Consider the following 72,089-nt stretch of genomic DNA (forward strand, 5'->3'; position numbering starts at 1 on the left):
ACGCCCAAACACAATACTAAAACATTCCCAATACAAGCACTGCGGCCTGACATTCATGAATCAATTATTCTGGGGCTGAGGTAACCCCTGAGGCATGATTCACTAACGCCCAACAGTTGCACCAACAAAAGTGAACTCAAAAAATTGACTCCAAGCCACTATAACATGCCCAGTGGCAATAGAAAATTGTTCAATACAGGCAGCATACCCTGGAACTAACAGAACAAAGATCTCCCATTTATGAGTTAATCCCAAGAGGCAGAGTCCCACCACAGTCCAGTTACAGCAACGAAAGCATAATCACACAAAGGTCAAGTTATACCGGCTAAAGCAGATTCAAGGAATGCCCCGTGGCTAAAATAATACCTAATGAATAACAGATTCATTTGTTTTGGATTAGGGCTGGTTTGCTCAACTTGTTTCAGCTTTGACTTGCGTGGTACACATACTTGACCACACAGGTGCGTCACTTCCTTCCTTTTTAAAAATTAGATGGGCTGACGTTCTTTCTCTTTCCCCCATCACCAGCAGGCAGCAGCCCAGCTGAGGAGAAAACACAAATGAGGCTCTGATCTATAAAGGCAAGGAAATGTGGGGGCACCTGCTCTTATTTATCAGTGGGTGCTAAGCACTTAATCAGGTGAGATATGGATGAGACAAAGTGCTGGTAGATGACTTCTCAAAAGACACATAATTGATGGACAGAACGGAGAACAAATCAAAACATTCACCCCCAGTCAAGAGATCTGGGTTAAATCCATCATTCTTTTTCTCACCATGCCACCCCAGTTTGGACCTGGCTATATGCAAATCAGTCTTGACCCTGTGCCTCATGGGAACAGTCCAGCCCGAACTGCCAAGCCAGGTCCTCCCTGGACCGGAAACAAGCATCCTAGGACCGGTTTCGGGGTTTCACCCCTCTTCAGCCAGGATAACTTGTAGCACAGTGAGCCCAGGACCCACGTCTGGGCATACCTGGCACACTTAGGGTGAGAAAGCAAAAGACACACAATTGATGGACGGAATGCAGAACAAATCAAAACATTCACCCCCAGTCAAGAGATCTGGGTTACATCCATCATTCTTTTGCTCACCATGCCACCCCAGTTTAGACCTGGCCATATGCAAATCAGTCTTGACCCTGTGCCTCATGGGAACAGTCCAGCCCGAACTGCCAAGCCAGGTCCTCCCTGGACCGGAAACAAGCATCCTAGGACCGGTTTCGGGGTTTCACCCCTCTTCAGCCAGGATAGCTTGATTCCAGTGGCACAGTGAGCCCTGTCTGGGCATACCTGGCGCACTTAGGGTGAGAAAGCAAAAGACACACAATTGTTGGAAACCGGTCCTAGGATGCTTGTTTCAAGTCCAAGGAGGACCTGGCCTGGCAGTTCGGGCTTGACTGTTCCCATGAGGCACAGGGTCAAGACTGATTTGCATATGGCTGGGTCCAAACTGGAATGACATGGTGAGCAAAAAGATGATGGATTTAGGGCCATATCTCTGTACTGGGGTGAATGTATGACATTGTTCTGCGTTCTGTCCATCAATTGTTGTTTTTGCATTTGTCACCCTGAGTGGGAGGGGTATGCCCAGATGTGGGTCCCGTGCTCTCCATGCCACTGGAGTCAAGCTATCCTGGCTGAAGAGGGGTGAAACCCCGAAACCGGTCCTAGGAGGCTTGATTCCAGTCCAGGGAGGACCTGGCCTGGCAGTTCAGGCTGGACTGTTCCCATGAGGCACAGGGTCAAGACTGATTTGCAGATGGCTGGGTCCAAACTGGAATGGCATGGGGAGCAAAAAAACAATGGCCTTAGGCCCAGAGCTCTGTACTGGGGTGAATGTATGACATTGTTCTGCAGTCTGTCCATCAATTGTTTTTTTTGCATTTGTCACACCGAGTGGGACGGGTATGCCCAGACGTGGGTCCCTTGCTCTCCTTGCCACTGAAGTCAAGCTATCATGGCTGAAGAGGGGTGAAACACCGAAACCGGTCCTAGGATGCTTGTTTCCAGTCCAGGGAGGACCTGGCCTGGCTGTTCGGGCGGGACTGTTCCCATGAGGCACAGGGTCAAGACTGATTTGCATATGACTGGGTCCAAACTGGAATGGCATGGTGAGCAAAAAAACGATTGATTTAGGCCCAGATCTCTGTACTGGGGTAAATGTATGACATTGTTCTGCATTCCGTCCATCAATTGTTGCTTTTATGGTAGATGACTTCTAAACAGCTTATAGTGACCTTCTCTTCAAGACCATTTGCTAGGTTCAGCAAGGTGACAATGAGACTGATGCCTTTCTTAGTACCTCTGCGGAAACTTTGAATTTTCCCTGGAGACACTTTATTGCAAATAGTAACAGATTGACTTTTGCTGAATTCGGGAATACATTATTTTTTAGAGTGGGAAAAGTGAAGAAATGCTTGCAAAATTGATGTTGGGGTGCAGAAAGTGTTTTTTCCAGAGCTATTGACAATCCCCAATATCAAGATATGCATGCATTGCATTGAATAATAGAAGTTACCCCTTCTATAATGAACAGTAGGATCCAATGAAGGGGTTTCTTCTTGAAGTGGGCTGCCCTGATATTCAGACTGATGCTTTTTCAGTTTCATCACAGCTTTCTTCCAGTACTTTCAATGCTACACCACTATTGCCCAGAGTTACATCTGCCATTATGCCAGACGCGTGTGTCTCAGAGATATTTACATTTGGATGCATCAAAAATTCTATTGCTCTCGTCCTATTTTGTGTTATCCTAAGATACACTCCCTCTGTCACGTAACACCTTCTGATAGGTCTGACCCTCTTGTCAATTACAGTAAACAGTGCCTTAAAGTTTGATGCGGTGGATTGTGCCCTTTCAGTTGGTGGATCACAGGGCTAAATGTCAACTGGAGTTGGTCTTTTTAAAGCCAAACCCACATTTCTATACACAATGTCATAACAAGAGACAATGTTAGCCGTCAATAATATTTCTGAAAGAGTTTACTCAATAAATGAATCTAAGAATACTCACGTGTGGATTCATCTGCTCCAAATAATCCGTAAAGTTTGAACATGAATTGTGATATTGAGATATTTTAATGTTCTGTCCATCCCCTGAGTGTCACCTTCTCCACAGACTCATTCAGTGATGATACTAGCTATGGATGATTTAGAAATTGCCTTACTAATGGTTATGAGGAAGGTCCCATCATGTACTGCTCCAAATCTATGTGCTCTTATCTCTACCCATGATCTGTTACGGTTCATTGCAGATATATTTTCAAATGGGTGCTGTCTCCTGCATCTTCTCTTCTTTCTGACAAAAAAATACGGAGTACCTTGAGAATTTTATAAGAAAAGTGACCTTCTGGATGTTTCCGTTTTACATTGAGCACTCAGAAGGTGATGAGAGGATGCGGGGTAGCATACCAACATAATGTTCTGTTGCCCGCAATGTAACCTCAGATTAGCATCCTGGGACCGGTTTCAGGGTATCATCGCTCATCAGCAAGGCTAGCTTGAATCCAGTGGCGCAGTCAGCACGGGACCACGTCTGGGCATACCCGTCCCACTCAGGGTGACAAAAGCCAATGGAACAAATTATGGAAGGAATGCTGAACAATGTAATCATTCACCCCCAGTCACAAGGATCTGGGTTTAATCCATCATTTTTTTGCTCACCACGCCACATCAGTATGGACCCAGCCAAATGCAAATCAGTCTTGATCCTGCTCCAAGAGCAACAGTCCAGCCCGCACTGCCAAGCCAGGTTCAGAACCAGAACACAAGCAACCCAAGACTGGTTTCACCCTGATTTGGGCTCTTCCATTGGGTATAGCTTGATTCCAGTGCACAGCGATCAAGGGCCCCATGTCTGGGACTGATATACCTATTGAGAAGTAAGCATTTATCATTATGTATAAATGTACTATTCTTATTCCTACATCTATATACCATCAAGATGCATATATGTGGAGTTAAGGATAATAAATCTGTTCTAAGCTATATATACTTACCCTCATGATATTAAACGTATAATATTGTGGTGAAATGCCTTTTTCTTATTTATATTGTCTCTTCTGCTCCTATCATGATGTTGGTGGCAGGGAATACATGGATTGCAAGTTCAGCCTCCTAAACTAGAAAACACAATTCCCTTTATATTGGTTTTTCAATCTCCAATCTCACAGTATTCACAAAACGACAGAACACATTTTTAATTGTTTTATTTCTGCACCTTTGCTATTCAGATTTCAGTTGTTGCCTTTGGCTACATTTAGAGATGATTAAGTTGGCAGTGTGCGTGCTAGAAAAGACCAAATCTAATCAAATGCAATCACATCAAATCATATCTTAGGAGCTTGCTGTGATTTGTAATTAATTATATGTTTAAAATCTTATCTGAAATATCCTTTCATTTGTAACTTTTCTAGGAATCCCATGAGCAACAACATATTTCATATTTAAAGAATTTTGGACCAGATGTACAAAGAGTTTTAGAGTTCACAAATCTTATGATGTGTATATTAGAGCATCTGTGAATTCTAAAAGTCTTTTTCAAATCTACCAAACTCATGTAATGATTCAGAAAACCTTTTACAAACTGTTATATGCGCTTAGTAATCCATACAATCTGTAATTGGAAGTATCGTGTTTAGGGCGCCCCTTCCAAATACTGTGTTCTTCTGGTATGTGTTATTGTATTGTGACCGAAATCCATTACTGTTAATGGCAATTTGCAACCTCCATAAATCTTATTAATGCGGTGGGTCAAATTGCGGCCACTACGATTTGGCATTATGTGAACCGACCTATTAGTACATAGGTTAATTCGCAAAAATACACATGCAAATGCATTCGGTAAAAGATTTTGAGTTGCGCTGTGTTTTTGCATTTTTAGGTAAGTACAAGCCTTTTGTAGTGTTCCCTCTTTGCTCCCAAGACTGGTCGGGATTTTGATTTCTGAGACTTTGCCAGGGGTTGCTTAGCAATGTTGCCAACCACATATTGGGGGCAGTTTACAAGCACTTTAGTCCACTGTCTAGTCCATGAACGAGACTGGCAATTTAAGAGTGACTGCATCATGTCTTTCTGGCTAACACCTCGGACTAATAGATGCACTGCTCAGTGGCCCACTGAAAAAAACATGGAAAAGCTGGTCATATTTCTCTTGCAATTTGGCGTTTCCGTACTCAGACTCTCAACTTTTATGTTTCTTTAACATACCTGCGACTGGGAGGATAGTTAGATTTTGAGTTGTGCTGTCTTTGACTTTTTAATGCAGTGCAAGACTTGTGCACTGTTCAGTCTGCAGTGTACTCCAATACCAAAACCAACAATTTAAGTGCAGCCACAGTGTGTCTGCACAGAGATTGCACCAATGATGTGCCAAAGGCAAGCTCATCTGCACCCGTCCGTGTCTAGAAGGTGCCCGTCGGCATCCCTCAAAATGAAACTTGAGCAAAATTGTACAGTATCCAAGAGATAAGCTTCTCTCCTTATAGGATGAATGTAAGTGGCGTGACTTGACACCCAAAATTACTTTGAATAGAAGCTCCTAATTCCATCACTAAAGATGCCCTATAAAGCTGAAATGCTTGTGGGTTTAGTTATTCCGTGTTCAGATGGGATGTGGCCTAGGAGTTTGAACTAGACTGTCTCTTTTGAGGCATGGTGGAACATGATTCAACTGTTGTTGGTCTCTGTAATAGCACACATGAGTTAATAATAAAACAGAATATTAAAGGCATTCCAATGGTGCAATGTGGTCATATCTCCTTCTTTGTAAGTAAATGTTTACCCTCTTATGTGTCACAATACATCCATGTCACATTGGACTTTCTTAGAGTGTTGTCTACTTGATGTGCTAACAAGGATGTAACTCTCAACTTAAGGTTCAGGTTAAATTCAGCTGTACCACAGAAAACTGAAGCATGTATATATTCAGGGGCATATTTATCATAGTATTGTGTTGCCCGTGCGCCTTGCAAAGCAACACTAAAGTCAGATTTATGAAGCAACGCAAGGCCAGCTTGCTAAGTCTGGAGTAATGCAAGGCAGCGCAAATCCCGGCCTTGCGCTACTCTGCCCCAGGGAGGTGTTCCATGGTGGGATTGTGGGTGTTCCGATGCATCCCCCCAATGATTTTGGCACATTCCCAGATTTACCTTTAGTGGTACATGTGGGAATGTGTCTAAATGGTATGCTTCCCCAGGAGAGGCGTAACGAGGAAGAATATCTTTACTTCTCCTATTTGTTCCTCTTTCAATCTGTGCAGCATTCTGCAGCCCACGTAGAAAGAGGGAAATGCCTCTCATGATTGTTTTTGTGCAGGAAGGCGTTCCTTCCTGCACACAAACAATCTTGCTTACAATACAGACACCCTTGCACCTCGGTGGAAGGGTGCCTGCGTTGGCTTCCAAAAGTGCACCAGCGCAAGGAAAGGAGAGGAATGCGCTGTATGATGTTAAATACTGCACATTCCTGCCCTTTCTCTTTCAGGTGGCTTGTTGCGTTGCACTGCGTGAAGGTATGGTAAATATGCCCCTCAATGAATAAGAATTCTTTTTAAAATTTGGAAACCTATTGTAGGGTTTTATTCCTTTGAATGTACCTAAAACAAAACCCATTATGATGACCATTTTGACCAGTTTATATGCTTCCTTGCAAGTGCTGCAAAATATGTCTGTGTCAATCCATGCCTGAATGATTTGCTTGTCTGAATCTGAAGATGCTGGTGGTTCAAGTTCTTCAGCTGATGAGAAATTGGCTTGATGCTCCACAGGACTCCACAAGTAACACTCTCTCTATCCACTGAATTTGAGATGGGGTCATTTATCCATTTTTAACTTGCAGCTAAAAGGGGTTGAAGGTCTAGGCTGATGTGAGTGAAGAAAATCAGGGGCATTTTAAGGTGGCTTTGGAGTACTCTTGGATCCAGATGTACTAAGAACTAATCACAAAATACTGCTCGCAAATTGCAACTGGTAGTTTTGAGACCAGTGTGGTAATTTGAGAAGCGACCTCTGTACTAAAAGGTCTTTTAGCCATTACTGATTTCTAGTGGGTTGTAATTCAACCTACCGTATGAATAATAATGAGGTATATTGCAAATTGTGACCCACAGGGAATTACAGCCGTCAAAATGATGGTGGCCTGCTGTGGTCAGCTGAACACCATGTCTGCGGATGCTTTAAAATAAAGCCATTAAATGAAATCCATTTTCCTTAAAGGAATCATATACCAGGGCCTTCCTAATGGGGGCACTGAGGACTGATCACTGAGTACAACTCTAAAGCAATGTAGTTTAAGAGTGATACAGTGAGTAGTTAAAGCTTACTCAGAGAGGCGGATTGGGGTTAAAGATTCTGATTTCAGCACATCATCAATCTCCCAATACCAGATTGTCCAACTAGTGTTTTACTTTAACAACAAACTGTATATATTACTTTTCTATAATGGTTACTACAAAATTAGATCTAGTGGGATGTAAGAGTTCAACAACCATGCTAGTTCTAATGACTAAATAAAACATTTGAGGAATACTGGGAATCTACACAGGTCCTTGCTCACTGAAGCTTAGTGAGGGTACACATGTATTTGGCATTGACTGGTCACAAACGTGGGCACAACTGAAAAAAAGTCCTTGCACTCATGCCTATCAACCTTTTAACTAAGGGTGGGCGTAGTTCGCGAAGTAGCACTTCGCGAAGCTACGCAAAGTGAAGTTCGCACTACGCGAGCTACGCGTAGCACTTCGCGAACTGCGAAGTAACATGTTCGCACTGTGCAAGATGTTGTTTTCAATGATTGCACAGTGCGGACAAGCAACCGGCACTGTGCAATCATTGAAAATGGCATCTTGCACAGTGCGAGCTGTAGTTTTCTGCTGCTCGAGTAGATTTTTACTCGAGCTGCAGCTTTCTCAACGCGAACTGGTAGTTTCTCATCGCGAGCGGTCGCGAGCATACGCGACCCCTCGCAATGAGAAACCTGACCTTCTCGCGTTGGGAATCTCGCCGGGAGGTTTATTTTCCATGCTCGCGATCGCGAACAAGGAAAAAGTCTCGCCAGGATGTCATTTTGCTTGCTCGCGGTCGCCAACTTGACGTTGAGGACCGCGAGAAAGCAAAAAATGACCGCAGCACTACGCAACACTACGCTACGCGTGTTCGCACTGTGCTACGTGCAGTTCGCGTAGCGCGAAGTAGCGCGAACTTCGCAAACTACGCGAGCGTAGCGTAGTGCTTCGCCCAGGCCTACTTTTAACCTTTCAGAAGCAGAAACTCCAGGGGAACAAAAGGTCAGGTCCTGAAAAAGACTAATCTTCAATTGCAGGGAAACCACTATCCTCAGACCCCAAACGCTTGCCACCAATCCAATGGAGGTGAGGTTAACAGAAAAATGGACAAAAGGATATTGTACAACAAAAGTTTGCATCTGCACATTAAAGGAAATTTGGAGCCAGATGCACACACATGTTGAGCTGTTTTCTCATCATAAAAGTGATGCAAACAGCACAAAATGTATTTTTTGGTATTTCCTTTCCAGTGCGAAACCTATTTTACACCGAAAATTGCCTAAAAGTAACCCAAAGCAGCGCAAAGTGCTGCTTTGCGTTACTTAGATACAACTACAAGGGCTCTGCTGGGAGGACAGAACCCTTGTAGTTATATATTGTTATATGCCCAGGTTCTGAGGGATGCAAGGTTACCCCATTGTAATTAATGGCTTATCATCTCTTAGCATCAAGGGGGTGTTACATGGGCACTCTCATGCAACCACGCATGCTTTGTGATACAAAACCCTGTCTACCAAAAATTTGAGACAGGGCTTTGTGTCAAAAATGAACAGCACTTGAAAGCAAGCATTAAAAGGAGAAATGTTTTCATTTCTCCTTTCGTTTCTTACTTTGCATGTGTGTTGCACTGTACAGAACACATCCAAAGTAGGAAAAATGTTAAAAGTTGTCTAGCCATATTATTTTGTATAATACCAGTACAAAACCTATGCTAGACTGTTGGAAACCCACTCCCACACTAGAAGGGGTGGTGGTGGTCTCCCGGACACACTGTGGTAGCTTGGCTCGAGTGGTCAAGAATCAGGCTCCGTGCTAAGCATACAACATACCCAAACAATACCCATGCGTGCATCCGTTCCAAAAACGACTCTACACCGTAAAAATTATGAAAATAACTCTCTTTATCTGCTTTTTCTCTTAGTTGCTGATTGGAGAAAATAAATAACAATCACAATATACAAACTTTTTAGAAAGTGCAGGACAAATAAATACTGGCTTAATGATTCAATAAATAGGGGTGATCATAAATACTGAAGGCATAAATAAAAGTGCAATACATACAGACAATTAAATATTCTGAGGCCATAAATACTGTAAACCAATAAATATTGTGCATCAATAAATACTGTGGACCAATAAATACAATGGAACAATAAATAGGTTAAATACAATAAATACAGTGCCCCTAATAAATACTTAAAAGCTGACAGTGACACTCATGGAATCAGATCACTTTTGAATTCCTAAGGGCTGATTTGGCCCAGGCACAGCTTGTGGGGATGTGGAAGGCTTGGGGGTGTCTACTCCCTGGCTCGGTCAAGGCTGAGGCCTAAACTGAGGTAGATAAAGGGGGAAAATACCAGAGACCTGGCTCTCTCTCTCCACACAACTTCTCTAGATTAGTCCCAGTTCACCCCTGGCACAGTCAGGTTGGTTCCAGCACCTCCCTAGCCCCTTAGAGCAGTCTCTCAGGTCTCCACAGGGCCTTAGGCGCCCTCTACTCCACTTACTGCCCTTTTTCTGATGCTCCGCCGCCGCTGGAGTCGTGTCGATGCCGTGAGGCGGTTCCGGTTCGATGTCGGCGGCCTCGGCACAATGTCAGTTCTTGACGACGCCGGTAGGCGGCTCCGGTTCGGTGTCGACGGCCTCGGCTCGATCTCGACCTCCGATTCGATGGCGTCGGGCAGTCTTACTCGATGTCGACTTCAGGCGGCTCCGGTCCGATGGCGACCTCGGCTTCGATGACGTCGGCCGGCCTTGCCTCGATGTCGACTTCCGGCGGCTCCGGAGTGCGATCCTCACTCCCGACCTCCGGTGCTCCTCACAGGTTTCCGGCGACTCCGGAGTGCGACCTCCACTCCCGACCTCCGGCACGATTCTCACAGGTTCCGGCGACTCCGGAGTGCGATCCTCACTCCCGACCTCCGTTACCCTTCACCTCGGTCTCCGACGACTCCGGAGGGCGGACTTCACTCCTCCGATGACGCCGTTCACTCGACCTCGGGTGACTTCCTCCTCGACCTCTGGTATTCCTCACGACCTCTGACGGCGCCCTCTCTCGACCTCCGGCGGCTCCGGGTACGACGTCTGCTTTTCCAGTCAGCGCCGCTTCTCCACCTCGGGCTCCAGGTCTCAGGCTACTCGACGTCGGACTCCAGGGAAACCAGCTTCCAGGTCAGGATCTTGCTGTTCTCTTGTTTCTAAGGCCTGTTCCTGCTGTCCAGGTCCTCAGGATGGTTTTTCTGACTTCTTCCCACACAGGGCTCTAGGCTGGGCTCCGTCAGTAGGGACTAGTATCAAGGGTGGGTTTATGGACCCCACTCCAGGCACAAGTTTCCACCCCTGCTGCTTCACTCCTTCCTCCTTCACGTTTTTGCTGCTCACTCCTCACCAGTCAGGTGCCAACTGCCAGCTCCAACTGCCAACTCTCTCTCTTAGCTTCCCAACATTCTAAACCGCCTCCAACTGTCACAGGGTTCTGGAATGTTCTGGAAGGTGCTGGTAGGTTCCAGTGGATGCTGGTGATGTCACAGGTGGCCACCATTTTGTGCTCCAGGCCCTCAGACAGAAGTTTCAGGGGTAGCTAAAATGGCTCCCTGAATCTGCAGCAACACTAAAAAGTCTGGTGGTTCCCAAAAAGGAAAAATTCAAACAGGGTTTGAGGCAAAAGTGGGACAAAATAAATAATGATGAGGAGGGACCACCCAAAGGGCTGACAGGTCTAACACGCGTCCCCCCCAGCTGAAAGTGGGGAGAGCTACCCAACCCCTTGGGAGTTCTCATCACTAAGGCGGAAATACCTTGAGAGACCGTCTGCATTGGCGTGGTCCACTCCAGGCCGATGTTCCACCTGAAAGTCCATCCCCTGTAGGGAAATAGACCACCTCAACAACTTGGGATTCTCCCCCTTCATTTGCATCAGCCAACGAAGGGGTCTGTGGTCGGTCTGAACTAGGAAGTGCGAACCAAACAGGTATGGCCGCAACTTCTTCAGAGCCCATACCACTGCAAAGGCTTCACGCTCTATTGCACTCCACTTCTGTTTCCTGGGAAGTAGTCTCCGGGATAGGAAGACCACGGGTTGATCCAGACCCTCTTCGTTGAGTTGCGATAACACTGCCCCAATGCCATGTTCTGATGCATCTGTCTGGACAATGAACTCCTTGGAAAAGTCTGGGGCCCTTAAGACCGGGGCCTCGCACATGGCTTTCTTCAATCTCTCAAAGGCTTGCTGACAAGCCTCCGTCCAGACTACCCGTCGAGGTTGTTTCCTGGACGTGAGCTCCGTGAGGGGGGCTACGATGGTACCGTACCCCTTCACGAAGCGGCAGTAGTATCCCGTGAGGCCCAAAAATGCTCGGACCTCAGTCTGTGTCTTGGGGGGTTCCCAGGCCATGATGGCCTCGATCTTCGCCTGGAGGGGTTGCACCGCTCCCCTACCCACCAAGTGTCCAAGGTACACTACCGACCCCTGCCCGATCTGGCACTTGCTGGCCTTGATCGTCAATCCAGCTTGTCTCAGGGCCTGGAGAACAGCTTGCAGGTGACGCAAGTGATCCTCCCAGCTGTTACTGAAGACGGCTATGTCGTCCAGATAAGCAGCAGAGAAACTCTCCATTCCGGTGAGGATCTGGTTTACCAGGCGCTGAAACGTGGCAGGTGCGTTCTTGAGCCCAAAGGGCATCACACAGAACTGGTAGTGGCCATTGGGCGTGGAGAAGGCTGACCTTTCCCTTGCTCCATCAGTCAAAGAGATCTGCCAGTACCCAGAAGTAAGGTCAAAGGTACTTAGATATTGGGCAGCTCCCAGCCGGTCAATCAATTCATCCGCCCTAGGGATCGGATGAGCATCAGTTTTGGTCACTGAATTCAGTCCCCGATAATCCACACAGAACCTCAGTTCTGGTTGGGCACCCGGTGGTGCAGCTTTTGGTACTAACACCACCGGACTGGACCAGGGGCTGCTAGAAGGTTCGATCACTCCTAGCTCCAGCATCTTAGTGACTTCACTATGAATGCTGGCCTTCACCTTGTCTGACATCCGGTAGATCTTGGACTTCACAGGTGGGCTGTCTCCTGTGTCCACGTCATGGACGCACAGGTGAGTCCTACCCGGGACAAGGGAGAACAACGAGGAGTACTGCCCCAGGACCTGGCGACAGTCCTCCTGCTGTTCAGGAGTTAGAGATGGGGAGAGAATCACTCCCTCCACCGACCCATCCTTTTCTTGAGACGCAAACAGATCAGGGAGAGGCTCGCTTTCCACGTCCTCTCCTCCGTCAGTCACCATCATCAAGATGACTTCGGGCCTCTCGTGGTGGGGTTTGAGGCGGTTGGCATGCAGCACCCGCAGGGGCTGACGAGGGGTCTTCAGGTCCACCAAGTAGGTAGCCTTACCCTTCTTCTCCAACACCTCAAAGGGTCCTGACCAGCGATCCTGGAGGGCACTAAGCTCTCCCGGTTCGATCACCCACACCTTCTGGCCAGGCTCCAACTCCACCGGGTGAGCGTTGTGGTCATACCACGCCTTCATCACTGCTTGGCTGGCTTCCAAGTTGTCAGAAGCTTGCTTCCACAACTTAGCCATTTGGCTCCGGAAGGCCAGCATGTAGCTCACCACATCCTGGGGAAGCTTTCTGGGAGTTCTTTCCCATCCGTCTCTCACCAGGTTGAGAGGTCCACGTACAGGGTGCCCATACAGAAGCTCGAAGGGGCTGAAGCCCACTCCCTTCTGTGGCACTTCCCTGTAAGAAAAAAGTAAACAGGGTAGGAGGACGTCCCATTTCCTCCGCAGGCTTTCAGGCAGACTTCTGATCATGCCCTTCAAGGTTTTGTTAAACCTCTCCACCAGACCATTGGTCTGGGGGTGGTAAGGAGTGGTGAACCGGTATGTCACTCCACACTCCTTCCACATTGCCCGCATATACGCTGACATGAAGTTGGTCCCCCTGTCGGACACAACTTCCTTGGGAAAACCCACTCGGGTAAAGATTCCCATCAGGGCCCTAGCCACAACAGGTGCTGTTATGGTCCTCAGAGGTATTGCCTCTGGGTACCGTGTGGCATGATCCACCAGAACCAGGATAAACCTGTGACCAGCTGTAGTCGGTGGATCTAACGGACCCACAATGTCGATGCCCACCCTTTCAAAGGGGGTGCTAACGACAGGAAGTGGTTCCAGGGGAGCTTTCAGCTTCACCCCTGTTTTCCCACTGGCTTGGCAAGACACACATGTCCGGCAGTAGGTATCGGACGACACTTTCATCTGAGGCCAATAAAAGTGTGGGACAAGACGGGCGAAGGTCTTGTCTTGCCCCAGGTGTCCTGCCAAGGGGATCTCGTGAGCCAACTCCAGAAGGAAGGCTCGATAACGTTGAGGAACCACCAAGGCTCGTGACGATCCATGTAGGGGTGCCTTGGGTTCACTGTAGAGGAGGCCATCCTCCCAGTAAACACTGTAGTTCCCTTCAACGTTCCCTGCTGCCTGGGCTTCGGCCTGTCACCTTAGCCCCTCAAGGGTAGGGCACTCCCTCTGGCCCTGGCAGAATTCCTCCCTGGACGGGCCTCCCTCCACGTGCCACTCGGCCGGGATGGGTAGGTCCTCCAGGTTGGTAACGTCCCCCACCGCAGACTCCTGGTCCACCACCTCCGGTGGCCTATCCGTCCTACGGGGTGGGGACGCCGAGGCAGGCTCCTCCTGTCCTCGGTTCTTCCCTTGACTGGCAGCTGGCTGGGCCTTTGTTCCAGGCTCCAGCCGGAATGAACTCCCTCTTCGGGTAGTCGTGGACCTTGTGCTAACACAGGCCCAGTCAGGTGTACCCAGCATCTCGGTGTGAGTCCGGTATTCCACCTCCTTCCAAGCGTTGTGCTCCATGTCATTCCCCAGCAGACAATCGACTGGCACGGCAGGGCTTACGGCAACTCGAAGTGAACCTGCAACCCCCCCCCATTCAAAGGGAACCTCGGCCACTGGATAGTGGCCTGTTCTGCCGTCAGCCATCGCGGCTGGGTGGAGTACATCGGGAATTACCTGCTCTGGAGACACCAGTTGGCTACGCACCATAGTCATACTGGCTCCTGTGTCTCTCAGAGCCTCCCCTCTTTGGCCGTTGATGGTGACCCATTGCCCATACTTTGCGGTATTTGCGGGCACCTGGATCTTAGGAACCATCTCCCGTTCTCCCAGGGACACTAAAGTGACACCCGCCCACTCCCTTCCCTTAGTTAAGGGCATCTCCTCCCCGAGCACTACACTAGCTACTCCGGGGGTCTTTCCTCCAGTGGGAGGGGGTGGTCGTTTCAAGCACTTCGGATCTCCTTTATAGTGTCCAACGCCACCGCACTCATAGCAATGGACAACCCTTGGCTGCTGACTCTGGCCAGGATTAGGGTTTCTGGGCGGGTTAGCCTTAGGGGTGAATCCTGTTCCCTTCCCTTGGAAGTTATTTTGGGGGCCTTTGGAGAACTCCTTTTTCTTTTCCCCTCCCTCTTTCTTCTGGGGGGCGCCCTGTCCGGCCTTTTGAGTATCCCCTCCAGTCCCCCTTGTGGACACCCGGGTACTAGCCCAAATGTCCGCCTCCTCAGCAAGCTTCCGGGGACTGGTCAGCTTGCTATCCACCAGGTGTTGCCGCAGTTCAGGGAAACATTTCTCGAGCAGGTGTTCCTTCAGTACTAGGTCAAACAACCCCTCGTAGTTCCTCACTTCACTGCCCTGAATCCAACCTTCAAGTGCCTTCTTTGCATAGTCCAGGAAGTCCACCCAATTCTGCGTGCCCAGTTTGTGACTACCCCTGAACTTCTGTCTGTACTTTTCAGGTGTTAGTCCAAACTTTCTGATGAGCGCCAGTTTCATGGTGGGGTAGTGGGTCTGCTCATCCTCCTCGAGGGCCAATAAAGCATCCCTACCAGCTGGAGGCATGTACTTGTACAATCCCCCTCCCCAGTACTTCTCTGGAACCCCATGGGCCCTCAACGAGACCTCATAGGCCGCTAGCCACTTGGCGATGTCGTCGCCCACTCCATAGCTAGCTACTATGTCCTTTGGCAGGTATGGTTTAGGTTCCCTGGTGATCTCTTGGGTTTGGCTGCCACCATTAGGAACAGGTTGTGCCCCGATTCTCAAGATCTGAAGATCTATTTCTTTCAGTCGCAATTCATGGGCCATCCTCTGCTCCTCCTTCTCCTTCTCCAGCCTTGCTAAGTCCCATGTGAGCTGTCTTTTCTCCCTCCGGTCTTTTAACTCCACTTCAGACAAGCCACCGCTAGAGGCACTGCTGCCCTTCCTAGAAATGGTTCCGGGCCCCGCTGACAGGTTCCCCACCTCAGGTTGGTACATCTCAGCCCCCTCGGTGTCAGGCTCTCTATCCCTGTCCTCCTCCTCAGCCTTGCTTTCTCGGCGTGCCTCCCCCCAAGCCCTTAAGCTGGTTTGGAGTGCACCCTTCTTTGCTCCTGGGGGACAGTACACCCCTTCCCGCTGGCAAAACTCCCTGAGTTGGGCCACAGTGTACGTTTCTAGATTTTCTAGGACAAACTCCATCTTGCCCACTCAGGTTAGAGGACAGGTTTTGTGCAGTAACTATGCAGGGGGGTACCTTTAATAATACCTCCTCCCACCACCAGAGTAAATTTGGAAAAAACAAAAACCCACAATTAGGAAGGCCGCTCTTGAGAAAACTCCCGGTGTAGGCCTATGGACTACCCACAGTTATTGTTGAGTATGCGTAGGCACAGCTCTATCCCACCGCTGAACACCAATTTATGTTGGAAACCCACTCCCACACTAGAAGGGGTGGTGGTGGTCTCCCGGACACACTGTGGTAGCTTGGCTCGAGTGGTCAAGAATCAGGCTCCGTGCTAAGCATACAACATACCCAAACAATACCCATGCGTGCATCCGTTCCAAAAACGACTCTACACCGTAAAAATTATGAAAATAACTCTCTTTATCTGCTTTTTCTCTTAGTTGCTGATTGGAGAAAATAAATAACAATCACAATATACAAACTTTTTAGAAAGTGCAGGACAAATAAATACTGGCTTAATGATTCAATAAATAGGGGTGATCATAAATACTGAAGGCATAAATAAAAGTGCAATACATACAGACAATTAAATATTCTGAGGCCATAAATACTGTAAACCAATAAATATTGTGCATCAATAAATACTGTGGACCAATAAATACAATGGAACAATAAATAGGTTAAATACAATAAATACAGTGCCCCTAATAAATACTTGAAAGCTGACAGTGACACTCATGGAATCAGATCACTTTTGAATTCCTAAGGGCTGATTTGGCCCAGGCACAGCTTGTGGGGATGTGGAAGGCTTGGGGGTGTCTACTCCCTGGCTCGGTCAAGGCTGAGGCCTAAACTGAGGTAGATAAAGGGGGAAAATACCAGAGACCTGGCTCTCTCTCTCCACACAACTTCTCTAGATTAGTCCCAGTTCACCCCTGGCACAGTCAGGTTGGTTCCAGCACCTCCCTAGCCCCTTAGAGCAGTCTCTCAGGTCTCCACAGGGCCTTAGGCGCCCTCTACTCCACTTACTGCCCTTTTTCTGATGCTCCGCCGCCGCTGGAGTCGTGTCGATGCCGTGAGGCGGTTCCGGTTCGATGTCGGCGGCCTCGGCACAATGTCAGTTCTTGACGACGCCGGTAGGCGGCTCCGGTTCGGTGTCGACGGCCTCGGCTCGATCTCGACCTCCGATTCGATGGCGTCGGGCAGTCTTACTCGATGTCGACTTCGGGCGGCTCCGGTCCGATGGCGACCTCGGCTTCGATGACGTCGGCCGGCCTTGCCTCGATGTCGACTTCCGGCGGCTCCGGAGTGCGATCCTCACTCCCGACCTCCGGTGCTCCTCACAGGTTTCCGGCGACTCCGGAGTGCGACCTCCACTCCCGACCTCCGGCACGATTCTCACAGGTTCCGGCGACTCCGGAGTGCGATCCTCACTCCCGACCTCCGTTACCCTTCACCTCGGTCTCCGACGACTCCGGAGGGCGGACTTCACTCCTCCGATGACGCCGTTCACTCGACCTCGGGTGACTTCCTCCTCGACCTCTGGTATTCCTCACGACCTCTGACGGCGCCCTCTCTCGACCTCCGGCGGCTCCGGGTACGACGTCTGCTTTTCCAGTCAGCGCCGCTTCTCCACCTCGGGCTCCAGGTCTCAGGCTACTCGACGTCGGACTCCAGGGAAACCAGCTTCCAGGTCAGGATCTTGCTGTTCTCTTGTTTCTAAGGCCTGTTCCTGCTGTCCAGGTCCTCAGGATGGTTTTTCTGACTTCTTCCCACACAGGGCTCTAGGCTGGGCTCCGTCAGTAGGGACTAGTATCAAGGGTGGGTTTATGGACCCCACTCCAGGCACAAGTTTCCACCCCTGCTGCTTCACTCCTTCCTCCTTCACGTTTTTGCTGCTCACTCCTCACCAGTCAGGTGCCAACTGCCAGCTCCAACTGCCAACTCTCTCTCTTAGCTTCCCAACATTCTAAACCGCCTCCAACTGTCACAGGGTTCTGGAATGTTCAGGAAGGTGCTGGTAGGTTCCAGTGGATGCTGGTGATGTCACAGGTGGCCACCATTTTGTGCTCCAGGCCCTCAGACAGAAGTTTCAGGGGTAGCTAAAATGGCTCCCTGAATCTGCAGCAACACTAAAAAGTCTGGTGGTTCCCAAAAAGGAAAAATTCAAACAGGGTTTGAGGCAAAAGTGGGACAAAATAAATAATGATGAGGAGGGACCACCCAAAGGGCTGACAGGTCTAACATAGACTCACACACACACACCCTTACACTATTCCCCAAAGTTGTGTGTTTGGAGCTCTACAGCTAAATTCTGCTCTGGCACTAGGGAGAGGGGAGGAAGGAGTCATATCTATCACCCACGCACACAAAGCACTCCACGACACCGGACCAGCCTACCTGAACAGCAGACTCAGATTCCACACCCCCACCCGCCAGCTCCGCTCCGCCAGCCTCGCCCTGGCCACCGTCCCCCACATCCAACGAACAACCTCCGGCGGCAGATCCTTCTCCTACCTCGCCGCCAAGACCTGGAACACCCTACCTACCTACCTACGGCAGACCGAAGACCTACTCGCCTTCGGAAGACTCCTCAAGACCTGGCTCTTCGAGCAGTAGCGAAACTACCCCCCCTCTCAGCGCCTTGAGACCGTCACGGGTGAGTAGCACGCTTTACAAATACTATGATTGATTGATTGATAGATATGGTGCCCTCCCCTTCTCACACAACGCAGTGCAGCATTTTGTGGCTACTATGCTGTGTTGCATGAGAATGTATAAATATGGCCCTTGGTGTCTCAGTTACACACTTTACAGTCTGACTCTTTCCAAAGGGTTTAAGATTACTAGCACTGCACAATACTAGTCGGTCACTCTGTTCTCCAACATCCATTTGTGTAGCTCATTTTCAGTGGAAATCCAAGATGGATTCCATGGAGCTCATCAGCCTTCTTAAGCAACACACTCCTGTGTTCATACTACCTCACACCTCAGGAATAAACAGGGGGCGTGGAGATGGGACTTGCTGTGAGGAGAAAATGCAACAGAATCCCTGCAAAACTGATACAGACTGGCCTATGGTGACAGGGGCAATGGGACTGCTAGCCTGCTGTGACTTCATGTTCATGAATGGAAGCTCTCCTTTAAAACCTGTTCACTTCTATTGAGAAGGTACCAAGGTGCTTCTTGTTTTATATTGACTCCTTCACTTTATCAATAGTTTGTTTCCCATATTATTTATCGTTTATGTTTATTGTTTTTCTCCTTTTTCCCCCAGTTTCCTGACGTCTGCCTGGCTTAGTTCTCTGTGCTTTGTCCTTTGCTTCCTCTTACATGTTTTCCATGAGTGCTTTCATGCAGGACTTCATATTTCCTGATACCTGCTTCATTTACATTGGCTTAAGTGCATTGCGGTCGGAAATTCAAACTGGTAAGCATCACAACAAAACCCACCTGTGTGGTGCACCTCTTCTGCCTGTGTACTTTGTTAAGGTTTTGTTTGTTTTTCAAGTTCATAGTAAACACTTGATGTCAGTCTGGGAGTCCCCTGAATTTTGAGAGACATACACCAGGCAAGACTGTGGTCCTCTGGCTGTCTTATCTCTCTCGCATTTCCATTGCTTTTTTCCTCCAGGTTTTGTTGCTGCTATCCATCATTGCTTACACTCTAGCAGTGCTTCGCCTTGGGGAGTGAAGCAAATTGACTGCAGACTCTGGTATTCTCGTCATGATCCTACCACACCACTTCTACCTATGCACACAGGATGTAGCAAGGACACAGTTACGTAAAACTGGGCAGAAACTTTGTACCACCAACAAGGCCAATAACCTGTTTGCCATTCCACAGGAAACAGGGGCTGTCTTGGCATTAACGTTTAAAAGGCTCACACCACTGCCACTCTTGTGTTATCTGGTACAATTACAGTAGTCATGCTGCCAAGGAGCCATTGTAGAGTGCAGCCGCGGTCGGTGGTAGGAGTAACTGCAGGGCGGTGACGTGGGGAGGGAGAGGGGCATGGTAGGGGGTAGTAAACTATGGATTACGGAGGTTTACAGGTAAGTTAACATATAAATTAATAAAACGAATTTCGTTGCGTGCACTGCATCCCCAAATGCGATGCAGTGCACGCAATGAAATTCGTTTTATTAATTTATATGGTAACTTACCAGTACAAAACCTATGCTGGGATTGCTGTTACGTTTTTAAAGTCCAAGAATTATTTGTCTGTGGACTAGAAGATGGTACAGAAGAAGACTAGATGGAGATAGGAACTAGGTAATGTGTTAGCTTCATGTGGAGGATCCGGTGGTGCTCTTGATGGAGGTATTCATCTAGGTCAGTTCCTTTGCTGAAAAAGTGTGTTGCGAAGGTACCACAGAGTTGTTATGAGGGTTGATGTCCATAGTGGTGGTTTCAGGGTCTCTCAATTTGGCAACAACTTTGTATAAAAACATTGTCAGCCAAAATGTTGATTAAGTTGCGGGTCCTCTTCTTTTCAGATGATTGCTCTGCATGTTATGGTGTGCTGTAGGATGGAGCACTAAGGCATTTTGGAGTATATTTACAAGGGGATAGCACCTCTAGAACATCACTTTTAGTGATGTTCGAGTGGTGCTATGCCCTTCTCCATACTTACAAAGAGGCCCAAAGCCACTTTGAGTGGCTAATGTTGTCTCGCACTATTGTGAAAGGGTGCCTGCGTTGGCACTAGGCAGCTAATTTTAGCCCCAGCGCTAGGGAAAACACAGGGGTGCACTGTATTGTTGTGAATACGGCACATCCCTGCATTTTCTTATGTCACCTCCCACCCAGTGCTCTATTCTCAGACCCTGGTGCCCTGTTTTCCTTATTGACCCATTGGGATTGTGCCATGTTCTGCAGATCAACATTTTTTGATGGATATGACTTATATTATAGATGTGGCCTTCAGAAGTTCTAAGGGTCTCTGGTGCAATGAACAGAGAGAGCAGGGAGGGAAGGAGGTTAAGGTTGTGGGAGAAGAATGTAGAATCAATGAAACAATGAGTAAATGGTAATTGGTGCAGGGGTTATATGACTCAGGGCCCAGTGCATGGTCTGGTGGATTGATGGCAGTTTGGCAGTTTCTGCGGTAGAAAAGAGGCAAGTTAGAGTAGGGAAGAAAAGAGCAATTGGCTGAGTTCTAAGGGCGGTATTTGCTGGTGCAGGTGTAATAGGATGCAAAAATGGCTTTACGTGAGGGCCTAAGGCTTATAGTCTTGCAAGTGTAGATGGAAGACAGGCAGAAAGGTGGCATAGGGGTATCACAGAGGGTGTGTGTGAAAAGGTGTAGAGATGGAGGGAACAGGTGAGAAGGTATGACAAGGTGAAAAGGGAAGAAAGAAAGGGGCAGATGGATAGGAGAATAGCAAGGCTGAAGGGACAGAGGACAACTAGCCTCTAAGGAGGATGTGTATGATGGAGGATGACAGCAGTGACTGTTATAGAGATATGGATTTAGTTGTGAAGCAGAAATGGGGGGTGTCCATGAGGGGTCCAATTACGGAACCTTTTAATGAATCAGGAATCCATGTGTACTCTCTGTACCTCGGCTAATGACGTTTTCAGTGGCGGCCTCCTCTGCTAAGGTGGAGGAACATCATCCAACACGAAAAATAAAATTATAATAGCAATGATATTATCATTTTATTTTTCACTATTGTCTGGTGCTGTAAAGGTGTGGGCGGGGCTGTGCCGGCCACTGAGCAGGGGTAGGTGGGGCGATCACATTATAAAGTGTGCATGACTGTTTGTCTGGACATCTTGGGCCGGCCAAACAGTCATGCACACTTTACATGTTCCCCACCAGGTTGCATTACACAGCCTGGTGGGGAACATGCCTAGCCTCCCAGTCCCCGTCTGAGCGCCGAATCATGGCGCTCAGACCAATCATAATGTTGCATTGCAGCATTGTGATTGGCTTAGGGGAGCCTAGGTGCTTCCCGTTCCTGCGTCGTGGACGTGGATGAAGAGGATGTACTAGAACTGACCGCCGTGAAGGGAAGTGCGTTTTTCTTTATTTTTTCTCCCCTTTACTTTATTTTAACAACTCCCCCTCCCCGCATCACCTCTACTCCCCGGTAGGAGCCATTACTGGACATTTGCCCTCAAAAAGACTTGATGCCAGTTTAGTTTTCTTGCCAGTAGCTTTAATTGAACACTTCTCAATTATTTGTTTGTGACACATTTGATACATGTTCTGAACTACATGTGAGGTAAGAGTTTCTTTGATGATTACATATATATCTAGTTGAATAAAATAAAAGAACAACATTCGCAGTTGCCGACACAGTATGAGTAAAGAAAACTCTTTAAAAGGTTTATTTAGTCACAGATAAATATGCGATTAAGGAGCTTTTGAGAAAGGTGGTTTAATGAAATACATATTGCAGATAGGTGCTAAGCATCACGATGCCAGTTAGTGAGAGACAATAGAGCTATTAAAAATTACTCTATAAAGTTTAAAATTGAAATTAGCACATGCACCTAGACGATTTATTTTATCTCTCTTCTGCTCTTATCTATTATTATCTTTCCAGCGCCATGAAGCCAAACCGTACATGCGCTTAACAAACAATAAATGCAAATGCAATATTCTCTAAAGGAATTTGATGCAACAATTTAGAGATGTTCAACTTTACACCTTCTCTTGATGAAACAAAAGGGATAGCCCGAAATGTATTGAATACTATTACTGTGTGCGTAAGCAATGGGCTACCTATGATAATGTGCGAGGGTATTGGCTGCAAATATATTAAAAACTACTTGACTGTCCATATTCCTTTCAAATAGCTAATAAGATATGAGAATGTATTAAAAAAGTTACAAGCTTGACAGACAACTGCAAGACATTAAGGATACAAAGGCAGTCAGGAGGAAAAAGTGTGCATCATTGTATGGAAAAATCGTATGATCAAATATTTTCAGTTTCAAGCTACTTTATGCCATGAAGTCCTGTTGCACTAGAACGGGGGGGTTGCATGACAGAGGGACACATTCCTTTTTTGTTAGGCACGGGGGATTACGTGATTTGCCCACAATCACAGGATGTTGAGCGTCTCTTGCCAAGATTCAAACCTGGTTCCACAGCTTTTAGGTCGACCGCTCTAGCTCTTAGGCTCAGCGACGGCTCCTCCTCTATGGCAGAGGAGCGTTGCCCCCCCTAAAAATGGCAGGGAAGGCAAAAATAAAATGACACTTCTTTCCTTTCTCCTTTCCTGCCAAGTCTTGGGGTCGGGCCTGGGGTGTGACAGCACTGCGGGGCGTGGTACTTTCACTGAGCATGAAGGCTTGGCCGGTCATCTCAGGCCAGCCAAACCTTCATGTGCAGTGAAGCTCTCTCCAAAACCAGCTGCATTGCTGGGCCTGGAGAGAGCAGGCATAGACTCCCTGTTTGTCCTGGAGTGCTAACCGAGAGTGCTGGGGCCAATCCTGAAGGTGATCTCATGCAAGAGCAGCTTCGGGATTGGCCGCAGGGCAGGCTAGGAGCCTGTGCCTGAAGAAGAGGAGCAGAAGAGGGCAACCCTGGACGCGGCCGTCTGAAGGTAAGGATTTTTTAAATTATTTTTATTTCGCGCCCTCCCTTCGTGACCCCCATGCCCCCCTTCACCCCCCACCTGCCCGCCTCACCACTCACCGCAAACACTGGCCACTACTTCTTAGGCTACATCCTCTCCCCTGTGGAAATATGGATTTTTCTGGTCAGTTATGTCCCCTATCTTGGACCCCAACGGTTCTATGTGCATGTTACAAGTACATGTATGTTCCCTCCAGTTCCAGTTATGAAGACGCAAATACATGTGCGTCCACCGTTAACATGTCCTCTGTTGATCCGCCATGAATGGGCCGGATATTCCATTCCTAAGTACGAAAGGCCACCGCCTTTATATGGTTCACTTATGCCATTTTTACAGTCCAGGCAAGTAGGCCCTGATTCTGTCATCAAGCTTTTCCTGCCTTCTGCCTCTGAAAGCTCCAGTCCGAGCCTGCATCTGTGACCATGAACTTTGTCTCATTCTCTGCGCGGCTCACGAAGCCTGACATCAGCTTGCTGCCTGCCAAGAACTGTATTTCACCTTCGGAAATTATCTGCTCCGCTCCCTGCCCAATGCATTCCTGTCTAGTAGCTTAAGTAAACATTCTTCCAGCTACCAAGCAAAGGCCCGACTTCTCTGTCTTCATACAAGTAATTCATAGCCCTGTTACTATGGAAGATTCCGCCCTCGCATTTAGTGTAGACACTTAGACGCTTGTACACGCACTAACAGTCAGTATAGTCAGTATAGAATAAGATTCTACTCTAAGAGACCTCTCTTTTGGATAACATAGTTCTTTAAACATAGGATGTTAGATATGATTTGGGATTAGGTTGACTTGACCCTCCAGACTTCTGTCGCCACATGTAGAGCTAAATGTCAAGTCCCCTTCACCCCCTAGTTGCACGTCAATCGCACGTCATACTGCTGCGCGCGCATATCTGCCAAGTATTTCTGCTGACATTGCGAAATTCTTTCACGTAACCACCCTCTTATGACATCACATCTGATGACGTTCTTTCATCACTCCCAGTTACGCCTATTTTTGCTACGTATGAATATATTATCACCACTATCAATTGTTACGCCTCTTGTATTGGCCTCACTGTAATGCCTATTGTATAAAAGTAATTGATTGTCAATAACGTATGTACTTCACTTCCTGAACCTTCGTGGTGATGGAACCTGGAGCAACCGATTATAATCGACCATTGGAATAAAGCCCATTTTAGAACCTCTAATACCACGGATTCTGCCTCTTATTTACTGAGCTATTTTTATTATGTTTCTGTATCAAATTAAGTCCCGGTAATTAAATTATTTACCACATGAATGGCGCCCGAATAGGGACACTTTCTCATCTCACGCGCCGGCGGTGCGTTGCAGGCCCGGTCTCCTGCCACAGCTGGACGGACAATAACGCGTACCAGCAGGATTTCCTGTATCTCCCTCCGGTCAAGCGGGGGCGACTGAGGCTGCGATCAACACCCAGACGAGGCGGTGAGAAGTGCGAAGTATCCCGACCAGAGCCTAGCTGGGAGAGCAAGATCCGAGGTATACAGAGGCCCACCAGTTTCCGAAGTCCCAAGTCGAGTCCAGTGTCCGAAGCGTTCGAGTCGAGTCCAGTCCGGTTCAAGTTCAGTCAAGTTTCTGAGGCCTTCCGTTTCCGAGCTGCCCGGTGAGTACCATTACTGGGGAGGCGTTCTGGCGTGCACATAAGTTGTGCCGGTCCAGACGGGTTTGGGTACACAAACCCGGTCTGCACTGTTACAGCAGTGTATCTGTACTGTTTAGCAGTATATCTAGTATATCAAGTATATAAATTCAGAATAATTCAGTTCAAGTCGAGTATTATGTTTAGTGATTAAGTTTTCTTTAGATCGTCATCATTATTGTTGCTCAGTTAAATGTTAAATGTTAAATGTTTTTAGTACGTTCTGCATATTGTGGTATGAATGACTGTTCATTATTGTGATTACTGTATTAAGTTTGTTCAAGATCAAGTATCAGATCAGTTCTCAATATGCCGCTCTTTTCGAAATTAAGACAGATCACAACTAGAAAAGGGGTACTCGAAGAAGCTGTTCCTATTCCTCCTAGGGACACTCCAGGGTACTTCATGTATCATAAACACGGCTTAGACGCTATATTATTTCTTGATTTATGGGTAGACTACACTAAGGAATTACCAGAAAGTCAGAGGTGGCCCGTAGCGGGGACCTGGGATGCAGAGTGCATCGTGAAAGTAGAGGAAGAATTATGGAAAAAGAAAGCTAGACAATCACAGAAAGACGCCATTGAATTATGGCGTAAAGAGTCATATAGACGTACAGAAAAAGCACGTAGACAGGAAGAGAAGAGTAAAGAGAATTCCAATGAAGTCCGAGAAAATCTATTAATTGAAGAAGGTGCACGAGTGAAATCAGAACAAGTAGACAGACAAAGAAATGCCCTTATGAATGGTATGTATCCCCTTCTGGCCGAAGGATTACCTAAGGCTACTCCAGGGATACCAAAAGACTTGCCAACCCCATTATTTCCAATAAAGGTACATTCTAAGGGGCATCCTAGAACCGCAGAAGATGTTTTTCTTTCCTCATATTTAGATGACGCAGCTCCCGAGTATGCTAATCCCGCCCCACATAGACCGCCTGCCAGGGAGGTTCAACGCCAAGATCCAGTACCCGTATCCCTACAGCAACAAGTTCTGACACAAGTTCCGACAAGCACATCTGTTTCTGCATCTGTTCCTACAGTTACTTCTATAGCTGTATCCACGCCTATAGTTGCTGTATCACGTTCAACGAATCCTTTCACACCCGATACCCCAGACGGGGCTACCGGAGGTGCTACCAATATCTTTTCTACGCCACCTAGAATAAATAAACTTACTTTTCAAGAGTCAGCACATTCACGTACCCCCAAACTCATAAATGCCCGTACGCTTAAGGAACTTCTTATAGATTGTAGATATGACCCTGTGCCCGGAAAAGAGGACGAAATGACCCTAGCATCATTACGTATCAGACGAGCCGCAGTGTATTTAGGGAAATTACCAGGAATGACTGCACATCTAGATAATATATACCATTTTGTCCAAACTGGGCGAGATTCTGAATGTATTAACAGAGCTATGGAATACCAGAAAGTGGAAATACAGGGGGAACTGTTGCGTTTCCTCATAAATTGTGTGATCAGGAATCAAGACCGACCGGGGGTAGACCCGGAAGCAATGCAGATTCTTACCAGGTGGAGCCAGAATATATCAGAAGGGAGACATGATAAGCAAAACTGTATAATAGCCATGTGCCGAAAGATCCGTAAAGAAATAGAACGCCTACACGAAGAAAGATTAGCGGTAGACCAGTTCGAACAAAGCGAGGAAGAAGCATCAGGACTGCCCACAGGACAGTCAGAAACTATAGCCTATGTAGGTAGAGGAAGATCTTGTAATAGTACTAGATGTCTTACTGATCCGATACGTCCGATATGTCTAGAAAATAACAGGAATTTTCAAACACCAATAATAAATATAAGGTCTAACGAGCATTCATTCCAAGCAGCAGATAAATTACTACGAGAACGACGGGGTTATCATTTTCTCGATTCTATGGATGAACAAGAATTAGCCAGGTCAGCTGTCCATTGGGTTGACAGTCCCAGGAAGTATAGTGATGATACAGTAGCACACACATTTTTGAATCTCACCCCAGATGAACAGCGTTTAGCTGGGATTTATATGATTCAACAACTTCTTATACTATATAAAAGCCAACATTCAGATCCTGGTCCCTTACCTGATATATTGACCGAATTACTCACGAATAGATGGAGAGGTTCAGGTACTAAGCTAATTAAAGAAATACTAGAATCAAGAAAGCAGTACATTCTTTTTATATGCCCAGAACATGTCTCACTGCCCATCAAGGAAAGAACCACGTATTACATGGACAGACAGAATCCCTTACGAGAAGTGCACCCAATAAAGGGCGAGGACAATGAGTTTAAACGTGTATATGTATATACGCCCATATCGAAAATAGAATTGTTGGAAATGAAGAAAGTGGTACCCAGTCATGACAAAGACCCAGCGGGTTTCCACCGAGAAATTAAAGACATGTTACTCATGGGAGAGTATACCTATCCCGACATTATGACAATATTAAAGGTATTGATGCCTGCTGGCATTTATGAAAAACTCAAGGAGAAAGAGTGGGAGGTAGGAGACCAAAAGATAGATTGGACAGCATTAGAAGCAGAAGAAAAGGCCCGAGGTCCAGGTTCGGGGCTTGGGGACAAAACTAAAGCACTACCAGGCCTACTAGTACAGGTACTGCCACGTTTATTAACCACGAAAAAGGAAGACTGGGGTGCAATTTCAGCCTGTAAACAAAAGCAAGATGAAGACACTAGTGATTTCTATGCACGATTTGAAAAATGTTTTGGTATAAATAGTGGTATAAAAGCAAGTAGCGAATCATACCCACATCTGTTTGTGACAAAATTAGTTGAAAATTCCTTGCCCCAAGTGAAGAACAGAGTATTAAAATTCGAGAGTACCTGGCAAGGTAACACTCCATCACAAATGTTACAAATGTTACAGTATCATCACAATAGAATTAGAGAGGAACAAGATCATGAACAAAGACGCATGAAAGACACGAAAATGAAAATGCTAGTCTCCCAGACAGTTCCAGTTGAAGGACATAAAAAGGGTACGACACATTCAGGCGATTTAACAGGACCTGTAAAAGGGACATGCAACTATTGTAAACAACTAGGTCATCATGTACACGATTGTCCAGTCCTGAAGCGTAATATCGCCACGGGCATTACAAAAGAAAGACCACGGCCACTTAGACAGGATCAGAATGAACAAGGAGCCTTGCAGCATGCACAGTCCATGCCAGCTCCACAACAGACTATACAGTTTGTGCCGGCTGCACCAGCGCTGCCTGTTGCTGCCACGCAAACCACGACACGACAAATGTACCAGACCGCACAGTATGACTATCCTGATTATCAACGATATGCATGAAACAGCCTAGAGAGGGAAGTTGACTTACCCCTTATCGAGATCCCTGTAGATCAAGAAGGACCTTATGTACATAGTGAATTATTAGGCCAAGACAGGAAATTTTTACTCGATACAGGGGCAAGTCGAACAACCATAAAACGTAGTGAAGTTCCAGGGGCACCCCTCTCAGGCTCACAGAATATTTCCCTTGGTTTTTCAGGAAAACCTATTGTTAATGAAGTGTCACAACCTCTTCCACTTACGATAGGACCTTTGACCCGAACTACAGATTTATTGCTTACTAAATCATGTCCAGAAAACCTGTTAGGAATAAAAACACTGAAGGCTCTAGGAGCTATAATATGTTGTTCTCCGGAAGGAGTAAGATTGTTTTTACGTGATTTTAAAGGTCATTATGTGTCTAGAGACATGGATCCCCGATTGCAGACTTTACCTACACATCTATGGGCACAAGGCCCTACTGATGTTGGTTGTATGAATATTACACCATATCGAGTCACACTAAAGGCAGGAGTGGTACTACCACGAATGCGACAATACAAGTTACCACCAGATGCTGTAGTGGCTTTACTGCAAATCATTGACGAACTCATTGCCCAAGGAGTGGTTGTAGAAACAGACTCCAATGTATGTAATTCACCGATAATTTCGATTCTCAAACGAACAGATCCGAAGGCCCCGCCAGTATATCGATTGGTTATTGATCTGCGCAAATTAAATAAGTGTATTGTGCCACAATTCCCTGTGGTCCCCGATATCTCATCATTACTGACAGCTATTGATTCCGAAGCAACATTCTTTACTGTAATTGATCTCAAAAATGCCTTTTTCAGCGTCCCAATAGATCCGGAAAGCCAATATTTGTTCGGATTTAGTTTAAATGGACGTAGCTTCAAATTCTCACGCGCACCTCAAGGATTTACAGAAAGCCCCAGCATCTATAGCCAAGCACTGAAACGAGAACTCGACAGTATCCACATGCCAGTTAACACTGCCTTGCTTCAATATGTCGATGATCTGCTGATCACCGCCCGAAGCGAACCTGAATGTGAAAAAGCATCACTGACAGTTTTACAATTTCTAGCCGAAAAGGGGCACAAGGTGTCCCCTTCTAAGCTGCAATTCTGTGTCCAGCGAGTTATTTACCTTGGTCACTCGCTGTCCAAGGAGGGAAGGCAGCTTACACCAGACCGCATTCAGTTAATAGCTAACATGCCAATACCCAAGACACAAAAGGAGGTGCGGGCTTTCATAGGCCTCACTTCATATTGTAGACAGTGGATCCCTCAGTATGCATTTCTAGCAAAACCACTCATTCAGTTGACAACACAGGAGGCAGCCACATCGACTGTTCTCCCTTGGACTCAGGAACATACACAAGCTTTTGAAAGCTTAAAGAAAGCTCTATGCCAAGCACCTGTTTTAGCAACACCATGTTACAGTAAACAGTTTACACTCTTTATTACAGAACGCGAAGGTACTGCCTTGTCAGTACTCACACAGGAACAAGCAGGAGCACACAAACCATGTGCTTATTTTTCTAGTACATTAGATCCCGTAGCTCAGGCTCTGCCTGCGTGTCTGAAATCAGTGGCAGCGACAGCTTTAGCAATCAGACAAAGCGATGCCATAGTGTTAGGACATCCATTGACAGTACAAGTACCACATGCAGTGGAGGTTCTTGTGAATCGAACGCAAACACAACATTTGACTATAGCAAGACTTACAGGGTATGAACTAACACTGTTTCAGCCACATATAGAAATCAGACGTTGTAACACATTGAATCCTGCCACACTTTTACCTGTAAATGGAACAGACCCACTAGCCCATGACTGTATTGATGTTATTACAATCACGACGAAACCCAGACAAGACTTGACAGATGTCCCATTGTCAGACCCAGACCTGACGTTGTATGTAGATGGTTCATGTATGAGAACAAGTACAGGAGAGTTAGTGGCCGCTTACGCAGTCACAACAGATACTGAAATCATTGAAACAAATTGCATAAATACCTTGTCCGCTCAAGCAGCAGAGCTCGTCGCTCTGACACAAGCCTGTATTCAAGCCACAAATAAAAAAGTCAACATATACACTGATTCACGTTATGCATTCGGAGTCGTACATGACTTCGGCGTGCTGTGGCGAGAGAGAGGTTATTTAACTTCTCACGGTGCCCACATTCAGCACGGACCCCTCATTCATGCCTTATTAGATGCAATACATTTACCCATTGCAATATCGATTATGAAATGCAAAGCACATACGAAAGTTACTGATATCATTTCTCAAGGCAATGATTTAGCTGATAGAACAGCTAAACAGACTGCTCAAACTCAAACATCCGACATGACAAAGACAATAGTCCCGACGCCAACACATTGTATGACGGTTAAAGATCCTACTCTTGACGTAATTGATATACAGACACATGCTACACCAGAAGAAATAAGGAAATGGACTGAATTAGGAGGGATCCAAACGGATCAAGGATGGTTGATGAAGGAAAAGTCTGTGTGGTTCCTTCCTGATTCAATGGTCCAAGTCATTATTAACACTATCCATAGTCCAGCGCATCTAGGAGAGAAAGCTATGCTAGACAGCATTCAACATATTTGGTTCAACAAGCATTTACGAGCTGCAGCCAAACAAAAGGTTCGTACCTGTCTGATCTGTTGCCAGTTCAACCCAGGAAAAAGCGTTCCCGTAGAACAGGGTGGATTTCAGCCTCCTGATCACCCTTTTGAAGTTCTCCAGATGGATTATATCCAGATGGAACGATGTAGAGGATTCAAATATGTTCTCGTAGTTGTATGTGCTCTTTCCCGTTGGACGGAGGCATACCCGGTTTCAGATTACACTGCCCCGACTACTGCCAAACAGTTGGTCCGAGAATTCTTCCCACGATACGGTTTACCACGTGTTGTTCACTCAGATAACGGCCAGCCGTTCTCATCCGAATTAATGAAACACGTTTCACTTCTGTTAGGCTATCAGTGGAAATTCCACTGTGTCCGACACCCCGAAGCAGCAGGTCTCGTAGAAAGACATAATCAGACTCTGAAAATAAGATTATCCAAAATATGCAGAGAGAAAGGTGTCGACTGGGTAGTAGCATTACCAGTTGCACTCTTTTACACAAGAATGGTAGCACACTCTCGAACAGGGCTATCCCCGTATGAAGTGATCTTCGGCAGACCACCAAATATGTGGGGGACGCCTATACCACGCAAAATAACTGATATTGACTGTAACATGCTGACAGATTACTTGGCTTCCTTGATGTCTGCACTACAATCTTGTCGTTCACAGGTAGCTGCAGCTTTTCCTGACAACACTGAGGTGAAACCCCATGACGTGGTTCCGGGAGACTTAGTCCTCGTGAGGAACTTTGATCGAAAGACTCAGCTGGAACCTAGGTGGAGGTCACCTCAGCTGGTGTTACTCACAACAAGAACAGCCGTGAAGATCGAAGGCAGAAAAGGATGGATTCATTCAAGTCATATCAAGAAATTTCATGGACTGAAATCAGATGTGAATAGCACACCTTGTGTGTCTTCACCCATTGACTCAAAACTTCCTTTTGTGGAAAAAAGTGACTCCGAACATTATAAATTAAAGCTCAGGCCCAATCAGTCGAGCAATTTGATTGTTTAAGTCCTCTCCAAGGTGAAGCGGTTGAATTGTCTCTGACATGTATCCCTTGGACCTGAATAGAGAAAGCACCCGAAAAATGTTGAAACGACAGGCGTACTGTAAATCACTGCGTAGTCATTGCATAGTGACGTTATTAATTTTGTTTTTCTCAAGTCTTTTAATAATTACTGCAAGTATATTGTTGCACATATATTATCCTATTTCTAGACATGTTTACAATGTTACTGCTGAACATTCTTTTAGTGAATTACCTCCGCTTGAATTGTCATACAGATTTGCGCTGCGCAATAACACTTTTATTAGTATGTTACATCATTCCCATCAGGTTAGCAATGCTACAAATTGTTGGATATGTGGCCGACTCCCTCCCTATCAGAACTATAAAGGAATTCTACCTCTTTTTCCATACCCGTTCACACACAACGGCTCCTGTGGAGCATGGTTTAGCTTAATTAATTCTCTGGATTCGAATTCTGCAGTTTATCAAGATAACTGGGTATGGGGAAATTTGAATTTAGTTTTACTTAAGGTCTGCTATCCTAACAAGGAGGGACTTCCCAAAAGAACAGGAACTGATCTAGAAAATGAAGTATATGGATTAGGTAATTTTATGCTTAATCTTATGATCCTAAATGTCGAATCCGAAGCTACTCCAATTTTGCCCGCTATGTCAATATTTCCAGTAAAAGGTGAATTATGTATAAGAAAGAATGGTTCCATACATATGGGCCATAGTAGATGCACCACTGTAGTAGAATTTAGTGATCAAGGCAAGTCTACATTTAGAGCTTCCCGCCATTCCTATTTTATATGTGGTCAGACGGCATATGTACGTTTGCCTCTAGATTGGGATGGTACCTGCTACATTGGATTCCTTTTGCCACCTGTTTTCCTAGCTCCTCCTGATTATCACAGAAATACTCATTTAGTACACAATAGAGAAAGGAGAGATCTCCCAATAGTCGATTACACTGAAACGGCATGGGAAAAATACACAGATTTCAATAAAGGTCTCTTTCCTTATATAGGTACCGTTACTAATAGTAAGCTGATACGTAGATTGACTAGAACCCTTGAAGCAGTAGTGAACGAAACTATTTCCGCCTTAGGCAATTTAACAGAAGAGCAGTCTGCTATGCGGATTGTTGTGCTTCAAAATCGTCTTGTCCTTGACGTCATCCTGGCCGATAGGGGCGGAGCTTGTAGGGTCATCGGATCAAGCTGTTGCATATTCATACCAGAAAATTCGCCATCTGTATATAAAGCCATAACCCGCCTTCATAAGATTGTAAGCCAGATACACCAGAATCCAGGCACCTGGACTTGGTCCGGTTGGTTTTGGAGCGTGTTATCAGCCTGGGGATGGAGAGTTCTATCATTCCTAGGTATTGGCCTTCTCATATTATTCAGTTGCTGCTTATGCCTGCAATGTGGACCAGCGATTTGTGGTCTGTGTGCCACATCGTGCATTCCACATCAAGATTTTCATTCAAGATCCCGGAAGAAGAAAGAAGAACAAATGATGCTATATGAACAGATCAATGGATTAATGAAGATTGATATCTCTTGACGGGCAAGTAGGGGACAAGGAGGGAATGTGGAAATATGGATTTTTCTGGTCAGTTATGTCCCCTATCTTGGACCCCAACGGTTCTATGTGCATGTTACAAGTACATGTATGTTCCCTCCAGTTCCAGTTATGAAGACGCAAATACATGTGCGTCCACCGTTAACATGTCCTCTGTTGATCCGCCATGAATGGGCCGGATATTCCATTCCTAAGTACGAAAGGCCACCGCCTTTATATGGTTCACTTATGCCATTTTTACAGTCCAGGCAAGTAGGCCCTGATTCTGTCATCAAGCTTTTCCTGCCTTCTGCCTCTGAAAGCTCCAGTCCGAGCCTGCATCTGTGACCATGAACTTTGTCTCATTCTCTGCGCGGCTCACGAAGCCTGACATCAGCTTGCTGCCTGCCAAGAACTGTATTTCACCTTCGGAAATTATCTGCTCCGCTCCCTGCCCAATGCATTCCTGTCTAGTAGCTTAAGTAAACATTCTTCCAGCTACCAAGCAAAGGCCCGACTTCTCTGTCTTCATACAAGTAATTCATAGCCCTGTTACTATGGAAGATTCCGCCCTCGCATTTAGTGTAGACACTTAGACGCTTGTACACGCACTAACAGTCAGTATAGTCAGTATAGAATAAGATTCTACTCTAAGAGACCTCTCTTTTGGATAACATAGTTCTTTAAACATAGGATGTTAGATATGATTTGGGATTAGGTTGACTTGACCCTCCAGACTTCTGTCGCCACATGTAGAGCTAAATGTCAAGTCCCCTTCACCCCCTAGTTGCACGTCAATCGCACGTCATACTGCTGCGCGCGCATATCTGCCAAGTATTTCTGCTGACATTGCGAAATTCTTTCACGTAACCACCCTCTTATGACATCACATCTGATGACGTTCTTTCATCACTCCCAGTTACGCCTATTTTTGCTACGTATGAATATATTATCACCACTATCAATTGTTACGCCTCTTGTATTGGCCTCACTGTAATGCCTATTGTATAAAAGTAATTGATTGTCAATAACGTATGTACTTCACTTCCTGAACCTTCGTGGTGATGGAACCTGGAGCAACCGATTATAATCGACCATTGGAATAAAGCCCATTTTAGAACCTCTAATACCACGGATTCTGCCTCTTATTTACTGAGCTATTTTTATTATGTTTCTGTATCAAATTAAGTCCCGGTAATTAAATTATTTACCAAATAACTCCAGTGCACTCATTCATCCCTCCTCATGTGAAAATGATGAGGAGGGGAACTGTTAGCTTTCACATTTAGGCATTGTTCTCAAAGAATGATGCTTTGAAAGCAATGCGTAATTGTCAAAGCTAACAGTGTAAGTCAATAATTCTGTGGATATATATATATATATATACATATATATATTATCTACTGGCGGTCGCCAGTAGATAGTTATAGTTAGGACCGTGTTTCCATAGGAAATCCGCAACATTCTATTTGGAATAACTTTGGGGCCGGTTGACGAATCCTCGCAAAATTTTCAAAATAGGTGGGGCGCTCAGCTCCGCTCCTACCCTGAAAGTCTCGGGGGGATTCGTCAAGTGGGGGCTGAGAAAAAAGGGGGGTCCCAAAACGCGTTTTCCCCATGCAATTTTCCATAGGGACCTTTAGTCCAAGGTACAGCCCGAACGGCTGAACAGAATAACTTTAAATTTGGCAAAGAGGTAGTCCTCAGGTCAGGGATGTGCCTTTTGCAGGTCTGGTGTTCAGTAGTTCCTGAGAAAATCAAAAGTAAAATCATATATATATGTGGGCGGAGCCTAATCACACATCTCATCCTGAGATCTGATTGGCTGTCAGCACTTCATCCAAGAAGTGTTGGCAGCCATCTTGGGACCAATATACATGATAGCACCTCATTAAAAAGCATTGCAGTTAATAGAAGGTTTTAAGACTTTAGTTACATTATAAATCATCTGTTGATGGTACCATACTCATTTTAGGAATTGTGGTATGTTCTAAGGTGATTTCACCATGTGAAAAAGCCTTCTGCTGGAATATCATGATTGAGAGAAAAATATTTTCTCATGCTTTTCCCACAGAGGTTTGGAAGGTGATCTATAAGCTAAACTGAGAGCTTATTTTCTGTAAATTCACATTATCTTTCTCAGTCATGTGAGAATGAAGTCTGACATTCTCAGTAAAACCTGTACATCCAACAAGGGCAGAGACTGTCAGTTGATTCCTTTGTGTTCTACTGCAGCTTCCCAGAGTGTTCCAAAGAACAACTAGAGCGCTAACAGTCCTACTTATGATAAATGTATGGCACACCTGAAGCCATCTTGCTTGGATTAAAGTGGTAACTCTTAAAACATTTAACTTAAAAAGGAACAAAATGAGGGGGTTCATTTTTCCATAACAAGTATGATTAGTGCTGCAGAAAGAAAAACTAGGGCACATTTTGACTTCTGAAATCCTCTTTTATTTCATTAAAATATTCTGACATGCAGACTGAAACATGCACTTTCAATACCAGCAGCAGTTTTCCCTGGTGAGCAGTAGCTTTACTACAGTGATCTAATGAGCAAAAAGAGTGCTAACATTCTGAATTTATGGCAAATGTGTGACACATCTGAATGCCTTCTTGATGGAATCAAAGTAAAAAACTGAAAGTATTTCCTACTGAGGAGACTGCAGTAAATGAGGAAATTAGGAAACTTCATAACAAATAAGTCTCCCAAGATAGCCACCAGAGACAAAAGAGCCCAAATGTAGCCCAAATATCACCCAGATGTAGCCCAAGTATAGCCCAATGACAGAATGTCCCAGAGTGTTCTTAAGAACAACTAGAGTGCTTACTGTCTTCATTATGACAAAAGTATGGCACACCTGAAGCCATCTTGATTGGAATAAACTGGTAACACTTAAAACATTTAATTTAACAAGCATTTGCAATGCAATAGGTCTCGCATTTATAGGAGTTTGAGCTATTGGCATTGTAAATGACAATGCTTTTTATTTAAGTTTGTTTTTTTTAAAACATAAATAAAAGGCACTGTCATTTATAATGCCAATAGCTCAAACTCGTATAACTGCGAGACCTATTGCATTGCAAATGCTTGTTTTAAGATATGAGGACATGCATACTGAATGCTATTCTAACATCACAGCCATTGTTTCCTGTTATTTCGATGCGAGACGAACGAGCTGCACGAACGTTCGCAAACCACCATTTCCTGGTTCTCGCTTGCCGCGCTGCATTGCTGTTTTTGCAGGCTCTGCGCCAGGGCTGGCAATTCGGAGCGGAGCGGGCAGAGAGCTCATTGCAGGGCTAATGAAAGGTGTCAAAAAGACGAGGCTGTGTCACTGTGGTAAAAAGTGCTGAGGTGACGCTACCAATGAGAAATGGTAAATGTAGCATTGTTCCACGTGTTAGTGCGTGTTTGAGGCACCTCAATAGGGTAGTTGTGAACTGTTGCTTTATAAACATTAAATGCTGTGCATTTAAATTGAATGTTTGGACGGCTATAGAGAATGCAAACTGTTGCATTTTTCCCCCTTGTAGTGCATGTTTTAATATGTATGAGAGCCCTAGTAATAGCTAACGAATGACCTGTGTTGTTGCTGGGGCCTCACTGTTCTTTCTGCCTGTTTTTTGCGAGCGTTTGAGGAATGTGCTTCCTTGAGATAAGCACAAGTGTTATGGGGCTCTCTTTGCTCGACCAGAAGAATTCCTTGGGTTTGCTTTTGAAGTGGAGTGGGGGGGGGGGGGGGGCGGGTGTTTTATGACCCCACGGTCCGTCAGCTTAGAAACCTTTTGCAGACGTGAGCTGCATCTGGTGCCGCGTTAGAAGTGTTGAGCCAAGGTATTTACTGGTTGTGATCAACAAAGGCTACCTACCGTACCTATATTTGTAATTACAGAAGTATAGACATTGTGTTTAGTAAAAGAAATACATAAACTTCAAGTAATATGCCACAGTTGTTTTTTTAAAAAATTTAAGTGAAGTTAAATCCAACGTGGTGTTAGTAAATGGAAGGGGTTTGTAAGAATACGCGTAGCAATGGTGAAAGGGTGTGCCGAACTGTGGTTTGAAAGCGCATATTATGTGAGTGGGAAATCGATGGCGCCGTTGATAAGAAGGGCTTTGCCTGGAGCTGTGTGAAGGTGGCAAACAGTCACAGCATGTGACTGGAGCCCAGAACACTTTGCTCGACGGTGTGAATTACAGTGTAAGAAGAGATGGTGAAAGAGATAGTTTAGAATGAGGCGCCAAAAGGATAGGCAAGAAAATGGAAAGGCTTACTAGTTTTTTGTGCGTAGTTTCAGGAACACTAAAAATGGTTTGACGTGTTAAACTTGCTACTATATAAACGTGCCTTTGTAGCTTGTGTAAAAACAAAAAAGTCTGTTATAGAAACAGGATATGAAAGGTTGGAATTGCTGCAAAATAGCCTGAGGCACTTTCCGAACCGAGGTCAGGGCACTGCTCATTCAATTCTAATTTAAAATTATATTTGCAATACCTAAATGAATAATGCATCTTAAATATCTGCCCCTCTTACACTCTCAGTTCTCTTTGTTTTGTAAATCGTCATCATATGTTAAAGGAACTAATTCTACTGGGCGGCAGACCTTTTCACTTGCGATGTCTAGAAGGCACGCATTTCTCCTGAACGTACAAGAAAATGTCGAACCAGGCACGTCATTGAAGATGTGATGTTAAAGAATGATATAAGCTCAAAAATTACACTTTCCTCGCAGGTGTGGGGAAAGAGGGCATTGAAAACAAACAAACACCCAGGACGGTTAACGCTACTGACTGCATTTCACGGCCGAAACTTTTCCAATTGCATTCTGCAGTTAACAGCAACGTAAGGCTCTGGTCCTGACGCTTTGCAGTTCCATGGACCAGGGCATTCACAGCCTCCCAGAGATGAACGGGTTCAGTCTGCGCGCGCCGGAGCACCCCGACATTAGTTGTCTGCCCAAGAAATTAGAAGCAACCGGCAGATAAACAGCCAGAGAAGGAAACCTATAGGAATACACAGACAAAGTCAAAGAAAAACATGAAGCGATGGGGAGAGAAAGCGTGTGAGAGACAGCAAGAGAAGGAAAAATATAGGAAAACACAAAGTCAAAGAGGGACATGGAGCGATGGTGAGAGACAGCGAGTGAGATAGACAGCAAGAGAAGGAAAAATACAGGAAGAGATAGACAAAGTCAGAACAAGAACAAGCGGCGCGAAACTGAAAGTGATCGCAATCGCGATAAAACATCAAAGCGGCCGAGCGGCCGCGAAAGTGAAAGACTACGAGTGCTTTCAGGCTGTCAAATGGTGCGCGCGCCCGGCACACATGCACAGTAGTTGGCGGCCTGAAAGCACTCGTTTGCACTTCCAAAAGTGCTTACTATAAGTCTCGCCAGAGCAGCGCTAAAGCGCTGTCTCAGGCGAGACCTAAAAAGGAACACAATGAGGGGGTTCATTTTGCCATAGAAATTATGATTAATGCTGAAGAAAGAAAATGAGGGCACATTTTGAGTGACTTCTCAAATCCTCTACTATTTCATTAAAAAATTCTGACATGCAGACTGAAACATGCACTTTTAATACCAGGAGCAGACTTCCATGGTGAACAGTAGTTTTACTACAGTGATCTCATGAGCAACTAGAGTGCTAACTTTCAGAATTTATGGCGAATGTGTGACATATCTGAATACCTTCATGATGGAATCAAAGTAAACAACTGAAAGCATTTCCTACTGAGGAGACTGCAGTACATGAGGAAATTAGGAAACTTCATAACAAATAAATCTCCCAAGATGGCCACCGGAGACAAAAGAGCCCAAATGTAGCCCAAAATCATCCAGATGTAGCCCAAATATAGCCCAATGACAGAAGTGTGCAAAACACTTATTATTTTGTGTTTTTGCAGTGTTATATAGTGCAGACTTGTCAGGTATTGGAGTGCTTTACATGAGCATTGGTTACATCACACAAGAACAAATTCATTTTGGTTGTAGACATGGGGAGACTAAGTGATTTGACAAGAATCACAGAATGTCGAGCTGAAGCAGAAACTCCAAACTGGTTCCCCAGTTGCAAAGTCTGCAGTTCTGGAAGTAACACCACATCCTCTCCCCTAAGTGCAACATTTAATCAAGTGGTCAACTGGATAAAAAAACATAAAGATAACAAATACTTTAAAAGTGCTTTGTCGCTATTTGAAAACTCAGAAAATATGTCCTTATTTTAGTCTTTTAGAGCACTAACCATAATTTTGATGCCAATAAGACCCTCTCATATATGTAATTTCTAAAGGAAATGCTCTAGGTATTACAGTTTTGATTACATCAAGATGACGTCAGGCGTTCCACACTTTTGTAATAAATATAGAATGTTAGCAATCTAGTTGTTCATTAGGATACTGTTGAGGCAGAGGCCAGGGGCACGGACTCTGAAAATTGAAGGCAGGTAGGAGGGTGCAAAGGCAACAATTTAACCACACTGAGCAGGCAGGAAGGGCCGTGGCAGCACAACAGACTATGGAGGGCAGTGTAAAGGGGGGCAGTGGCAACAAACCAACAATACAGGACTTGCAAGAGAGGCTGTGGCAATGTAATAGACCATTGTGGGCAGAAGGAAGAGGCAATGGTAGTACAACCATACATGCCAACAGACCCGATTCAGCCAGGAAACGTCCAATGTTTTTAAGCTCAAATGGGCTTTATTTGATCTGTCTCCTGTCTACAATCTCCTCTTTTTCAATGTAACTCAAAGGGGAAAATCAATACCCCAGTTTTTTTTCAAAATCTCCCTCTTACCAAGTTCAAAATGTTCGCAAGTATGGTACATTGGATCATGGAAGGAAATGGGGTAGGGACATGGACTTGGATAACAGAGGACAGGAGGGACATGGAGGGGTGCACCAAACTGACCCTGCAGGGCAGGCATCAGGGTTTGCAGCAGCACAATACACCACACAGGGCATGCGGGACGGGAGTGCAGCACAACAATCCATAGAAAGCAAGAGGGAGGGGACAGGACCATGCACATGGACAACAGAGAACAGAGGGGCAAGAGGCAATGATAGCTAGCTGACCATAATGGACATACAGGAGAGAAAGCTGCAGCATAACAGACCATAAAGGGCAGGAGGGAAGGATCAGGGGCATTACAATGGAACAGACAAGCCAGGAGGGAGGGAGTAGGGGTCTGCACATGTAAACAGAGGGCTGGGGGCAAGGGGGCAGGGCAGGAGCAGCAAGATAGCCATGGAGGTCAGGCAGGATGGGCACTAGAAGCAAGACACACCATGAAGAGCAACAGTGAGACTGTGATGGCATACACACAGACCATGGAGGGAAGGTGGGAGGGGGTCAGGGGCAGCTAACTGACCACACAGGGAAGGTGGGAGGGGCCATGGCAGCACAGAAGACCATGCATGGCAAGTGGGAGGGTTAGTGGCAGCACAATGGCTATGATGGGCAAGAAGGAGGGTACAGGGGCATGCACAAAGGACGATGGAGGATAGAGGGGAGGGTCAGGACCTGTGCACAGACAAGAAAGTTCAGGGGAAGGGGCCTCACAACAGACCACACGGGGCAGGCAGGAGGAGCAGTTGCAGCACAACAGACCAGGGAGGGCAGAAGGGTGTGGCAGTACAATGCACCATGTAGGACAGGAGGAAGAGGATAGGGGCATGGCATGTGGACAGGCAGGGTGGAGGTGGCAGGGACAGGTTACAGTAATCTGACAATGCTAGGCAGGTGGGAGGGGAGTGGCAGCTCAACAGAACACTCAGAGTAGATAGGAGTGGCAGGTCCATGGAACATGGTGGGCAAAAAGGATGGAGCAGGGGCATGCACAAAGACATCGGAGGGCAGGGGGAAGGAGAATAGGGGCAGCAAGCTAAGCACAGAGTTTAAGCAGGAGGTCAATGATGGGGCATAGAATTGGGCAATGGAGGGCAGGAGGAGGGGACTGGTACATCATACTAAATTGAGGGCAGTGGCAGCACATCAGACCATGCGTGGCAGGAGGGAGGAGGCTAGTCCATGGATTCACACAACAGAGGATAGGGAGGAGGGGGATGGGGCAGCAAGCTAACTGTTCAGAGAAGGCGGGTATTAGGAACTTTATTGTTTTTAAAACGTGTGTCTGTGCGAACTACTTAAAATATGAACAAGTATGCAGCATAATCTCACTTTTATTCAGGAAGAAGAGGACGTTTGTGACTGTGACTCCGGGCTCACTTGGCAGAAACACCCCCTGACCCTCCACCCCTATCGCAAAATGTAATGCCCGTGAAAAGGGTAGGTGAACACAGTGTTATATAGAACATAGCCCTGAGAGCACGATTGAAAATGAAAACTAGATATTGTGTATGGTATAAACTATGCACCAAAAAGTGTGATATAAGATGAACCGGGCGTGAAACATAATATGCAATACATTGTGCGCAATGACAGATTCATTGGAGAGCGCGAGATAGCACAGGCACTAGCGCGTGCTATGCGATATGCGCCATGGAGTGTAATGTGCACAGGGCAGTGTTGTGTAACCTAACTAGTCTCTAAAGTTGTAATATAAAATATGTGCTGGGGAGTGTAACGTTGCATATGCACTGTGACAAAGATATGGATCCCAGATTGTAATATGTATGGCATAGCACTGTGCGTTATAACATAGGCATCGAGGAAGGCACGTTAGATGGGGCAATATAACCTGCGCGAAGACAAGTGTGGCATGACATATTCACGGGGTGGTGTTACAGTGCACATGGGCTAGAGAGTGTCATAGGATATGCACTAGCTGGTGGAATACAACACAGAGGTGTGTGGCACTCAGCAGGCAATGGTGGGTGTAACACAGCATTGGGCTCTGCCAGGAGCGCGCTGTGACTCTCAAGTGATGTTCGTCCCCTTTCAGAGAGTAAAATAAAAAGTATTACACATCCGGCAGTGGATGTGTGTTTTATTAACCGTGAGGGGGGTTTCTTACATAGTTTTGGTCTAATTTTTGTCGAATCCCCTTTGAATGGCTTGGTGTGCATGTGTATTAAATGTGCCCATCAATAGCTATCCATGTTTGTATAAATAAACGACAAGGGTGTCTACCGGGATTAGGCACGGTAGGGCATCAGACATGTCAGAGCTTCACTAGTGGTGTAAATACATTCCACGTGGATTCATTGTATGCATAGTCGCCTTTTAATGAATATCACTCAAATCGTCATGGTGATAGGTACGTACGGTTTGTCCAGCATGTCCTAGGTGTGTCTATAAATAAATATATTTTAAAAATAATAAAAAACAGTGGCCGGCCCTGGGGATTGGGGTCAAAAAAATATAATTAGGAGACAGTCCCTGGGGGATGGGGTCATCAGGGCCAATAAATTAGAATAAGAAGGGGAACCACACAGCCCCCCTTCTTAAAAAATTAAAATAAATAAAAGACTGGCATCGTGCCGGAGGCCACGCCCCCTCCTTGCAGCACTCTGCAAACGCGCCCCCTGGCGAGTTGTAAGTTGGGGAATTAATTCCTCTTCAATACTGAGGGTCCCTGAGGGCCAACTAGCCCAACAGGCATCTCCAGTATGCGCCAGGGAGCTGCGCTGCAGACAGGTGTTCTGAGGCCAAGCCCCTTTTTACACCTCTCTGCAACGCAGCTCTGTGGCACTTACTGGAGGTACCTAGAGGTCTAGTTTGACCCTAGGGACCCTTAAGATTCAAGGGGACTTAATCTCTCAACTTAGAACAGCCACAGGGCGCGTTTACACAGTGGTGAAGGGAGGGGACGGGGCCTGAGGTGACGTGTGCAAACACGCACTATGGCACGTTTTAAATTGGGGATATAATTTCCCTTCAATACTGAGGGCCCCTGGGGGCTAACTAGCCCACCAAGTGCTTCCAGTAAGCACCACTGAGCTGCATTGCAGAGAGGTGGTCCAGGCTGTGCCACTTTTTACACCTCTCTGCAACGCAGCTCTGTGGCACTTACTGGAGGTACCTAGTGGGCTAGTTGGACCCTAGGGACCCTCAGGATTCAAATGAACTTAATCTCCCAACTAAAAACGGACACAGGGCGTGTTTACACAGTGGTCAAGGGAGGGGACGGGGCCTGAGTTAACGTGTGCAAAAACGCCCTGTGGCCTGTTTTAAGAGGTAGTTTTAATCCCCCTGCCCTATTATATACTAGGGGCTTACAGAGGAGGTCATGCTAATCACAGGGGGACCCCAACGCATAATGTTCCCCAGTGTATGTAGGTGTTTTCACTGTATTCTAAGTGTCTTTTAACATAGCACTGGCTCTAGGACTGGTTAGTCGGACTCAGTTACCACCAGTATCCGTCTGAAAAAGTTGAGGGTACAGGATGATTTTGCAACAAGGATTCTTTCTGCTCTTCTTTTTGTTCTTTCTGCATGTTATCCTTCTTCCTGCACTTTTCTTCATCTTTGAAGACTTCTGTTGCTTCTTTCTGCACTTCTTTTTTTTCTTTCTGTGCATTTTTTCTTCTTTCTTCACATGTCCTATCTCTGTAGGCATAGTTAGAAATTAGCATTTAAAAAACCTTTGAAATTCACAGAAAAAAACATAGGTTTCAGGCACGTTATAGTTAGGAATTAGCATTTAAAAAACCTCAGAAATTCACTGAAAAAAACATAAGTTTCAGGGGTGTTATAGTTAGCTGGACTTTTCACTTGTACAAAACCATTGAAATTCCCCCGTTATAGTTAGTTCAGCTAACTATAACTCGCGCGCCCGCAATGCACTGCTGATGACGTCACATATTACATCACTCATGACATGGTCAGTGATATCACTCATGACATCACTGATGACATCTCAAATGACATCACTGATGGCATCACTGATGACATCCTCCTTGTGCTAGAGTGGCAGACCTCCTCTCACCCTAATATAACCTTTGATACACACATTCAAAAATAGAGACTAAAATTTTCAAAACAATGGACATACCAATACCAGTTACAACAACCTCTTCAGTAATTCTAAGATCCACATACACATCCACTCATTCACCAACAGTCCTATACAGTCACTCATACATGTACTCACTCATCATATGTACTCATACACCTATACATCCTGTTACACAATGCCACTCATCCATAAAGTTACTCACACACATAGTCACTCATGCTAATAAAGAATCAAACATACATTTACTTGCATATACAGTTATACACACACCACCACACTTACTTCTACGGAAACTTACACATACTTAGTCTTTTAAACAATCACTTATAGAAACACATACTTATTCATACAGGAACTCTTTCAATCTCTCACTCTCACATATACTCACTTATATACACCAATAGTCACATATACTAGTTTAAAACATATGTAGTTACTCATAAAGACACTATTGAGACAGTCATTCACTCACTAACACACCCATGCACACACTCATCCACCCATACAGTCCTGCACACATGCTGTCTTCAACAAATACAAACAGTGAGTCACTCATTCATGCACCTATGCACTACGTAATACCCCCCACCGAACCATGCAGACACTCAGACTGATACTCAAAAAACCAACTAATAACCTATTAAGACACCCATGTAGCTACTCACCAATCCATGCAGCCACTTTTACACAAAGTGAGAGACTGATACAGATATTTACATATTTAAACATTACTCACTAAGCCATGTATTCACTATGATACACTTAATCAGTCAGTTACACAATCAATTTTTCAAAAACAAATCATCCATTTAGACACTTATATACCCATTTATTCTTCCATCGACCTTGAGATATACATATATAACACATATTTAATTTTCAGAAAAACAGACATTCACTGGATGATGTCATCAGTGATGTCATCAGTGATGTCATTTGAGATGTCATCCGTGATGTCATTTGAGATGTCATCAGTGATGTTATGAGTGATGTCACTGACCATGTCATGAGTGATGTAATATGTGACGTCATCAGCAGTGCATTGCGGGCGCGCGAGTTATAGTTAGCTGAACTAACTATAACGGGGGAATTTCAATGGTTTTGTACAAGTGAAAAGTCCAGCTAACTATAACACCCCTGAAACCTATGGTTTTTTCCGTGAATTTCTGAGGTTTTTTAAATGCTAATTCCTAACTATAACGTGCCTGAAACCTATGGTTTTTTCTGTGAATATATATATATATATATATATATATATATATATATATATATATATATACAGTGAATTCGTCTCTTTACCAAGGTAATGATTTGTAGAACAGACGAAGCGAACCCAAATGATGCTGCAATTATGATTTATTTCATGCCCAGCACCACCGCCGCCATAACGCGTTCTAGCCCGCCCGTGTCAGGCCTTGATCACATGATATATATATAAATAAATGTATTTATATATGTCGAAAACAATCCTTCGCTCTTCCTCCAGAGCGAGAATTCACGGCACCACAACAAAGGTAAGTTTTCAAGTATTTATTGGCACACCAATAGTGCAAAACACGGGTAAAAGGACGGTCTATTCGTTTCAGCTTCCCAGCCTTCTACTGGACCATGGAGTCCTATCATCTAGAGCGTTTCTTAAAGTGCACAAGTGCTAGATCTCCCTTCCCTTTTTACTGCTATTTAACAGCTACACTGTTTATCACCAAATGCAAATGATGGCACAATTTGGTTACCATTTTCACCATATTGTTAGTGCTATACAATGAATCTATCATGTACAGAATATATTTTTAGTTCACTATTTTTGTTATTTAATAATTTTTACGAAATTCTTTTACCATATTTAAAAAAAAAATGATTTCTTGTTTTAACTTTAACACATCACTATAAAGTACAATTGATGCCTAAAATGTCAGAGTGTGCAGGTGTGAGCATTACATGCCAACAATTCAGAATCCAAAACCATTATTAATCAAGATCCATGTCAACACATACAATCAGTAAAAATGTCCCATGATCTGTCAGAATTAAAATCAACGACAATGTATAAAAAATGCTGATTTAAAGATATCTAGAAGGATATAAAGTGCATGGAGAAGTTGTTATAAAGTGATTAGTGCATAAGTACATAATGGATTATAATCTGTCTCAAGTAAAGTACATGTTGAATTTTTTGAACCCACTACGAAAGTGCATTTGTCATTCAAAGAAGCTCTTAAAAAAAAAAAAATATATATATATATAATGACTAGAACATGCTCTCCAAAGCATCAAACACAAGTCCTTTACTGCCAGGCACAAGAACAAAACATCTCTTCTTCATCTTTTTTTGCTCTTTGTCTAAGTACCATTGTGGGAAACAGGACACACATACAAGGGAATGTCCATTATAAAGAAGGTTGTCTTGAATTACTGCGCAGCCTAAGCAAAGTGCATCTTAAGGTCAGGGATGCGACAATTAAAAAGACAAAATGCAAACATTTACATTGTAATTCTGACTCCTTTTAATGGCCTGTTAATTAAATCAAAGATCGATGCTTTTAACGTTCTACTTGACTTTAAGCACAGGTTCCTATGAAACGCTGCAGGTAGCAAGGATGTCATGGCTGCAGGTGCCAACAGTGAAAATGGCTCTTTTCCTGCTGTCAAGGTAGTGAAATACAGCAAGTATCAGGGTTCAATAGGCCCATAAGCGCTCTGCTTTGGACCCCGGTGCACTGCACCTGCTGCACTAATGGTAGCCACGCTGCTGGTGAAATGCAAACATTTATAACAAACATTAGAAGAAAGCATGTTATCAGCATATTATATTTCAAATTCTTGTGTCATTTCATTTGAGTGCAGGCCACAAAGTCTGGAGTAGTTTCCTTGAGTGCGACCTTCGCCCAGAAGATTAAAACCAGTCATACATACCTAAAACTTATATTCAATGGGATAACACATCAGGCAGGTGTTGATGCACTTTCAAACAAGCTTTGGCAAAATCTATTATTTGTACTGCATACTATTTATTAGGTTCGTCAAAGTTTGTAAAGGTGGGAGCAAGAGAAAAGCATCTGAAAAAGGGATGATATAGAAAAAAGGATTGCTTTATTTTCTGTAGTATTAACCATTCAGATTATTCTGGCAGGAATCACTCCCTAGTGCTATTATGCCACAGTGGCCATATTTGAACTATAAGAGAATCATGTAGCTTAGAATACCTTTCCAACATGGCTAAAATGTTTATAATCAGCGACTACTTGTCATGATGTAATGTAATGTAATGGTAAGTTGGAATGTGTTTTGATTAGCCACTGGAACCATTGGAATGCAATGACATAGGAAGAAACTCTACAACATGTTAGAACACCTGATGAGGCTGAAGCGGTTGGAGGATATAGATTGAGCTGCTCTCCCTCCCTATTATGACCAGTGTGTAAATCTACAACAAATTGTATTATTTTTCTTGTCAACGTGTGATCATTTCTTAAAATTGTGGCGACAAGCGACCCAAGCACACGAACCCTCGCATGGACCGTTTCGAGGACAAATCCACCCCGGATATCATTCCTCTCGATTACTTAGTTCGCAGAAGTGCCTACAGGATCTCAGGATTTTGGCACTAATGAAGTAAACAAACTCACAGCATAGACGGTCAGTGGGTTTCTATTTAGGTATTAAAACCACACTAATCGTTGTCACCGCATGCCCATTTCCCAAGCCACATGTTCATCCCTCGAGCTTGTCAACAGTATTACTGTGCACTGCCAAGCCGCAGGCTAGTCTCACACGCCTGTCTATGGAACTGACGACGTGCGCTGCATGTGTCAGGCAGTGCACCACCCCACAGTGACATACCATCACCATATTGGCCACAGCTCCCGCATTTAATCAAAATACATTGTTACACATTAAGGGGTCCATTAGGATAACGGGCATATCGCCACCGTCCGTATGGCGGTGGCGATCCGCCCGCCAAAAACCTCCGTCCACTACAAATTTCCCCCCGCCACATTACAGTGGCGGACGGGACCCCGGCGGACGGGAAGACCGTCTGCCGGTTTTCTGCGGGTAGGCAAACCGCCCGATTGCCTACCGGGCGGAAAGGCATTTTATATGATGGCGGTGTCTGGTAGACACCGCCATCCATATTATTCTGCAGACGGGGACCTGCCTTTCCGTGGCGGCAAGGCAGGCAGTTTTTGCCATTGGGGGCCCATAGCAGGCCCCCAGGGATCCTGGGGGGTGGGGGGTGCACATGGGGCCCTGCAGTTCCATGCAGAACATGGCAGGCACCGCGCGGTGCCTGCCATGTTGTGCATGGAAGTGCACAACATGCCTTCTTGGCATTGTGGCGGGCGGTGCTTAGAGTAACGCCCGCCGCAATGTCACGTATGCAGGATGCGGCCGCCCGTGTGGCGGGTGCATCCTAATGTCTGCAACGGGACCACTGCACCGATGGCGGGCTGTCCCATTCTCCGCGAGGATGGCGGGCGGACAAAGTCCGCCAGCCATCCTAATGACCCTCTAAGTATTGACACAGTCAACCATGTGCAATACAATCCCTTAACCTCCACATTTGTTTCTCAATTCATTGCATTTTGCAGAGCCTTTGGATATTGGTACCGTATCACTTCTAAGGGGGTAAATATCCTATGCTCCAAAGTCATTGTTGAAACACTTCCAAACATAGGCAGACTCTTTGTTTTTTTACCATGGCATCCAGTAATATGATAAATCCAACACCTCCTCAACCTGTCACTTCTTCTAATGCTTTCACTGAAATGGTAAGAACGGCATGAATATTTTCCAAATTATAAGTCTACATTCGATGACAATGAAGATTTCACCCCTAAAAAGGAAAATAATATCTGTTACAGTGTCTAGGGCTGTCTGAATTAAAAATGTATAGTCGTATACAAACGAAACCCAGACAACCAGGTGAAGGTGATCTTTTTACCAATTTCCTAGAAGATTTAGATGTATATTACACCCCTACAGTCTGTGTAGGTATTGACAGCTATAAATTCTACCACAGAAAGCAAACCAAACAAGAGTCTATTGAAGATTGTATATCTGCATTAAAGAATCTTACATTCGCAGTTGCCGACACAGTATGAGTAAAGAAAACTCTTTAAAAGGTTTATTTAGTCACAGATAAATATGCGATTAAGGAGCTTTTGAGAAAGGTGGTTTAATGAAATACATATTGCAGATAGGTGCTAAGCATCACGATGCCAGTTAGTGAGAGACAATAGAGCTATTAAAAATTACTCTATAAAGTTTAAAATTGAAATTAGCACATGCACCTAGACGATTTATTTTATCTCTCTTCTGCTCTTATCTATTATTATCTTTCCAGCGCCATGAAGCCAAACCGTACATGCGCTTAACAAACAATAAATGCAAATGCAATATTCTCTAAAGGAATTTGATGCAACAATTTAGAGATGTTCAACTTTACACCTTCTCTTGATGAAACAAAAGGGATAGCCCGAAATGTATTGAATACTATTACTGTGTGCGTAAGCAATGGGCTACCTATGATAATGTGCGAGGGTATTGGCTGCAAATATATTAAAAACTACTTGACTGTCCATATTCCTTTCAAATAGCTAATAAGATATGAGAATGTATTAAAAAAGTTACAAGCTTGACAGACAACTGCAAGACATTAAGGATACAAAGGCAGTCAGGAGGAAAAAGTGTGCATCATTGTATGGAAAAATCGTATGATCAAATATTTTCAGTTTCAAGCTACTTTATGCCATGAAGTCCTGTTGCACTAGAACGGGGGGGTTGCATGACAGAGGGACACATTCCTTTTTTGTTAGGCACGGGGGATTACGTGATTTGCCCACAATCACAGGATGTTGAGCGTCTCTTGCCAAGATTCAAACCTGGTTCCACAGCTTTTAGGTCGACCGCTCTAGCTCTTAGGCTCAGCGACGGCTCCTCCTCTATGGCAGAGGAGCGTTGCCCCCCCTAAAAATGGCAGGGAAGGCAAAAATAAAATGACACTTCTTTCCTTTCTCCTTTCCTGCCAAGTCTTGGGGTCGGGCCTGGGGTGTGACAGCACTGCGGGGCGTGGTACTTTCACTGAGCATGAAGGCTTGGCCGGTCATCTCAGGCCAGCCAAACCTTCATGTGCAGTGAAGCTCTCTCCAAAACCAGCTGCATTGCTGGGCCTGGAGAGAGCAGGCATAGACTCCCTGTTTGTCCTGGAGTGCTAACCGAGAGTGCTGGGGCCAATCCTGAAGGTGATCTCATGCAAGAGCAGCTTCGGGATTGGCCGCAGGGCAGGCTAGGAGCCTGTGCCTGAAGAAGAGGAGCAGAAGAGGGCAACCCTGGACGCGGCCGTCTGAAGGTAAGGATTTTTTTAATTATTTTTATTTCGCGCCCTCCCTTCGTGACCCCCATGCCCCCCTTCACCCCCCACCTGCCCGCCTCACCACTCACCGCAAACACTGGCCACTACTTCTTAGGCTACATCCTCTCCCCAACAAAATAACTCCAGTGCACTCATTCATCCCTCCTCATGTGAAAATGATGAGGAGGGGAACTGTTAGCTTTCACATTTAGGCATTGTTCTCAAAGAATGATGCTTTGAAAGCAATGCGTAATTGTCAAAGCTAACAGTGTAAGTCAATAATTCTGTGGATATATATATATATATATACATATATATATTATCTACTGGCGGTCGCCAGTAGATAGTTATAGTTAGGACCGTGTTTCCATAGGAAATCCGCAACATTCTATTTGGAATAACTTTGGGGCCGGTTGACGAATCCTCGCGAAATTTTCAAAATAGGTGGGGCGCTCAGCTCCGCTCCTACCCTGAAAGTCTCGGGGGGATTCGTCAAGTGGGGGCTGAGAAAAAAGGGGGGTCCCAAAACGCGTTTTCCCCATGCAATTTTCCATAGGGACCTTTAGTCCAAGGTACAGCCCGAACGGCTGAACAGAATAACTTTAAATTTGGCAAAGAGGTAGTCCTCAGGTCAGGGATGTGCCTTTTGCAGGTCTGGTGTTCAGTAGTTCCTGAGAAAATCAAAAGTAAAATCATATATATATGTGGGCGGAGCCTAACCACACATCTCATCCTGAGATCTGATTGGCTGTCAGCACTTCATCCAAGAAGTGTTGGCAGCCATCTTGGGACCAATATACATGATAGCACCTCATTAAAAAGCATTGCAGTTAATAGAAGGTTTTAAGACTTTAGTTACATTATAAATCATTTGTTGATGGTACCATACTCATTTTAGGAATTGTGGTATGTTCTAAGGTGATTTCACCATGTGAAAAAGCCTTCTGCTGGAATATCATGATTGAGAGAAAAATATTTTCTCATGCTTTTCCCACAGAGGTTTGGAAGGTGATCTATAAGCTAAACTGAGAGCTTATTTTCTGTAAATTCACATTATCTTTCTCAGTCATGTGAGAATGAAGTCTGACATTCTCAGTAAAACCTGTACATCCAACAAGGGCAGAGACTGTCAGTTGATTCCTTTGTGTTCTACTGCAGCTTCCCAGAGTGTTCCAAAGAACAACTAGAGCGCTAACAGTCCTACTTATGATAAATGTATGGCACACCTGAAGCCATCTTGCTTGGATTAAAGTGGTAACTCTTAAAACATTTAACTTAAAAAGGAACAAAATGAGGGGGTTCATTTTTCCATAACAAGTATGATTAGTGCTGCAGAAAGAAAAACTAGGGCACATTTTGACTTCTGAAATCCTCTTTTATTTCATTAAAATATTCTGACATGCAGACTGAAACATGCACTTTCAATACCAGCAGCAGTTTTCCCTGGTGAGCAGTAGCTTTACTACAGTGATCTAATGAGCAAAAAGAGTGCTAACATTCTGAATTTATGGCAAATGTGTGACACATCTGAATGCCTTCTTGATGGAATCAAAGTAAAAAACTGAAAGTATTTCCTACTGAGGAGACTGCAGTAAATGAGGAAATTAGGAAACTTCATAACAAATAAGTCTCCCAAGATAGCCACCAGAGACAAAAGAGCCCAAATGTAGCCCAAATATCACCCAGATGTAGCCCAAGTATAGCCCAATGACAGAATGTCCCAGAGTGTTCTTAAGAACAACTAAAGTGCTTACTGTCTTCATTATGACAAAAGTATGGCACACCTGAAGCCATCTTGATTGGAATAAACTGGTAACACTTAAAACATTTAATTTAACAAGCATTTGCAATGCAATAGGTCTCGCATTTATAGGAGTTTGAGCTATTGGCATTGTAAATGACAATGCTTTTTATTTAAGTTTGTTTTTTTTAAAACATAAATAAAAGGCACTGTCATTTATAATGCCAATAGCTCAAACTCGTATAACTGCGAGACCTATTGCATTGCAAATGCTTGTTTTAAGATATGAGGACATGCATACTGAATGCTATTCTAACATCACAGCCATTGTTTCCTGTTATTTCGATGCGAGACGAACGAGCTGCACGAACGTTCGCAAACCACCATTTCCTGGTTCTCGCTTGCCGCGCTGCATTGCTGTTTTTGCAGGCTCTGCGCCAGGGCTGGCAATTCGGAGCGGAGCGGGCAGAGAGCTCATTGCAGGGCTAATGAAAGGTGTCAAAAAGACGAGGCTGTGTCACTGTGGTAAAAAGTGCTGAGGTGACGCTACCAATGAGAAATGGTAAATGTAGCATTGTTCCACGTGTTAGTGCGTGTTTGAGGCACCTCAATAGGGTAGTTGTGAACTGTTGCTTTATAAACATTAAATGCTGTGCATTTAAATTGAATGTTTGGACGGCTATAGAGAATGCAAACTGTTGCATTTTTCCCCCTTGTAGTGCATGTTTTAATATGTATGAGAGCCCTAGTAATAGCTAACGAATGACCTGTGTTGTTGCTGGGGCCTCACTGTTCTTTCTGCCTGTTTTTTGCGAGCGTTTGAGGAATGTGCTTCCTTGAGATAAGCACAAGTGTTATGGGGCTCTCTTTGCTCGACCAGAAGAATTCCTTGGGTTTGCTTTTGAAGTGGAGTGGGGGGGGGGGGGGGGGGCGGGTGTTTTATGACCCCACGGTCCGTCAGCTTAGAAACCTTTTGCAGACGTGAGCTGCATCTGGTGCCGCGTTAGAAGTGTTGAGCCAAGGTATTTACTGGTTGTGATCAACAAAGGCTACCTACCGTACCTATATTTGTAATTACAGAAGTATAGACATTGTGTTTAGTAAAAGAAATACATAAACTTCAAGTAATATGCCACAGTTGTTTTTTTAAAAAATTTAAGTGAAGTTAAATCCAACGTGGTGTTAGTAAATGGAAGGGGTTTGTAAGAATACGCGTAGCAATGGTGAAAGGGTGTGCCGAACTGTGGTTTGAAAGCGCATATTATGTGAGTGGGAAATCGATGGCGCCGTTGATAAGAAGGGCTTTGCCTGGAGCTGTGTGAAGGTGGCAAACAGTCACAGCATGTGACTGGAGCCCAGAACACTTTGCTCGACGGTGTGAATTACAGTGTAAGAAGAGATGGTGAAAGAGATAGTTTAGAATGAGGCGCCAAAAGGATAGGCAAGAAAATGGAAAGGCTTACTAGTTTTTTGTGCGTAGTTTCAGGAACACTAAAAATGGTTTGACGTGTTAAACTTGCTACTATATAAACGTGCCTTTGTAGCTTGTGTAAAAACAAAAAAGTCTGTTATAGAAACAGGATATGAAAGGTTGGAATTGCTGCAAAATAGCCTGAGGCACTTTCCGAACCGAGGTCAGGGCACTGCTCATTCAATTCTAATTTAAAATTATATTTGCAATACCTAAATGAATAATGCATCTTAAATATCTGCCCCTCTTACACTCTCAGTTCTCTTTGTTTTGTTAATCGTCATCATATGTTAAAGGAACTAATTCTACTGGGCGGCAGACCTTTTCACTTGCGATGTCTAGAAGGCACGCATTTCTCCTGAACGTACAAGAAAATGTCGAACCAGGCACGTCATTGAAGATGTGATGTTAAAGAATGATATAAGCTCAAAAATTACACTTTCCTCGCAGGTGTAGGGAAAGAGGGCATTGAAAACAAACAAACACCCAGGACGGTTAACTCTACTGACTGCATTTCACGGCCGAAACTTTTCCAATTGCATTCTGCAGTTAACAGCAACGTAAGGCTCTGGTCCTGACGCTTTGCAGTTCCATGGACCAGGGCATTCACAGCCTCCCAGAGATGAACGGGTTCAGTCTGCGCGCGCCGGAGCACCCCGACATTAGTTGTCTGCCCAAGAAATTAGAAGCAACCGGCTGATAAACAGCCAGAGAAGGAAACCTATAGGAATACACAGACAAAGTCAAAGAAAAACATGAAGCGATGGGGAGAGAAAGCGTGTGAGAGACAGCAAGAGAAGGAAAAATATAGGAAAACACAAAGTCAAAGAGGGACATGGAGCGATGGTGAGAGACAGCGAGTGAGATAGACAGCAAGAGAAGGAAAAATACAGGAAGAGATAGACAAAGTCAGAACAAGAACAAGCGGCGCGAAACTGAAAGTGATCGCAATCGCGATAAAACATCAAAGCGGCCGAGCGGCCGCGAAAGTGAAAGACTACGAGTGCTTTCAGGCTGTCAAATGGTGCGCGCGCCCGGCACACATGCACAGTAGTTGGCGGCCTGAAAGCACTCGTTTGCACTTCCAAAAGTGCTTACTATAAGTCTCGCCAGAGCAGCGCTAAAGCGCTGTCTCAGGCGAGACCTAAAAAGGAACACAATGAGGGGGTTCATTTTGCCATAGAAATTATGATTAATGCTGAAGAAAGAAAATGAGGGCACATTTTGAGTGACTTCTCAAATCCTCTACTATTTCATTAAAAAATTCTGACATGCAGACTGAAACATGCACTTTTAATACCAGGAGCAGACTTCCATGGTGAACAGTAGTTTTACTACAGTGATCTCATGAGCAACTAGAGTGCTAACTTTCAGAATTTATGGCGAATGTGTGACATATCTGAATACCTTCATGATGGAATCAAAGTAAAAAACTGAAAGCATTTCCTACTGAGGAGACTGCAGTACATGAGGAAATTAGGAAACTTCATAACAAATAAATCTCCCAAGATGGCCACCGGAGACAAAAGAGCCCAAATGTAGCCCAAAATCATCCAGATGTAGCCCAAATATAGCCCAATGACAGAAGTGTGCAAAACACTTATTATTTTGTGTTTTTGCAGTGTTATATAGTGCAGACTTGTCAGGTATTGGAGTGCTTTACATGAGCATTGGTTACATCACACAAGAACAAATTCATTTTGGTTGTAGACATGGGGAGACTAAGTGATTTGACAAGAATCACAGAATGTCGAGCTGAAGCAGAAACTCCAAACTGGTTCCCCAGTTGCAAAGTCTGCAGTTCTGGAAGTAACACCACATCCTCTCCCCTAAGTGCAACATTTAATCAAGTGGTCAACTGGATAAAAAAACATAAAGATAACAAATACTTTAAAAGTGCTTTGTCGCTATTTGAAAACTCAGAAAATATGTCCTTATTTTAGTCTTTTAGAGCACTAACCATAATTTTGATGCCAATAAGACCCTCTCATATATGTAATTTCTAAAGGAAATGCTCTAGGTATTACAGTTTTGATTACATCAAGATGACGTCAGGCGTTCCACACTTTTGTAATAAATATAGAATGTTAGCAATCTAGTTGTTCATTAGGATACTGTTGAGGCAGAGGCCAGGGGCACGGACTCTGAAAATTGAAGGCAGGTAGGAGGGTGCAAAGGCAACAATTTAACCACACTGAGCAGGCAGGAAGGGCCGTGGCAGCACAACAGACTATGGAGGGCAGTGTAAAGGGGGGCAGTGGCAACAAACCAACAATACAGGACTTGCAAGAGAGGCTGTGGCAATGTAATAGACCATTGTGGGCAGAAGGAAGAGGCAATGGTAGTACAACCATACATGCCAACAGACCCGATTCAGCCAGGAAACGTCCAATGTTTTTAAGCTCAAATGGGCTTTATTTGATCTGTCTCCTGTCTACAATCTCCTCTTTTTCAATGTAACTCAAAGGGGAAAATCAATACCCCAGTTTTTTTTCAAAATCTCCCTCTTACCAAGTTCAAAATGTTCGCAAGTATGGTACATTGGATCATGGAAGGAAATGGGGTAGGGACATGGACTTGGATAACAGAGGACAGGAGGGACATGGAGGGGTGCACCAAACTGACCCTGCAGGGCAGGCATCAGGGTTTGCAGCAGCACAATACACCACACAGGGCATGCGGGACGGGAGTGCAGCACAACAATCCATAGAAAGCAAGAGGGAGGGGACAGGACCATGCACATGGACAACAGAGAACAGAGGGGCAAGAGGCAATGATAGCTAGCTGACCATAATGGACATACAGGAGAGAAAGCTGCAGCATAACAGACCATAAAGGGCAGGAGGGAAGGATCAGGGGCATTACAATGGAACAGACAAGCCAGGAGGGAGGGAGTAGGGGTCTGCACATGTAAACAGAGGGCTGGGGGCAAGGGGGCAGGGCAGGAGCAGCAAGATAGCCATGGAGGTCAGGCAGGATGGGCACTAGAAGCAAGACACACCATGAAGAGCAACAGTGAGACTGTGATGGCATACACACAGACCATGGAGGGAAGGTGGGAGGGGGTCAGGGGCAGCTAACTGACCACACAGGGAAGGTGGGAGGGGCCATGGCAGCACAGAAGACCATGCATGGCAAGTGGGAGGGTTAGTGGCAGCACAATGGCTATGATGGGCAAGAAGGAGGGTACAGGGGCATGCACAAAGGACGATGGAGGATAGAGGGGAGGGTCAGGACCTGTGCACAGACAAGAAAGTTCAGGGGAAGGGGCCTCACAACAGACCACACGGGGCAGGCAGGAGGAGCAGTTGCAGCACAACAGACCAGGGAGGGCAGAAGGGTGTGGCAGTACAATGCACCATGTAGGACAGGAGGAAGAGGATAGGGGCATGGCATGTGGACAGGCAGGGTGGAGGTGGCAGGGACAGGTTACAGTAATCTGACAATGCTAGGCAGGTGGGAGGGGAGTGGCAGCTCAACAGAACACTCAGAGTAGATAGGAGTGGCAGGTCCATGGAACATGGTGGGCAAAAAGGATGGAGCAGGGGCATGCACAAAGACATCGGAGGGCAGGGGGAAGGAGAATAGGGGCAGCAAGCTAAGCACAGAGTTTAAGCAGGAGGTCAATGATGGGGCATAGAATTGGGCAATGGAGGGCAGGAGGAGGGGACTGGTACATCATACTAAATTGAGGGCAGTGGCAGCACATCAGACCATGCGTGGCAGGAGGGAGGAGGCTAGTCCATGGATTCACACAACAGAGGATAGGGAGGAGGGGGATGGGGCAGCAAGCTAACTGTTCAGAGAAGGCGGGTATTAGGAACTTTATTGTTTTTAAAACGTGTGTCTGTGCGAACTACTTAAAATATGAACAAGTATGCAGCATAATCTCACTTTTATTCAGGAAGAAGAGGACGTTTGTGACTGTGACTCCGGGCTCACTTGGCAGAAACACCCCCTGACCCTCCACCCCTATCGCAAAATGTAATGCCCGTGAAAAGGGTAGGTGAACACAGTGTTATATAGAACATAGCCCTGAGAGCACGATTGAAAATGAAAACTAGATATTGTGTATGGTATAAACTATGCACCAAAAAGTGTGATATAAGATGAACCGGGCGTGAAACATAATATGCAATACATTGTGCGCAATGACAGATTCATTGGAGAGCGCGAGATAGCAGAGGCACTAGCGCGTGCTATGCGATATGCGCCATGGAGTGTAATGTGCACAGGGCAGTGTTGTGTAACCTAACTAGTCTCTAAAGTTGTAATATAAAATATGTGCTGGGGAGTGTAACGTTGCATATGCACTGTGACAAAGATATGGATCCCAGATTGTAATATGTATGGCATAGCACTGTGCGTTATAACATAGGCATCGAGGAAGGCACGTTAGATGGGGCAATATAACCTGCGCGAAGACAAGTGTGGCATGACATATTCACGGGGTGGTGTTACAGTGCACATGGGCTAGAGAGTGTCATAGGATATGCACTAGCTGGTGGAATACAACACAGAGGTGTGTGGCACTCAGTAGGCAATGGTGGGTGTAACACAGCATTGGGCTCTGCCAGGAGCGCGCTGTGACTCTCAAGTGATGTTCGTCCCCTTTCAGAGAGTAAAATAAAAAGTATTACACATCCGGCAGTGGATGTGTGTTTTATTAACCGTGAGGGGGGTTTCTTACATAGTTTTGGTCTAATTTTTGTCGAATCCCCTTTGAATGGCTTGGTGTGCATGTGTATTAAATGTGCCCATCAATAGCTATCCATGTTTGTATAAATAAACGACAAGGGTGTCTACCGGGATTAGGCACGGTAGGGCATCAGACATGTCAGAGCTTCACTAGTGGTGTAAATACATTCCACGTGGATTCATTGTATGCATAGTCGCCTTTTAATGAATATCACTCAAATCGTCATGGTGATAGGTACGTACGGTTTGTCCAGCATGTCCTAGGTGTGTCTATAAATAAATATATTTTAAAAATAATAAAAAACAGTGGCCGGCCCTGGGGATTGGGGTCAAAAAAATATAATTAGGAGACAGTCCCTGGGGGATGGGGTCATCAGGGCCAATAAATTAGAATAAGAAGGGGAACCACACAGCCCCCCTTCTTAAAAAATTAAAATAAATAAAAGACTGGCATCGTGCCGGAGGCCACGCCCCCTCCTTGCAGCACTCTGCAAACGCGCCCCCTGGCGAGTTGTAAGTTGGGGAATTAATTCCTCTTCAATACTGAGGGTCCCTGAGGGCCAACTAGCCCAACAGGCATCTCCAGTATGCGCCAGGGAGCTGCGCTGCAGACAGGTGTTCTGAGGCCAAGCCCCTTTTTACACCTCTCTGCAACGCAGCTCTGTGGCACTTACTGGAGGTACCTAGAGGTCTAGTTTGACCCTAGGGACCCTTAAGATTCAAGGGGACTTAATCTCTCAACTTAGAACAGCCACAGGGCGCGTTTACACAGTGGTGAAGGGAGGGGACGGGGCCTGAGGTGACGTGTGCAAACACGCACTATGGCACGTTTTAAATTGGGGATATAATTTCCCTTCAATACTGAGGGCCCCTGGGGGCTAACTAGCCCACCAAGTGCTTCCAGTAAGCACCACTGAGCTGCATTGCAGAGAGGTGGTCCAGGCTGTGCCACTTTTTACACCTCTCTGCAACGCAGCTCTGTGGCACTTACTGGAGGTACCTAGTGGGCTAGTTGGACCCTAGGGACCCTCAGGATTCAAATGAACTTAATCTCCCAACTAAAAACGGACACAGGGCGTGTTTACACAGTGGTCAAGGGAGGGGACGGGGCCTGAGTTAACGTGTGCAAAAACGCCCTGTGGCCTGTTTTAAGAGGTAGTTTTAATCCCCCTGCCCTATTATATACTAGGGGCTTACAGAGGAGGTCATGCTAATCACAGGGGGACCCCAACGCATAATGTTCCCCAGTGTATGTAGGTGTTTTCACTGTATTCTAAGTGTCTTTTAACATAGCACTGGCTCTAGGACTGGTTAGTCGGACTCAGTTACCACCAGTATCCGTCTGAAAAAGTTGAGGGTACAGGATGATTTTGCAACAAGGATTCTTTCTGCTCTTCTTTTTGTTCTTTCTGCATGTTATCCTTCTTCCTGCACTTTTCTTCATCTTTGAAGACTTCTGTTGCTTCTTTCTGCACTTCTTTTTTTTCTTTCTGTGCATTTTTTCTTCTTTCTTCACATGTCCTATCTCTGTAGGCATAGTTAGAAATTAGCATTTAAAAAACCTTTGAAATTCACAGAAAAAAACATAGGTTTCAGGCACGTTATAGTTAGGAATTAGCATTTAAAAAACCTCAGAAATTCACTGAAAAAAACATAAGTTTCAGGGGTGTTATAGTTAGCTGGACTTTTCACTTGTACAAAACCATTGAAATTCCCCCGTTATAGTTAGTTCAGCTAACTATAACTCGCGCGCCCGCAATGCACTGCTGATGACGTCACATATTACATCACTCATGACATGGTCAGTGATATCACTCATGACATCACTGATGACATCTCAAATGACATCACTGATGGCATCACTGATGACATCCTCCTTGTGCTAGAGTGGCAGACCTCCTCTCACCCTAATATAACCTTTGATACACACATTCAAAAATAGAGACTACAATTTTCAAAACAATGGACATACCAATACCAGTTACAACAACCTCTTCAGTAATTCTAAGATCCACATACACATCCACTCATTCACCAACAGTCCTATACAGTCACTCATACATGTACTCATTCATCATATGTACTCATACACCTATACATCCTGTTACACAATGCCACTCATCCATAAAGTTACTCACACACATAGTCACTCATGCTAATAAAGAATCAAACATACATTTACTTGCATATACAGTTATACACACACCACCACACTTACTTCTACGGAAACTTACACATACTTAGTCTTTTAAACAATCACTTATAGAAACACATACTTATTCATACAGGAACTCTTTCAATCTCTCACTCTCACATATACTCACTTATATACACCAATAGTCACATATACTAGTTTAAAACATATGTAGTTACTCATAAAGACACTATTGAGACAGTCATTCACTCACTAACACACCCATGCACACACTCATCCACCCATACAGTCCTGCACACATGCTGTCTTCAACAAATACAAACAGTGAGTCACTCATTCATGCACCTATGCACTACGTAATACCCCCCACCGAACCATGCAGACACTCAGACTGATACTCAAAAAACCAACTAATAACCTATTAAGACACCCATGTAGCTACTCACCAATCCATGCAGCCACTTTTACACAAAGTGAGAGACTGATACAGATATTTACATATTTAAACATTACTCACTAAGCCATGTATTCACTATGATACACTTAATCAGTCAGTTACACAATCAATTTTTCAAAAACAAATCATCCATTTAGACACTTATATACCCATTTATTCTTCCATCGACCTTGAGATATACATATATAACACATATTTAATTTTCAGAAAAACAGACATTCACTGGATGATGTCATCAGTGATGTCATCAGTGATGTCATTTGAGATGTCATCAGTGATGTCATTTGAGATGTCATCAGTGATGTTATGAGTGATGTCACTGACCATGTCATGAGTGATGTAATATGTGACGTCATCAGCAGTGCATTGCGGGCGCGCGAGTTATAGTTAGCTGAACTAACTATAACGGGGGAATTTCAATGGTTTTGTACAAGTGAAAAGTCCAGCTAACTATAACACCCCTGAAACCTATGTTTTTTTCCGTGAATTTCTGAGGTTTTTTAAATGCTAATTCCTAACTATAACGTGCCTGAAACCTATGGTTTTTTCTGTGAATATATATATATATATATATATATATATATATATATATATATATATATATATATACAGTGAATTCGTCTCTTTACCAAGGTAATGATTTGTAGAACAGACGAAGCGAACCCAAATGATGCTGCAATTATGATTTATTTCATGCCCAGCACCACCGCCGCCATAACGCGTTCTAGCCCGCCCGTGTCAGGCCTTGATCACATGATATATATATAAATAAATGTATTTATATATGTCGAAAACAATCCTTCGCTCTTCCTCCACAGCGAGAATTCACGGCACCACAACAAAGGTAAGTTTTCAAGTATTTATTGGCACACCAATAGTGCAAAACACGGGTAAAAGGACGGTCTATTCGTTTCAGCTTCCCAGCCTTCTACTGGACCATGGAGTCCTATCATCTAGAGCGTTTCTTAAAGTGCACAAGTGCTAGATCTCCCTTCCCTTTTTACTGCTATTTAACAGCTACACTGTTTATCACCAAATGCAAATGATGGCACAATTTGGTTACCATTTTCACCATATTGTTAGTGCTATACAATGAATCTATCATGTACAGAATATATTTTTTGTTCACTATTTTTGTTATTTAATAATTTTTACGAAATTCTTTTACCATATTTAAAAAAAAAATGATTTCTTGTTTTAACTTTAACACATCACTATAAAGTACAATTGATGCCTAAAATGTCAGAGTGTGCAGGTGTGAGCATTACATGCCAACAATTCAGAATCCAAAACCATTATTAATCAAGATCCATGTCAACACATACAATCAGTAAAAATGTCCCATGATCTGTCAGAATTAAAATCAACGACAATGTATAAAAAATGCTGATTTAAAGATATCTAGAAGGATATAAAGTGCATGGAGAAGTTGTTATAAAGTGATTAGTGCATAAGTACATAATGGATTATAATCTGCCTCAAGTAAAGTACATGTTGAATTTTTTGAACCCACTACGAAAGTGCATTTGTCATTCAAAGAAGCTCTTAAAAAAAAAAATATATATATATATATAATGACTAGAACATGCTCTCCAAAGCATCAAACACAAGTCCTTTACTGCCAGGCACAAGAACAAAACATCTCTTCTTCATCCTTTTTTGCTCTTTGTCTAAGTACCATTGTGGGAAACAGGACACACATACAAGGGAATGTCCATTATAAAGAAGGTTGTCTTGAATTACTGCGCAGCCTAAGCAAAGTGCATCTTAAGGTCAGGGATGCGACAATTAAAAAGACAAAATGCAAACATTTACATTGTAATTCTGACTCCTTTTAATGGCCTGTTAATTAAATCAAAGATCGATGCTTTTAACGTTCTACTTGACTTTAAGCACAGGTTCCTATGAAACGCTGCAGGTAGCAAGGATGTCATGGCTGCAGGTGCCAACAGTGAAAATGGCTCTTTTCCTGCTGTCAAGGTAGTGAAATACAGCAAGTATCAGGGTTCAATAGGCCCATAAGCGCTCTGCTTTGGACCCCGGTGCACTGCACCTGCTGCACTAATGGTAGCCACGCTGCTGGTGAAATGCAAACATTTATAACAAACATTAGAAGAAAGCATGTTATCAGCATATTATATTTCAAATTCTTGTGTCATTTCATTTGAGTGCAGGCCACAAAGTCTGGAGTAGTTTCCTTGAGTGCGACCTTCGCCCTGAAGATTAAAACCAGTCATACATACCTAAAACTTATATTCAATGGGATAACACATCAGGCAGGTGTTGATGCACTTTCAAACAAGCTTTGGCAAAATCTATTATTTGTACTGCATACTATTTATTAGGTTCGTCAAAGTTTGTAAAGGTGGGAGCAAGAGAAAAGCATCTGAAAAAGGGATGATATAGAAAAAAGGATTGCTTTATTTTCTGTAGTATTAACCATTCAGATTATTCTGGCAGGAATCACTCCCTAGTGCTATTATGGCACAGTGGCCATATTTGAACTATAAGAGAATCATGTAGCTTAGAATACCTTTCCAACATGGCTAAAATGTTTATAATCAGCGACTACTTGTCATGATGTAATGTAATGTAATGGTAAGTTGGAATGTGTTTTGATTAGCCACTGGAACCATTGGAATGCAATGACATAGGAAGAAACTCTACAACATGTTAGAACACCTGATGAGGCTGAAGCGGTTGGAGGATATAGATTGAGCTGCTCTCCCTCCCTATTATGACCAGTGTGTAAATCTACAACAAATTGTATTATTTTTCTTGTCAACGTGTGATCATTTCTTAAAATTGTGGCGACAAGCGACCCAAGCACACGAACCCTCTCATGGACCGTTTCGAGGACAAATCCACCCCGGATATCATTCCTCTCGATTACTTAGTTCGCAGAAGTGCCTACAGGATCTCAGGATTTTGGCACTAATGAAGTAAACAAACTCACAGCATAGACGGTCAGTGGGTTTCTATTTAGGTATTAAAACCACACTCATCGTTGTCACCGCATGCCCATTTCCCAAGCCACATGTTCATCCCTCGAGCTTGTCAACAGTATTACTGTGCACTGCCAAGCCGCAGGCTAGTCTCACACGCCTGTCTATGGAACTGACGACGTGCGCTGCATGTGTCAGGCAGTGCACCACCCCACAGTGACATACCATCACCATATTGGCCACAGCTCCCGCATTTAATCAAAATACATTGTTACACATTAAGGGGTCCATTAGGATAACGGGCAGATCGCCACCGTCCGTATGGCGGTGGCGATCCGCCCGCCAAAAACCTCCGTCCACTACAAATTTCCCCCCGCCACATTACAGTGGCGGACGGGACCCCGGCGGACGGGAAGACCGTCTGCCGGTTTTCTGCGGGTAGGCAAACCGCCCGATTGCCTACCGGGCGGAAAGGCATTTTATATGATGGCGGTGTCTGGTAGACACCGCCATCCATATTATTCTGCAGACGGGGACCTGCCTTTCCGTGGCGGCAACGCTGCCACGGAAAGGCAGGCAGTTTTTGCCATTGGGGGCCCATAGCAGGCCCCCAGGGATCCTGGGGGGTGGGGGGTGCACATGGGGCCCTGCAGTTCCATGCAGAACATGGCAGGCACCGCGCGGGGCCTGCCATGTTGTGCATGGAAGTGCACAACATGCCTTCTTGGCATTGTGGCGGGCGGTGCTTAGAGTAACGCCCGCCGCAATGTCACGTATGCAGGATGCGGCCGCCCGTGTGGCGGGTGCATCCTAATGTCTGCAACGGGACCACTGCACCGATGGCGGGCTGTCCCATTCTCCGCGAGGATGGCGGGCGGACAAAGTCCGCCAGCCATCCTAATGACCCTCTAAGTATTGACACAGTCAACCATGTGCAATACAATCCCTTAACCTCCACATTTGTTTCTCAATTCATTGCATTTTGCAGAGCCTTTGGATATTGGTACCGTATCACTTCTAAGGGGGTAAATATCCTATGCTCCAAAGTCATTGTTGAAACACTTCCAAACATAGGCAGACTCTTTGTTTTTTTACCATGGCATCCAGTAATATGATAAATCCAACACCTCCTCAACCTGTCACTTCTTCTAATGCTTTCACTGAAATGGTAAGAACGGCATGAATATTTTCCAAATTATAAGTCTACATTCGATGACAATGAAGATTTCACCCCTAAAAAGGAAAATAATATCTGTTACAGTGTCTAGGGCTGTCTGAATTAAAAATGTATAGTCGTATACAAACGAAACCCAGACAACCAGGTGAAGGTGATCTTTTTACCAATTTCCTAGAAGATTTAGATGTATATTACACCCCTACAGTCTGTGTAGGTATTGACAGCTATAAATTCTACCACAGAAAGCAAACCAAACAAGAGTCTATTGAAGATTGTATATCTGCATTAAAGAATCTTGCATTGACATGCCGCTTTGGGGTATTCCATTACAAACTTCTTTGTGATCAAATTGTCAAGCATGCTGCAAATCCTGCCATAAAGCATAATTTAGGTGCAAAGGGAGAATCCCTGATACAGGAGGTACTAGATATTGTCAAACTAGCAGAATTTACAGGCAGATGTGCCAAGGCTGTACTTTCCCAAATTAATAAAGAGCTAACAGATGACAAAAGTAACAAAGTTGGGGATGTAGTACACAAGATTAAATCTGGCACAAACAGCTAGAAACTGGAAAAAGAACCAACGTACTTTGAAATCTGAACTCGAAAGTCCTAAGAATATGGTCAAGTGTTACAGGCATGGATTTTCTGCTCATTTCGCAAACAAACAAAAAATGCCCTGCCCCTAATCAACGTTGTTCGGCATGTGGTATCATGGGTCATTTCCAGACAATTTGCAGAAAAAAGAAACGAAGTGCCATAAAGGTGTGGGACGGGGATTCAAATCAAGGTTCACAAGACAGTGATGATAATGAAGACACTAACGTGTGTTTTGCGTTTAGATTCTTGTTTAGATTCACTTAACACGTCTAGCTCTAGAAGGAAGACCCCCAAGTGTGAGTTATCAGTTCATGGTATTAATATAACGATAACCACAGATTCCAGATCTCAGTATAGTATTGTCAATGAAAGTGTGTGGGTAAAGAAGTTTACATTACAATTTGGGAATAGTTAGAACCACCTGATGTTTCTCCAAAAAGATTCACTGGGGATCCCATCAATCGGTTAGGCTACAGGAAATTACCCTTTCGGCATCGTAAAAATTATATGTCTCCAAAAACAGGTCTGTCTGTGCTGAGCTGGTGGGACCTAGGGGATCTTAGCATTATCATTAATCCCAGTAGTCCCAAACCAGTCTTAGCCATAATGGATGGTGATGAAGAGGAAGCAGAGATTGTAAGATCATATCTAGAGGTGTTTTCTAGTTCCATTGGTGAACTAAAGGAGTTCCAGCACAAAATTATTTTGAGAGATAATGCCATACCTTGCATTCAGAAAGCCAGGGTTCTACCCATAAGTAACAGACAGGAACTGTCCTCTGAGCTAGAGTAAACTACAGGCTGTGAGCATTATCAAACCCATCTTCAGACTGCATTGCACCCCTACTAGTAGTGTGACAACCTAATGGTAAACTCAAACTCTATTGTTCTGAGCGACCGAAATAACAACATTTTAGTTGATCAGTTTTTCCCTTTCAAAAATTCAAGATATGCTATTGTTAAACAAGGGAATTGAATGGTTCACCACTATTGATTTAAAGTCAGCATACCATCAGGCTTCCCTTCACCCTGACAGCCTTAGTCTAACTGCATTAATTACCCCCTTTTGGGTGCTTTCAGTTTGTAAGGGTTCCATTCGAGCTGGCTTTGGCTGCAGCCATGTTCCAGTGACTCATGCTTAAGATGTTTAAGGGATACAAGGATGTCTTGTCTTTCCAATATGACATCCTTGTCATGGGTAGAACAAGACTCCAATTTGACAAAATATTTGATATAGTGAAATAGAAAGTATAAACTTTTGAATATCGTAAATGCAAAATAGTGAGTAAGTCAGGTATCTAGGGCATGAAATAAGTAGTAAAGGGATTGTAGCTAAGGTTGGTGGGTTGAGTTATAAAGAATGCACCAGCACCCTCCAACAAGGATGAAATAAGGGCATTCCTGGCACTGGTTGCATTGTATTCGAAGTATGTGCATAATATTTCAAGCAAACCTACTACATAAGACAACTTCTTAAGAAGAAAAATGTATTTAAGTGGGCTAAAGAGTGTGAAGATGCCTTTTTAGTAATAAAAAGGGACACTTCATATGTGTCTGCTCTGCCGGGTTTTGACTCTAGTCTGAAAAACATAGTTGCCACGGATGTGAGTAATAAAGGTATGGGTGCTGTTCACAAGTGGATGGGCAAGGAAAGGAGTGTCTAATAGCTTTCACTTCCCGTTATTTGTATCCAACAGAAAAGAAATATTTTGTGATAGAGCAGGAGGCTTTTGCATGTGTTTGGGGATTAGAACACTATAGGCCGTTCATATGGGGTAACAAGTTGAATTGCGAAGTGATCATAAGCCACTTACCAAAGTGTTGACTATGAGAGGTTTGTTCAATGCATCTCCTCACCTTGCTCTCATGTCTATAATTATGATTATTGTATTACAATGTGAGTTGCTTGCAAGAGGTTAAGAAACAAATTGCCGATTTCCTTAGACAGTTACTCATTCCTAATAGGATTACGATTGGGGAGTATATGGAAGTTGAAGAAGTTAAGGAATGCCGCGTGGCAGACATAAGTGAAGTAAATGGTGTCTTAAAAATTAATGGAAGAATGCTTTGGAGAACGATGAAGTGTTACGGAAGGTGCGGAAGGTGCGGAAGTGGATTCACGGTGGTTGGCCAAATAAGATTGAAATAGAAGAAATTGCACAAGTCTTTTGGGGATTGAGATATGAGCTGTCTGAGGAGGATGGTAAAGTGGTGCATAATAGACATTTTTTTTAACCCTAGAGTCCTCAGAGACAAAGTATTGGACATATGTCATGAGAAGCATTTGGGGATTACGAAAATGAAAAGCAGGGTGAAAGAATTATATAGGGGCGTGAGATTGATGTGGCATTAGTGAGGAAAGTAAGAGAATGTGAGTTATGCAACGACTCAGAGAAAACATTAGTCACCTTTATTCTGCTGCTTAATCCCATTAAATGTCCAGATATCCCTTGGGGAAGGATTAGACTGGATATGGTGGGTCCCATTTACAAAGTCATGGTGCCTAGGCACATAATTGTGTGTTTTGATCATTTTGCTAAATGGCCAGAAATAGAAGTTGTGTCAAAGGTTGATTGAAATGCAATGGTGAGCTTTCTGGAAGGGATATTGTTAAAAGAAGGTTTACCCAAATGCAATATTACAGCTAATGATCCCCAATTCACTGGAGAGATTTCTAAAGAGTTTTTGTATAGAAATGCCATAGTACATAAAACCACCTCAGTTTATCACCCTGCCGTTAATGCTGCTGTTGAGCATTTCATCAGAATGATAAAGAATACCATACAATGTGCTGAATATGTGCTGAATCCTTTCTGCAGTTTATTTGTAGTTTATTGAGGCATCCTTATATGCACAGCCATGTATCCTATTTTTATGCTTATTTAGACATATAGTTATTGCATTCGGTTAGAACATTATGTATCAATATCGAAGTTCTGTTTCATTTTAGTTATTTATTTTTAAATTTTTTGGTTATTGTTTCTTGGGGAAGATATGTCTTGATGTAATGTAATGCAATGGTAAGTTGGAATTTGCTTTGCTTAGCCATTGGAACCATTGGATGTGATGACATATGAAGGAACTCTATGATGTGTTATAACGTCAGGGGAGGACTTGAGCAGTTGGAGGACATAGACGGAGATGCTCTCCCTCCCTGTTGTGCTAGGATCTAAATCTACAATAAATCATATTAGTTTCCATATCAACGTGTGGATCATTACTTCCACTAGTGGCAGCACTGGAGAGTATCTGTAGACAAAAACATCTGAACAAGCATTTACAAAGCCAGTAGGTCTCACCTTTTCAACATATTGCTTTGCCAATGTTTTTTTCAGATGCTGCTCATCAGCAAAAACAGAGAACAAAAAAAGTGTGATTACTTGTATGTGCACATGCATCATGACGCATACCCATACTGATGATATTTTCTGTCATTGTCAGGACATATGTATTTACATGCATCACCATGCATTTGTGTGTATAAGGTATGATGCAACCGCCTTTCTGTTTCCATTTTTGTTTAATGTGCAATGAGTGGTTGATATATAATATAATTTAGAGTGCACAAAGGTGTATTTGCACAAATGGAGCAGTGTGACAGCATATCGCAGATGGTAAGCCCTGCAAAAAATGCGAATAGTTTTTTTTAGGGTGCGTCAGGAAGGCAGGGGTGGGGGAATAACAGAGGAGGGCTTTGGCAAAAATTCAATGTGGTGCAACAAACCAAGGGGAAGTTGACAAGGGGTGGGGAAGCAATAGAGGTGTTTGAGGGAGATATTTAAGAAAAAAACAATAGAGGGATGGAGACACAAAAGATGAGCTGGAAGCTGAAGGAGGAAGGATCACAATGGAGGTCACAGGAGGTTTGCATTTGAAGGGGGGAGAGCAGCACACAAGAGACAGAGCAAGAAAGCATGTACACTCTCATGTAGTGTTGAAGGACAAAAAATAAATTCACTAAATCCACTAAAGCCAAGATGGAGAAACCTTTCTTACTTGTGCAGAGCCTTTGGACCCATCCATAGGTGTGGTTAGGGGGGTAATGAGCAGCTCCTCTTCCTAGGTCACACCAAACCAACTTTCCCCCCACTGGGTACCAAAGCCAGGAGTCATCTGACAACTGCTTGTGAAAGACGAGGCCTCTCTGAATAAAATTAATTTAATTGGCAAAGCCCAACTGGTCTTCATGCCGGGGAACAAAAATATCTCTCCATGGGCTAAACATTTTCTCTGATCTGGGAGCAGTTTTGACGCCTCATCAGGACTAGGCACTCACTGGGTCACTGCTGGAGAGCTAATGCAAATTAGCTTCCAGCAGATTCAGATTGGAAAAGGTAATGTTCTAAAAAGTTATTTTTGCTTAATATTTATTACATCTCTGACATCACCATTGAGTTGGGCTTTTAATAAATATTAACAAAAGTGGTTCAATCATATATCAAGCTGGCCCCAATCCCAGCGATAGCAAAATCAATAATTAACATTGCTTCCCATTGTTTCTCTATGGGCCAGCCAACCTTGCTTCAATGGTAATACCTTTTGGGTGCTAGTCAGCGTAAGGTCATGTTAGCTTAATGTTTCTACACATCCTACTTTTAAATACCATGCACCCTGCCTTGTGGGTGTAAGGTCAACATATAGTTGACAATAATATATAAAAGGAAGGTCTTCTCCTGTCAAAAATGGTTTGTGTTGGCAGGTCGGACTGCAGGTTTAAACTGCAGCTGCCAGGCAGCAGTGGTAGGCCTGGAGCGGTGTTTGCCTGGTCACACAAGTGGAGGGCACAATACTGCGTTGGGGCGTAGGTCACATTTAACTTTTAATGCAATGGGTGTACTTTTGGCACCATATAAAATTGCCTTATGGTAAAGTTAAAAATGCTTAATGGGATTTATCCACTTTTGACTTGTTTTAAGGGTCAGAGCACATACACTCGGGTTTGGTTGGCAGTGTCCCAGTACACAGAGTCAAAAAACCAGCAGCATCAGTCCACAACAAATGAGGGTGACCATGCAAAATAGACAATTTCTCACTGTTGAGAATGCAGAGGATGCATCCAATTTGGTCTGGGTACTGATATCTTTAGCTGCATGGAATCCTCATGTTATTAATTCTCCAAAAAGTACAACATGAAGAATGACAGAGAGAGTGGGCTTTACAGCAGCCTCCGATACTCACTGACTTTTCTTTTTTTTCATAGTTTGCCTTTGCTTGGATGACCTGCCAATCAAGACCATGGTATATTGTGGATGGTTACACTGTCCAAATGTAGGTTGTTGTGAGGGGATATAAAGTAGCAATTTAGACATATTGCAGATGTGACATGGCATGTATCTTCTAATATAATGTGTTCTTTTTTGACATATTTACTAGGACCAGATGCAATTTTAATTCCTTCAGGGTGTTGGGAGACCTTTGTCTACTCCGCGTTGCTCTTGTTTGCAAAGGTACCGTCAAATTCACATATCTCCACCTGGCGGAATGTGTTTCTCATTTGAGAATTGCAATGACAACGGGAACAATCCAATGCTTCAGTATGTGTCTGGCGAGTGTGAGTAAGATTTGGCATCCCCTATTGTGATTTTCACTCACTATTCTATTCCTTTCTTCAGTATTTGTATAGCGCGTGGCTACCCGTGGGCCTCCCAGCACTTTCACAGCCACCGTAGAACAGCTCCTGGGTATGATTACTCCCTGAATAGTCAGGTCATCAGAGCTTTGTGGAAGGGGAGCTCTTTTTCCAGGAAGCAAAGTTTGAGGGGGAGGAAGTTCCAAAGTATAGATACCCGAAAATACATATAACGACCTCCCTGCAACCTTAAGTAGGTGGGCAGAGGCTGATCTCAGAGGCCTACTAGGCACATACAGAGAAGCAGTGATCATAGCAGTGGAGGACCTCTATTGTTTATTGCCCTGTGAATGATGCATAGGGACTTGAATTGGATGCGG

The sequence above is a fragment of the Triturus cristatus genome, chromosome 11 (genome assembly GCF_964204655.1).
Source record: "Triturus cristatus chromosome 11, aTriCri1.1, whole genome shotgun sequence".
NCBI lineage: Eukaryota > Metazoa > Chordata > Amphibia > Caudata > Salamandridae > Triturus > Triturus cristatus.